The sequence below is a fragment of the Lolium perenne genome, chromosome 3 (assembly GCF_019359855.2).
Source record: "Lolium perenne isolate Kyuss_39 chromosome 3, Kyuss_2.0, whole genome shotgun sequence".
NCBI classification, from domain to species: domain Eukaryota; kingdom Viridiplantae; phylum Streptophyta; class Magnoliopsida; order Poales; family Poaceae; genus Lolium; species Lolium perenne.
In genome coordinates, this window is record NC_067246.2 from 140,558,112 (window position 1) to 140,630,200 (window position 72,089).

General features: G+C 43.1%; 1 protein-coding gene and 2 long non-coding RNA genes across 3 annotated transcripts; all 3 read left to right on the top strand.

Annotated features, from left to right (window-relative positions):
• The first annotated feature begins 1,125 nt into the window (after positions 1-1,125).
• Positions 1,126-4,384, top strand: LOC139838490 (uncharacterized). Its single transcript, XR_011755455.1, has 3 exons — positions 1,126-1,525; positions 2,750-2,830; positions 4,104-4,384. It is a non-coding gene; the product is annotated as an uncharacterized lncRNA (long non-coding RNA).
• A 1,026-nt stretch (positions 4,385-5,410) lies between these two features.
• LOC139838009 (uncharacterized) lies at positions 5,411-27,377 on the top strand. Its single transcript, XM_071827360.1, has 3 exons — positions 5,411-7,310; positions 25,828-26,723; positions 27,366-27,377. Exons 1-3 carry the CDS (start codon positions 5,411-5,413, stop codon positions 27,375-27,377), a joined length of 2,808 nt encoding a protein of 935 aa, XP_071683461.1.
• Positions 27,378-27,546: 169 nt separating this feature from the next.
• On the top strand, positions 27,547-30,823 carry LOC139838491 (uncharacterized). Its single transcript, XR_011755456.1, has 3 exons — positions 27,547-27,964; positions 29,189-29,269; positions 30,543-30,823. It is a non-coding gene; the product is annotated as an uncharacterized lncRNA (long non-coding RNA).
• Positions 30,824-72,089: the final 41,266 nt, after the last annotated feature.

The following is a 72,089-nucleotide window of genomic DNA, read 5'->3' on the forward strand; positions in this document are numbered from 1 at the left end:
TCCATCCTCCCCATACGGTCTGCATCCCATTCCGACTTTCTCTTACGACTTTTGTAACTATACGGGTCATTGTCCTGGGGAAACCCTACTTTCCACGGAATGGCGCCTTTGCCTCGTACACGTCCTGGGTGTTCAGGATTCCCGAGGGCTATTGTCAGCGCGTCGTTCTCTCTGTTGAACTTGATCTTCCCCTCTTGAGCTTCGGCCATTGCTTTAATAAGGGCGTCGGTGGGAGTAAACACTTTCTTCCGGTGAACACACCTCCCTGTTTTCGGGTCTAGCGATCCCCCATGCCTGTACCGCCAGCTTTTGGCCCGTGGGTCCCATCCCTCTGTACCCTCGTGCCCTCAGATCGTTCTCCATCTTCTCCCACTTAGGCTCCAAAGTGCGGTATCTGTTGGAGATATGCCCAATGTAACATCCCAAGAGTAACACCTTTATCCCTTTTACTTTCTTGCATTGTTGTCATACCATCATGTTGCATTCATCCATATCACCACATTTGGCTTTTATAAAATTGCATTTGCTTTTGGTTTTTCTTTGCTGCTTGTTGTTCCCTCCTTCTTCTTGGTTCATCCCCTCCTCTTGTGATGTTCCAAGAAAAGCACCATACATCTTCCCCATCTCTTAAACCCTAAAACAAAAAGGTCATGACCAAATTTTCTGAAATTTGGTACCAACCCTAACTTCTCTTTGCTAACCAACTTGAAACTGATTTGGAGATACTCCATACCAAGGTTTGGTTAGTTTATAAATCACCCAAATAATTTGTACATAAAATCATGGAGTTTACATTTATTTTAACTCCATGCATTTTTTTCCTCTTTTAATGTTATCCTTCTTTCTTCATCACATGTATATGTGAATTCTCTCATATTCTTTCCTCTTCTCATTCAAACATTTCTTACCTCCATTTAATAAAACAGTTTTTATTTTAGAGGAGAAAATAAAAACAGAAAATAAAAAGAAGAAAAGAAGAGAGAAAGAAAAATAAAAGAAACCTAACCTAAACCCTATCTAAATCTGGCCGGCAGGCCCATCTCTCATCTCACCCGGCCATCTCTCTCTCTTCCCAAATATAGCAAACACCCTCTCTCTCTCCCTCACTTTACATGTGAGGATAACCCCCCATATCAGGCCATATCACCCTGGTAGCTCCACGCCACCTCTCCTCTTCATCCACCGGCCACCATGCCCCTCTCTTAAGCAACACCAACAGCCCAGACCTAACCCTACCATCTTCCTCCTCCTCCAAAGCAAGCCGCCGCCACCATCCTCTCCATCCCGGCCACAAAAACTTCTGCAGCAACACCACGCCGCCGGCCACCACTTCGATGCCATGACTACCTCCTCTGTGACCTGAGCGTGTAGGAGAACCACGCCGCCCTCCTCTCCTCCCTGGAGCCTTGTGAGCAGCAGCAGGCCGAGTTCATCGACGCCGTCGCCAACATCTACCCGGTCTTTTCTTCCACGACGCCGGCAGCTCCTCCGCCGCTTCTTTCTTCTCGTCGACGACACCACCGAGGTGAGCATCAACAGCAGCCACACCTCTTCTATCTCCCCTGCTTGCCCCATGCACCTGGTTCGAGGAAGAGATGCAAGAAAACGAAAAACGAGATCGAGTCCACATAAAAACGCCCAGTTTTTCCATCTCACAGCACCCTGTCTTTCGACGCATCTCACCGCCGGTACAGGCCACCTCAGTGCGAGATCTTTGCACCGTTGCAAAGCCACGACAAAGGGCTACAACTTTCATGTTCACAACTTCCTCTGATTCGCAGTAATTCTGTCGCCATCGTCGCTCGAAGTTGGGACCAGAAACTGGTTCCCAGATCTCGCAGTTCTCTCTGCGACGTGTACCCGTTTTCCGACGATCGCCGTAGCCACGAAAGTGCACCAAATTGCCACCTCTCTGTCACAATCAAATCCTGGTACATCCTTGCTCAACTACTTCAGAGCCTCACCTAGCAACGCCAGATCTGTCGCACTTGTAACTTTAAAAACTGTGCAGAAACGCATCTACAGGAAACACAGCTGTTCGTTTTTCAGTTTCCACTGTCAGTATTCAGTTAACCGTGGTACAATACTTCACTTTGTTTGAACCCTGTTTTTGTACAAATCCTTCACAGCAGCACACTGTCACCACCTCTGATCCTTGCCCAGCTCGGCCTGCGTTCAAATCCTGGCCGGCACAGGATTAAAAACCCCTTTTTGCACAACTGTTGTTCATCAAATTTTTGCCCCTGCCTATTTTCAAACGTTTTAAAATTGCATTTTCCAAAATCCAAATCACACAAACTTTATATGCTGGAGTATCAGAAAAACATGATCTATCCATCTATTAATTTTTGTTCCAACTTTTGAACAACTAAAATTGTGCCCATTTTCAAATCTGGACTAAAATTGATAATTAATGCATAGATCATACCTTCCTCTCTACAACTTCGAATTTGACAAACTTTATATCGAAATGCATCAGAAAAACATGAGGATTTCAAATATCATCATGTCATGCATCATTGACATCATCTCTGGTTCGATCAAATTAAAATTGCAAAACTTGAACTAAATGTTATGTGAGGGTGTTCCATTATTTCTATGCTACTTTGAGCACCCCACTTAATTTTGCTATACATGAAATCTTGCACAAATCATCTTGCCATGTCATCATGCATCATATTGCGCATTGCACTTGTATTGATTTGTGCTATTACTTCCTTGTATGTGCTATTTGGTCCTTCTCGAGTAGACGCCGACGCAGAGCAGTACGAGCAGGAGTACGAGTTCCCTCTGGAGGATCGTGTTAGTGCTTCTACCTCTGATCGGACAGGCGAGCCCACCCCTTCACCTATTTTACATTTTCATGCTCTTTTGATCTATTGCTATCGCTATGTTGCGATTCTGTTGTGTCACGTGTCCTATTCCACCTGTTACCCTATATAACCAAATTACACCTCCTCGCCCTACCCATTGTTTGTTGTTTGCCAGCTTCGCGAGTCGTAGGCGAGTTTAGGGTTTTGTTGATATCTCGAAATGTTCGGGATATCTTGTTGGGTAGTTGTTTACTTGCTGTATCTGTTGTTGGAGATATTCATGGCTCACCCTAATGATAATATTAAAATGGATAAGAAGAGGCATCGGTGGGTCAACTGTATATTTTGGTTTTACCATGGCTCACTTGTGTCCAATTTTATAATTAGGATGAGTTCTTGTTTTCTGATCCAAGACTGAGCGCACTAACCACACGTGGGAGGTTTCACTGGGGCCCCCCTCGACCTATTACCGGAACTGCTTCCACTGTCCAAGTGCCACAACTAGTTCGTAACGTTTTGTTTCTCCCGGGCGTGCAAGCTTGTTTCTTTGTGGTCCGATGTTATGGAGTTTCTTTTGGGGAAGCTGTGTGCCTTGTAACCCCGTTGTCTCTTGCACGCTCGTAGGTTGCGGTGCCACTGCGAAGTGGTCATCCCGATGGGCACTGTCCACCTAGCACGCAGTCGCACATAGCTAGGTCCGCCTCGAAGTTTCGCCGGACTTCGGTACGGGTTTAACCTAGTTAGGTGGCTTCTTGGACTTGGTCTGTGGTGAAGGGAGGGGTTGTGATGCGAGGTTTCGCTGGCAAGTTTTCTCAAAACCCTTGCTTGTGGAGTCGGACATGCGTGTATGGGTACAGTAGTGCATCCCTGCAGGGTGAAATCTTATCGATAAGCCGTGTCCGCGGTTATGGACGACTTGGAGATGTTTAACTCGATCATAGAACAACTTACACCTTATTGCCTGTTGTTAATAATTTGCTAATAAAACTTTTTCAAAAGTGTGAGTGCCTTTGCAACACCTCTTGGCGAAGGGGAGTCGCATTGGCTGGGTTTTGTTTGCAGAGTATAGAACTGCTAGATTATGCGCTCCCTCACCTTCTCTGATAGACGAATGTTGTAGCGTGTCTCTATTGGTTAGTTGCTTTGCTGCCGCTAAACCCCACATATAGCCGGGCGAAGTTTACACCGCCCACCAGCAAGCATAGCTGGTCTTGTCTCGCAAGTACGTGCCATTGGTACTTACCCTCGTTTTTCTCCCTCTTTTTCCGGAACCCGCTTTTCGACAAACAGGTACGACAGATGATGAGCAGTACGCAGGTGGCTACTTTGATGAGTTCACGGATGACGACTTCGTTGCGTAGCAGGATCGTTCCTAAGGCAGCAGCATGTGGCTTGTTGGTTATGGAAACACTGCTTGATTATCTTCAGGACTCTTAGTCCCATTTGGTTCTTGTCTGTACCCAGACCATTTGGCTATCTTATGTATGATGTAATGTTGGGACATGTGTCCTCTGAGTGTCATTTGGATCTTGCTCATTAGAGCGTTGCTATATATATGAACCTTATTTCCATCTTTTGTGTCGTACATAGTCATGTTGTGATATTCAAGCTGTATTCTACCCTCGTATCCTGTGCACAGTGTGTGTATGTGTGAAGTGCACAGGAAGGTGAAGCACTCAGGCTTGGAAAGCCTATCGTGAGCCTTTGAGGTGGGTGTTGTGTGCATGGGCGTGTCGAGCTGTTGCTTGGCCTACCCATATGCTTGGGAATGCGAGGCGACCTCACGGTCCTTTGTAGTGACCTCATGCACATAAACCCCTCTTACCTGCGCGCTCTGGGTTTTTCCTACTCCTGGGGCTTACAGACTTGGTATCAGAGCAGGACTGCCTTTAGGAGCCCTTGCAGCGGACGAAGTTGTGTCTAGAAACTCATATTTTAGTAGCTACATAGGAAAATTTTATGCGCGAGAGTAGGAATTCATTTTATTTCTTACCCCACCCACCCACCCTCTGGTGAGGAAGAGCAACGGTTTTACTCTATTCTTATCTTGTTTCACCTAGGCTTGGACGTGTTCGGGGAAACCATAGTGCCATAGGGAAAAATGTGTTTTTGAAACTTTTCTGTACTATGGTTGCTTCAATATCATCTGCTGTCAATCTCCACATATAATCTGTTCCGTTGCAATGTTGGTATTTTCATGCCAACATGCTCTCTCCGTTGTGTTGGTGCTATCTCGACCACTTCCTTGTTCCGGTGCATACATCAACCTTCCTTCTCCGGAGTTGTTTCGTCAAGCTCTTTACTTGTTGTTCTCTTCCAATATGCATAACAAGTGCTCACACGACCCAATTTATTGGCACTTGTTACTGCTAAAATTCTGTATAGCTACATATCACTATCTTGCGAGATTTGTGAAATATTCTTGTTGCTATCGTTCTAACCTTCTACATGCTATGGATAGCTCTCGTGTGCTTGAATTCTTGTACATTGATGATAGCCTTGTCATGTCTCTTGTTATCTTCTGAAGTTCCCGTTAAGCACTAATATTGGGTTTTTCATTATCCATGATTGCGCTAACCTTGGTGTCCTTACTCAGAATGGAGAGTGGTGAAGATGTTCCTCCACCTGAAGTGGACCAAGCTCTGGTTAAAATGGCGCAAGTCCTAAATCAGATGCAGATAAGCCAAGACAAAATCAATGGTGGCAATGCACGTGTCACTATTCAAGAGTTTCTCCAGCTCAACCCGCGCACTTTTGATGTCACCGCAGAGCCAATTGATGCTGATGATTGGTTACGCGAGATGAACAAGACCATTAGTGTGACACATGTGGCTGATGAGGACCGTGTTCCTTATGTGACATATCTTCTTCGTGGAGTTTCAGCTGCATGGTGGGACAATCATCTGCTGATGAAAGCACCAGATGCAATCACTACATGGGAGGAGTTTCAGCTGCTCTTCAAGCGTCATCACATCCCTGACAGCATCATGGAGAGAAAGCGAGAAGAGTTCTGCAACCTTTCTCAAGGCAGCAACACTGTGCTGGCTTATAGAGATGCTTTCTTAAAACTGGCTCGTTATGCTGGAGATGAGGTATCTACGGATGCCAAAAAGCAAGCCATGTTTCGCAAAGGCCTGAATCCAGAGATCAAGTATGCTATACTCCTGGTCAAGTGCAATACCTTCGAGGAGCTCGTTAACACAGCGCTTCGAGAAGAGTATGGTCGTGCAGTGCTAGAAGAGTCTCGCAAGCGCTCTCGTGAGGTAGCTTCTTCCTCAACAGCGGCTATGCCTCCTCGGAAACGTAGGATTTGGGTTCCTTATGTTGCTTCTGCACAACCCACCTACATGCCTAAACCGAGTGGTTTTGTTTCCCGCCCTCCCACCCCTGCTGTTGTTCCAAGGGGCTCTCAAGTTCAGCAAAGGTCTGAAAATCAAGCTAAGCAAAGTCACCGTGTTGATGCTCAGCAAAGGCCTAGTTCTGAAGTTCTTGCAAGACCAATGGTTCCTCGGCCTTCGTCTAATGCATGCTTCAAGTGTGGTGAACCAGGTCATGTTTCAATCCACTGCCCTCAAAACAAGCTTCTGAAACAACAACCCAAGGCTTTCAACTATAATAATAAGCCTGGTACGAGAAGTGTATGGGTGAACAATGTCACAGCTGTCCAAGCTAAAAGGGCACCTGACATCGTGCTTGGTGTTCTTCCTGTGAACTCGATTTCAGCAAAAGTTCTGTTTGATACCGGAGCAGCACTTTCCTTTGTGTCTCAAAAGTTTGCTCTATCTCATGGGTTGCCTTTGGTTCCTTTGCCCAAGAAGCTCATGGTCGTATCTCCTGGTGCACAAATGACAACTTCCAAGATAAGCCATGGGAATCAAATTCTCATCGGAAGCTGTATGTTTCTTGCTTCACTCATAGCTCTTGGCAGTTCAGACATTGATGTCATTCTCGGCATGGATTGGTTGAAGGCCAACAAAGCTGTTATTGATTGTGCCAAGCATTCAGTTTCCCTTCCTACTTCGACAGGCCACATAGTCTATTCACCTTCTGAGACACCTTCTGTTCAGCTCTTCGCTTTGAATCCTAGCTCTCTTCCGGAACTTGAGTCTATACCGGTGGTTTGCGACTTTCCTGACGTCTTTCCTGAAGAACTTCCGGGTATGCCACCTGACAGGGCTGTTGAGTTCGTCATTGAACTAGAACCTGGAACGGCTCCTATCTCCAAGAGGCCTTACAAAATGGGTCCCAATGAGTTGGCTGAACTCAAGAAGCAGCTTGACGAGTTGCAAAAACTTGGTTTCATTCAGCCAAGCACTTCTCCATGGGGATGTCCTACCATCTTCGTCAAGAAAAAGGATAAAACTGATCGATTGGTGGTTGACTACCGTCCTCTCAATGAGAAAACGATCAAGAATACATATCCTCTTCCTCGCATCAATGAGCTATTTGATCAGCTTGCGGGTGCAACTGTGTTCTCTAAGATGGATTTGAGAAGCGGTTATCACCAAATCAAAATCCGCAAGGAGGATGTACCCAAGACAGCCTTCAAAACTCGCTATGGCCTCTATGAATACACCGTCATGTCCTTTGGCCTCACTAATGCTCCTGCCACTTTCTCTCGGTTGATGAACTACATTTTCATGGAGTACCTCGACAAGTTTGTGGTGGTCTATCTTGATGATATCCTTGTCTACTCCAAGTCCAATGAGGAGCATGAAGAGCATCTTCGCCTCATCCTCATGAAGCTTCGTGAACATCGCCTCTATGCCAAGTTCTCCAAATGCGAATTCTGGCTTCCTCAAGTCGTCTATCTTGGCCATGTCGTTTCGGGAAAAGGCATCGCTGTCAATCCTGAAACCGTCAAGGCAATCGTTGAATGGCTTCCTCCGAAGAATGTCAAGCAAGTGAGAAGTTTCCTCGGTTTGGCAAGTTACTGCCGCCGCTTTGTTGAGAATTTCTCAAAGATCGCCAAGCCTCTTACAGATCTCCTGAAGAAAGACAAGAAGTTCCTTTGGTCTCCTCAATGCCAAGAAAGCTTTGACCTCCTCAAGCAGAAGCTCACTTCCACACCTGTCCTTGTTCTTCCAGATACTTCTAAACCTTTCCAGATATTCTGTGATGCCTCTCTTCATGGTTTAGGCGCTGTCCTCATGCAAGAACGTCAAGTTGTGGCGTATGCTTCTCGCCAGTTGAAAAAGCATGAACTCAACTATCCCACACATGATCTTGAGCTTGCAGCTGTGTTACATGCTTTAATAACATGGCGCCAATACTTGTTGGGCAACAAATGTGAGATCTTCACCGACCACAAGAGTCTCAAATACATCTTCACCCAACCCAACTTGAACCTCCGTCAAACGAGATGGATGGAAACCATCAAGGACTTTGATTTGTCTATCAACTACACTCCAGGCAAAGCTAATGTCATGGCTGACGCCCTTAGTCGCAAGTCCTATTGCAACAACCTCATGATTCAAGAAAGTCAACCTGCTCTTTATGAAGAATTCAGGAAATTGAATCTTGAGCTTGTTCCCCAAGGCTACCTTGCAAACTTGGTGATCACGCAAACTCTTGAAGATAAGATACGAACCGGACAGTTAAGAGATGGTTGTATCAAAAACATCAAAGAGAACATGCACAAGCCCAAGTACAAGTCATTCTCTATCGACGATCAAGGAACTCTCTTCTTCCAAGATCGAATCGTTGTTCCGAAGGATACAAACCTCAGAAGCCTCATTCTCAAAGAAGCTCATGACACTCCTCTTTCTATCCATCCTGGCAGCACAAAGATGTATCTCGATATCAAGTCTACCTATTGGTGGATGATGTCTACTTCCCCCTCCTTTTCCTGTAGACAGTGTTGGGCCTCCAAGAGCAGAGGTTTGTAGAACAGCAGCAAGTTTTCCCTTAAGTGGATCACCCAAGGTTTATCGAACTCAGGGAGGAAGAGGTCAAAGATATCCCTCTTATGCAACCCTGCAACCACAAAGCAAGAAGTCTCTTGTGTCCCCAACACACCTAATAGGTGCACTAGTTCGGCGAAGAGATAGTGAAATACAGGTGGTATGAATATATATGAGCAGTAGCAACGGTGCCAGAAAATAGCTTGCTGGCGTGTAGTTGATGGTGGTAGTATTGCGAAGATTAACGCATAAAACAAAGAAACAAGCAAAGTAACTCAGCAGTATTTAGGAACAAGGCCTAGGGATTATACTTTCACTAGTGGACACTCTCAACATTGATCACATAACAGAATAGATAAATGCATACTCTACACTCTTGTTGGATGATGAACGCATTGCGTAGGATTACACGAACCCTCAATGCCGGAGTTAACAAGCTCCACAATTTGTTCATATTTAAGTAACCTTATAGTGTAAGATAGATCAACATAACCAGATAGATCACATCAATACCATCATAATGATAATTAACTCCACAATCTACAAGAGATCATGATCATAGCCTACGACAAGAACCACACGGTGCACACACTAGTCACCTTTACACACGTGCAGGAGGAATAGAACTACTTTAATAACATCACTAGAGTAGCACATAGATGAATTGTGATACAAAACTCATATGAATCTCAATCATGTAAAGCAGCTCATGAGATCATTGTATTGAAGTACATGGAGAGAGATTAACCACATAGCTACCGGTACAGCCCCGAGCCTCGATGGAGAACTACTCCCTCCTCATGGGAGTAGCAGCGGTGATGAAGATGGCGGTGGAGATGGCAGCGGTGTCGATGGAGAAGCCTTCCGGGGCACTTCCCCGTCCGGCAGGGTGCCGGAACAGTTCTGTCCCCCGGGTGGAGTTTCGCGACGGTGGCGGCGCCCCTGGAGTCTTTCTGGAGTTTCGTCAATTGGTATCGAAGTTTTAGGTCACGACGGCTTAAATAGGCGAAGAATCGGAGTCGGAGGGTCTCTGGGGGGCCCACACTATAGGGGGGCGCGGCCCCCCCCCCTGGCCGCGCCGGGGTGTGGTGTGGGGCCCCCAGGGCTCCCCTCTGGTCCTTCCCGGGTGTTCTGGATGCTTCCGATGAAAATAGGAACTTGGGCGTTGATTTCGTCCGATTCCGAGAATATTTCGTTACTAGGATTTCTGAAACCAAAAACAGCAGAAAACGACAACTGGCCTCTCGGCATCTCGTCAATAGGTTAGTTCCGGAAAACGCATAAAAATGATATAAAGTGTGAACAAAACATGTTGGTATTGTCATAAAACAAGCATGGAACATCGGAAATTATAGATACGTTGGAGACGTATCAGCATCCCCAAGCTTAGTTCCTACTCGTCCTCGAGTAGGTAAACGATAAAAGATAATTTCTGAGGTGACATGCTACCAACATAATCTTAATCATACCATTGTAAAGCATATGAGATGAATGCAGCGATTCGAAACAATGTAAATGCAATGAGTAAACAATTGAATCATATAACAAAGACTTTTCATGAATAGTACTTTCGAGACAAGCATCAATAAGTCTTGCATAAGAGTTACTCATAAAGCAATAAATTCTTAGTAAAGGTATTGAAGCAACACTATGGAAGATTAAGTTTCAGCGGTTGCTTTCAACTTGTAACATGTATATCTCATGGATAGTTGTCAATGCAAAGCAATATAACAAATGCAATAAGCAAGTATGTAAGAATCAATGCACAGTTCACACAAATGTTTGCTTCTTGAGGTGGAGAGAAATAGGTGAACTGACTCAACAATAAAAGTAAAAGAATGGTCCTTCAAAGAGGAAAGCATCGATTGCTATATTTGTGCTAGAGCTTTGGTTTTGAAAACATATAGAGAGCATAAAAAGTAAAGTTTTGAGAGGTGTTTGTTGTTGTCAATGAATGGTAATGGGTACACTAACTACCTCGCCAACCGGACTTCCAAGAGCGGCTCCCATGAATTATTTTATTTTTGGGTGGCACTCCCTCCAACCTTTCTTTCACAAACCATGGCTAACCGAATCCTCGGGTGCCTGCCAACAATCTCATACCATGAAGGAGTGCCTTTTTATTTTAGTTTATTATGATGACACTCCTCCCAACCTTTGCTTACACAAGCCATGGCTAACCGAATCCTTCGGGTGCCGTCCAACAATCACATACCATGGAGGAGTGTCTATTTTTGTTAATTAATTTGGGACTGGGAATCCCATTGCCAGCTCTTTTTGCAAAATTATTGGATAAGCGGATGCGCCACTAGTCCATATGAGAGTCCGTCAAAAGTAAATGACAAGGTTGAAAGCTAAACACCACATACTTCCTCATGAGCTATAAAACATTGACACAAATCAGAGGTGATAAATTTTGAATTGTTTAAAGGTAGCACTCAAGCAATTTACTTTGGAATGGCAGGAAATACCACATAGTAGGTAGGTATCGTGGACACAAATGGCATAGTGGTTGGCTCAAGGATTTTGGATGCATGAGAAGTATTTGTAGGATAACGTTGCATAGAAAACAAAAATTTTCCTACGGCGAACACGCAATCCAAGCCAAGATGCAATCTAGAAGACGGTAGCAATGAGGGGGTATCGAGTCTCACCCTTGAAGAGATTCCAAAGCCTACAAGATGAGGCTCTTGTTGCTGCGGTAGACGATCACTTGCCGCTTGCAAAAGCGCGTAGAAGATCTTGATCACGATCGGTTCCGGCGCCACGAACGGGCAGCACCTCCGTACTCGGTCACACGTTCGGTTGTTGATGAAGACGACGTCCACCTCCCCGTTCCAGCGGGCAGCGGAAGTAGTAGCTCCTCTTGAATCCGACAGCACGACGGCGTGGTGTCGGTGGCGGTGAAGAAGTCCGGCGGAGCTTCGCTAAGCTACGCGGGAAATATGGAGGAGAGGGGGGCGGCTAGGGTTTGGGAGGGGGTGGCCGGCCACTCAAGGGGGGCGGCCAGCTTGTGGTCTTGGGGTGGCCGGCCCCCTCCCTTGGCCCCTCATTATATAGGTGGATCCCAAGTGTTGGTGTCCAAGTCTTCGAATAAGACCCGAAACCAAAACCTTCCATAGGAGGGGGAAACCTAGCCCAACTAGGACTCCCACCCAAAGGTGGGATTCCCACCTCCCATGTGGGGGGTGGCCGGCCCCCTATGGTGGAGTCCACTTGGGACTCCACCCCATCTAGGGCTGGCCGGCCATGGAGGTGGAGTCCCATGTGGACTCCACCTTCCTTGGTGGTTTCTTCCGGACTTTTCTAGAACCTTCTAGAACCTTCCATAGAACCTTCCGCGACATTTTATTTCACATAAAATGACATCCTATATATGAATCTTATTCTCCGGACCATTCCGGAACTCCTCGTGATGTCCGGGATCTCATCCGGGACTCCGAACAAATATTCGAACTCCATTCCATAATTCAAGTGCTACCATTTCAACATCCAACTTTAAGTGTGTCACCCTACGGTTCGAGAACTATGCGGACATGGTTGAGTACTCACTCCGACCAATAACCAATAGCGGGATCTGGAGATCCATAATGGCTCCCACATATTCAACGATGACTTTTAGTGATCGAATGAACCATTCACATACATTACCAATTCCCTTTGTCTCGCGATATTTTACTTGTCCGAGGTTTGATCTTCGGTATCACTCTATACCTTGTTCAACCTCGTCTCCTGACAAGTACTCTTTACTCGTACCGTGGTATGTGGTCTCTTATGAACTCATTCATATGCTTGCAAGACATTAGACGACATTCCACCGAGAGGGCCCAGAGTATATCTATCCGTCATCGGGATGGACAAATCCCACTGTTGATCCATATGCCTCAACTCATACTTTCCGGATACTTAATCCCACCTTTATAGCCACCCATTTACGCAGTGGTGTTTGGTGTAATCAAAGTACCTTTCCGGTATAAGTGATTTACATGATCTCATGGTCATAAGGACTAGGTAACTATGTATCGAAAGCTTATAGCAAATAACTTAATGACGAGATCTTATGCTACGCTTAATTGGGTGTGTCCATTATATCATTCACACAATGACATAACCTTGTTATTAATAACATCCAATGTTCATGATTATGAAACTAATCATCCATTAATCAACAAGCTAGTTTAAGAGGCATACTAGGGACTTCTTGTTTGTCTACATATCACACATGTACTAATGTTTCGGTTAATACAATTCTAGCATGATATATAAACATTTATCATAAACATAAAGATATAAATAATAACCACTTTATTATTGCCTCTAGGGCATATCTCCTTCGGTCTCCCACTTGCACTAGAGTCAATAATCTAGATTACATTGTAATATACCTAACACCCATGGCATTCGTGTTGGTCATGCTTTGCCCTAGGGAGAGCTTTAGTCAACGGATCTGCTACATTCAGATCGGTGTGTACTTTGCAAATCTTTACTTCTCCATCTTCGATGTACTCGCGAATCGAGTGGTAACGCAGCTTGATATGCTTCACCTCTTGTGTGACCTTGGCTCTTGTGCATTGGCGATGGCACCCATGTTATCACAAGTAAATGATTAATGGGTCCAATGCACTAGGAACCACACCGAGCTCTACAATGAACCTCTTCATCCATACCGCTTCGATGAAGCCTCTGAAGCCGCTATGTACTACGATTCTGTTGAAGACTTCGCCACCGTGCACCGCTTCGAGCTTGCCCAGCTTCGCAGCACCATTCAATATAAACACGTACCCGCATTGTGACTTAGAGTCATCAGGATCAGTGTTCCAACTTGCATCGTTGTAACCGTTTACAACGAGCTCTTGGTCACCTCCATAACAAAGAAACATATCCTTAGTTCTTTTCAAGTACTTCAGGATATTCTTGACCGCTGTCCAGTGTTCCATTCCTGGATCACTTTGATATCTGCTAGTCAAACTAACAGCATGTGCTATATCCGGTCTAGTACATAGCATGGCATACATGATAGATCCTACTGCCGAGGCATAGGGGATGTTACACATCCTTTCTCTTTCTTCTGCCGTAGCCGGTCCTTGAGTTTTACTCTATACCTTGCACAGTAACATAGGTAAGAACCCTTTCTTACTTTCGTCCATTCTAAACTTCTTTAGAATCTTGTCCAGATATGTACTCTGTGATAGCCCTATTAGGCGTCTTGATCTATCTCTATAAATCTTGATGCCTAATATATATGATGCTTCACCAAGGTCTTTCATTGAAAAACTATTATTCAAATAACCCTTAACACTGCTTAATAGTTCTATATCATTCCCGATCAATAATATGTCATCTACATATAATATCAGGAATGCTACAGAGCTCCCACTCACTTTCTTGTAAATACAGGCCTCACCATGACACTGTATAAACCCGAAGTCTTTGATCACCTTATCAAAACGTCGGTTCCAACTTCTCGATGCTTGCTTCAGTCCATAGATTGAACGCTGAAGTTTGCATACTTTGTTAGCATTTTTAGGATCGACAAAACCTTTGGGTTGTACCATATACAACTCTTCCTCAATGTCTCCATTAAGGAACGCCGTTTTGACATCCATCTGCCAAATCTCATAATCGAAAAATGCAGCTATTGCTAACAAAATCCTCACAGATTTTAGCTTCGCTACCGGTGAGAAAGTCTCATCGTAGTCAACTCCTTGAATTTGTCGGAAACCCTTTGCGACAAGTCGAGCTTTATAGACAGTAATATTACCATCAGCATCTGTTTTTCTCTTGAAGATCCATTTATTCTCGACAGCCTTTCGGCTATCAGGTAAGTCTACCAAAGTCCATACTTTGTTATCATACATGGATCCCATTTCGGATTTCATGGCTTCTTGCCATTTGTTGGAATCTGGGCTCATCATCACTTCTTCATACGTCGCAGGGTCCTCATCATTGTTATCCACAATCATGACATTTAGACAAGGATCATACCAATCAGGAGTGGCACGTTCCCTTGTCGATCTGCGAGGTTCAGTAGTTTCCTCGTTCGAAGTTTCATGATCATTATCATTAGCTTCCTCTCGTTGCGGTGTAGGCGATGCAGGTACAACTTCCGATCGCGCTACTCGATCAACGAGTATAGATTCATCAATCTCATCGAGTTCTACTTTTCTTCCGGTCACTTCTTTAGTGAGAAATTCTTTCTCAAGAAAGGTTCCGTTCTTAGCAACAAAGATTTTGCCTTCGGATCTGTGATAGAAAGTGTACCCTATAGTTTCCTTAGGGTATCCTATGAAGACGCATTTCTCCGCTTTGGGTTCTAGCTTGTCCGGTTGTAACTTCTTTACATAGGCTTCGCAACCCCAAACTTTCAGAACGATGACTTAGGTTTCTTATTAAACCATAATTCATACGGTGTCGTTTCTACGGATTTTGATGGTGCTCTATTTAAAGTGAATGCGGCTGTCTCTAATGCATAACTCCAAAATGATAACGGCAAATCAGTAAGAGACATCATACTACGAACCATATCTAAGAGAGTTCGATTACGACGTTCGGACACACCGTTTCGTTGAGGTGTTCCCGGCGGTGTCAATTGTGAAAGTATTCCGCATTTCTTTAAATGCATGCCAAACTCATAACTCAGATATTCACCTCCACGATCAGATCGTAGAAATTTGATCTTCTTGTTACGTTGATTTTCTACTTCACTTTGAAATTCCTTAAACTTCTCGAAAGTTTCGGATTTATGTTTCATGAAATAGATATACCAAAAAATAATCAGATCATCTGTGAAGGTTAGAACATAACGATAACCACCGCGTGATGCTACGCTCATTGGTCCACATACATCGGTATGTATGATTTCCAATAAGTCAGTAGCTCGCTCCATCATACCAGAAAATGGAGTCTTTGTCATTTTTCCCATTAGACATGCTTCGCATCTATCAAGTGACTCAAAGTCAAGTGATTCAAGTAATCCATCAGTATGGAGTTTCTTCATGCGTTTCACTCCAATATGACCAAGACGACAGTGCCACATATAAGTAGAATTATCATTAAGTTTAATTCGCTTAGCATCAATGTTATGTATATGTGTATCACTACTATCGAGATCTAATAGAAATAAGCCATTCTTTTGTGGTGCTCGACCATAAAAGATATTATTCATAAAAATAGAACAACCATTATTCTCAGACTTGAATGAATAACCGTCTTGCATTAAACAAGATCCAGATATAATGTTCATGCTCAACGCAGTACATAATAGCAATTATTTAGGCTTAAAACTAATCCCGAAGGTAGATGTAGAGGAAGTGTGACGACTGCGATCTCTTTGTGCTTGGTTCCGTTTCCTAGGCGCATCGTCACTTCATCTTTCAGCAGTTGTCGTTTATTCTTTAGTTCCTGTTTCGAGTTACAAATATGAGCAACCGAACCAGTATCAAATACCCAGGTACTAGAACGAGAACCAGTGAAATGAACATCTATAACATGTATATCAAATATACCTTCTTTCTTCTTCTTGACAAGGCCGCTCTTCAGATCAGCCAGATACTTGGAGCAATTACGCTTCCAGTGTCCCTTCTCCTTGCAGTAATAGCACTCAGCATCAGGCTTAGGGCCGTTCGTAGGTGTCATAGGAGGCGTGGCAGCTGTCGTGCCACCCTTCTGGAATTTGCCCTTAGACTTGCCCTGTTTCTTGAAACGGGTGGTCTTGTTGACCATCAACACGTGGTGCTCTTTCTTGAGCGCAATCTCAGCAGCTTTTAGCATGCCAAAGAGTTCGTGTAACTCCTTGTTCATGTTCTCGCATATTGTAGTTCATCACAAAGTTCTTGTAACTTGGTGGCGGTGATTGAAGGACACGATTAATCCCAGTCTGTTAGGAATCACTATTCCCAAGTCATCGAGTTTCTTCGCATGCCGGTCATGGCGAGCATGTGCTCACTAACGGAGCTGCCTTCTTCCATCATACTTTGAAGAAATGTTTTGATGCTTCATAGCATTCCACGGCCGCATGAGTCTCGAATATAGCTTTCAGCTCATTCATCAACTCATGAGGATCATGGTGCTCAAAACGTTTTTGAAGATCGGATTCCTGCATCGCACAGGATGGCACACTGAACTTGAGAGTACCGAGTTTTCCGAGTCGCGTAAACAGCTTTTACTTCATCGGATTCATCTTCTGCAGGAGGGTCACCTAGCGGTGCATCAAGCACAAATTGCAGATTTCCGCCAGAGAGGAAGATCCTCACATGACGGAACCGATCGGTGAAGTTGCTACCGTTGCTCTTAAGTTTCTCTTTCTCTAGGAACTGATTAAAATTGATTGGGGACGCCATCTCTACAACATATATTTGCAATAGTTTAGACTAAGTTTATGACAAATTGAGTTCAAATTTTAATTCAACATAATTAAAAACCTAAGTGAACTCCCACTCAAAACAATATCCCTCGCATTGTCTTAGTGATCACACGAACCAAATCCACCGCACCTAAACCCGATCATCACGAGAAAAGGTGTGATTTCAATGGCGAACACTCATAGTGTTCATCATATCAACCATATGATTCATGCTCTACCTTTCGGTATCACGTGTTCCGAGACCATGTACGTACATGCTAGACTCGTCAAGGCCACCTTAGTATCCGCATGTGCAAAACTGTCTTGCACCCGTCATATGTACTTATTGAATCTATCACACCCGATCATCACGAGGTGCTTCGAAACGACAAGACTTGGCAACGGTGCTACTAAGGATGAACACTTTATTATCTTGAGATTTTAGTGAGGGATCATCTTATAATGCTACCGTCGCGATCTAAGCAAAATAAGATGCATAAAAAGGATTAACATCACATGCTGTTCATATGTGATATGATATGGCCCTTTTGTTCTTGCGCCTTTGATCTTCATCTCCAAAGCACGGATATGATCTCCATCATCTTCGGGCATGATCTCCATCATCGTCGGCGTAGCGTCAAGGTCAATGGCGCCGTCTTCATGATTGTCCTCCATGTAGCAACTATTACAACTACTTTGAAATACTACTCAACATGAAATTTAAAGACAACCATAAGGCTCTGCCGGTTGCCACAATACAATAATGATCATCTCATACATATTCATCATCACATTATGGCCATATCACATCACCAAACCCTGCAAAAACAAGTTAGACATCTCTAATTTGGTTTGCATATTTTACGTGGTTTAGGGTTTTCGAGAGAGATCTAATCTACCTACGAACATGAACCACAACGTTGATACTAATGTTTTCAATAGAAGAGTAAATTGAATCTTCACTATAGTAGGAGAGACAGACACCCGCAAAGCCTCTTATGCAATACAAGTTGCATGTCGAACGAGGAACAAGTCTCATGAACGCGGTCATGTAAAGTTAGTCCGAGCCGCTTCATCCCACTATGCCATAAAGATGCAAAGTACTCAAACTAAAGATAACAAGAGCATCAACGCCCACAAACCATTGTGTTCTACTCGTGCAACCATCTATGCATAGACACGGCTCTGATACCACTGTAGGATAACGTTGCATAGAAAACAAAAATTTTCCTACGGCGAACACGCAATCCAAGCCAAGATGCAATCTAGAAGACGGTAGCAACGAGGGGGTATCGAGTCTCACCCTTGAAGAGATTCCAAAGCCTACAAGATGAGGCTCTTGTTGCTGCGGTAGACGATCACTTGCCGCTTGCAAAAGCGCGTAGAAGATCTTGATCACGATCGGTTCCGGCGCCACGAACGGGCAGCACCTCCGTACTCGGTCACACGTTCGGTTGTTGATGAAGACGACGTCCACCTCCCGTTCCGGCGGGCAGCGGAAGTAGTAGCTCCTCTTGAATCCGACAACACGACGGCGTGGTGTCGGTGGCGGTGAAGAAGTCCGCGGAGCTTCGCTAAGCTACGCGGGAAATATGGAGGAGAGGGGGCGGCTAGGGTTTGGGAGGGTGGCCGGCCACTCAAGGGGGCGGCCAGCTTGTGGTCTTGGGGTGGCCGGCCCCTCCCTTGGCCCCTCATTATATAGGTGGATCCCAAGTGTTGGTGTCCAAGTCTTCGAATAAGACCCGAAACCAAAACCTTCCATAGGAGGGGGAAACCTAGCCCAACTAGGACTCCCACCCAAAGGTGGGATTCCCACCTCCCATGTGGGGGGTGGCCGGCCCCCTATGGTGGAGTCCACTTGGGACTCCACCCCATCTAGGGCTGGCCGGCCATGGAGGTGGAGTCCCATGTGGACTCCACCTTCCTTGGTGGTTTCTTCCGGACTTTTCTAGAACCTTCTAGAACCTTCCATAGAACCTTCCGCGACATTTTATTTCACATAAAATGACATCCTATATATGAATCTTCTTCTCCGGACCATAACGGAACTCCTCGTGATGTCCGGGATCTCATCCGGGACTCCGAACAAATATTCGAACTCCATTCCATAATTCAAGTGCTACCATTTCAACATCCAACTTTAAGTGTGTCACCCTACGGTTCGAGAACTATGCGGACATGGTTGAGTACTCACTCCGACCAATAACCAATAGCGGGATCTGGAGATCCATAATGGCTCCCACATATTCAACGATGACTTTTAGTGATCGAATGAACCATTCACATACATTACCAATTCCCTTTGTCTCGCGATATTTTACTTGTCCGAGGTTTGATCTTCGGTATCACTCTATACCTTGTTCAACCTCGTCTCCTGACAAGTACTCTTTACTCGTACCGTGGTATGTGGTCTCTTATGAACTCATTCATATGCTTGCAAGACATTAGACGACATTCCACCGAGAGGGCCCAGAGTATATCTATCCGTCATCGGGATGGACAAATCCCACTGTTGATCCATATGCCTCAACTCATACTTTCCGGATACTTAATCCCACCTTTATAGCCACCCATTTACGCAGTGGTGTTTGGTGTAATCAAAGTACCTTTCCGGTATAAGTGATTTACATGATCTCATGGTCATAAGGACTAGGTAACTATGTATCGAAAGCTTATAGCAAATAACTTAATGACGAGATCTTATGCTACGCTTAATTGGGTGTGTCCATTATATCATTCACACAATGACATAACCTTGTTATTAATAACATCCAATGTTCATGATTATGAAACTAATCATCCATTAATCAACAAGCTAGTTTAAGAGGCATACTAGGGACTTCTTGTTTGTCTACATATCACACATGTACTAATGTTTCGGTTAATACAATTCTAGCATGATATATAAACATTTATCATAAACATAAAGATATAAATAATAACCACTTTATTATTGCCTCTAGGGCATATCTCCTTCAGTATTCCCTCTCGATACAAGGCTTAGGCTAGCAAGGTTGTTTGAAGCAAACACAAGTATAAACCGGTACAGCAAAACTCACATAAAAGGCATATTACAAGCATTATAAGACTATACATCGTCTTCCTTGTTGTTCAAACACCTCACTAGAAAATATCTAGACTCTAGAGAAACCACTCATGCAAACCAAATTTTAACAAGCTCTATGTATTTCTTCAATAATAGGTGCAAAGTATATGATGCAAGAGCTTAAACAAGAGCACAACAATTGCCAAGTATCACATTACCCAAGACATTATAGCAATTACTACATGTAGCATTTTCCAATTCCAACCATATAACAATTAACGAAGCAGTTTCAACCTTCGCCATCAATATTATGAGCTAAGAACACATGTGTTCATACGAACCAGCGGAGCGTGTCTCTCTCCCACACAAGCATTTATTCAAACAAAAACAAAAACAAGAAACATACTGACGCTCCAAGAAAAGCACATAAGATGTGACCGAATAAAAATATAGTTTCAGGGGAGGAACCTGATAATTTGTCGATGAAGAAGGGGATGCCTTGGGCATCCCCAAGCTTAGACGCTTGAGTCTTCTTAGAATATGTAGGGGTGAACCACCGGGGCATCCCCAAGCTTAGAGCTTTCACTCTTCTTGATCATAGTATATCATCCTCCTCTCTTGACCCTTGAAAACTTCCTCCACACCAAACTCGAAACAACTCATTAGAGGGTTAGTGCACAATAAAAATTAACATATTCAGAGGTGACACAATCATTCTTAACACTTCTGGACATTGCATAATGCTACTGGACATTAATGGATCAAAGAAATTCATCCAACCTAGCAAAAGAGGCAATGCGAAATAAAAGGCAGAATCTGTCAAAACAGAACAGTTCGTATTGACGAATTTTAAAATGGCACCAGACTTGCTCAAATGAAAATGTTCAAATTGAATGAAAGTTGCGTACATATCTGAGGATCATGCACGTAAATTGGCTTAATTTTCTGAGTTACCTACAGGGAGGTGGACCCAGATTCGTGACAGCAAAAAAATCTGGAACTGTGCAGTAATCCAAATCTAGTACTTACTTTTCTATCAACGGCTTTACTTGGCACAACAAAACACAAAACTAAGATAAGGAGAGGTTGCTACAGTAGTAAACAACTTCCAAGACACAAAATAAAAACAAATTACTGTAGCAAAATAACACATGGGTTATCTCCCAAGAAGTTCTTTCTTTATAGCCATTAAGATGGGCTCAGCAGTTTTAATAATCCATTCGCGGGAAATAGTATTTGAAGCAAATGAGAGCTTCAAGAGGCAAATTCAAAACAAATTTAAGTCTAACATGCTTCCTATGAAGAGGAATCTTGTACACAAATGAATTCATGAAGAACAAAGTGACAAGCATAAGAGGATAAAACACGAGTAACTTCAAGATTCTCAACATAAAGAGGGGAAACTTAATATTATTAAGATGCATACGACCATATTTCCCTCTCTCATAATAACTTTCAGTAGCATCATTGATGAAATCCACAATATACCCATCACTTAAAACATTCTTATCATGGTTCATATGCATAGAAGTATCATTAAATTTGGCATAAGAAGAGTTATTCTCATTAATAGTAATTGGAGCAAGATTATTATCAAGAATTTGAACATGGTAAACAAGTTGCCTATTAAGGGAATTGTTTTTGGTAATCCAATCATGACTATGACAAGTTTCATAAGGATAGTTAGAACCTATATCATAGCATTCTTTATAATAATCATTAGAGATCGGAGGCATAGTGTCATCATAAGAAATAGAATAGTTATCCTTCACAATCGGTTTATCTATGTCCACACCATTATTGTTATTAGAAGGAGATGTATCAAGAACATAATGACCAGTAGCTAAAGGATTTGCAAACACCTCTTCCCCAAGCTTAGAGCTTTCTATATCATTATGGGAGGAAGCATGGATAGTAATGACATTATGGCAATTATTATCATCATCATTTTCAGAATTAGTTTCCCAGAGATTTGCGATATCAAAAGTAGTGTGCTCATTCAAATCATGATTGCTAATGTATGTAAAGGGCATAGGAAGATCATCATATTCAGATTCATTATCACAATAATCATTAGGAGCAACATACTTACGGTTACCTAGCGTTATCTCATTCACGCGGGGATACGCCGTTACCTCTTTCTTTTTATTCTCCTTCTTCTTCTTCTTCTTCTTCTTTCCCTTCTTCTTCTTCTCTTCCTTCTCCTCGTTCCCTTCTTCAGGAGGAAGAGGCTTGAAGGGTGGCTTGTCCGCATAACCTGATTTACTTTCAGAAACAATAGAAGAAACTTGGGAGGATCCCTCCTTTTCATTAATTAGTTGAAAACACACAGCGGTCCTATCATATTTTGGCAAGGTGTCATCTTCTAAAATACTTTGTATGTAAGTATTTGTATGGCTATTATCAATGCAATAAGAAAAACACCCATGCAGGACATCATCAATATCAAGATCACTCATATGTAACAAGGAGATTTTTCTCGATAGTTCTTCACACCCCAAAAATAAAGTAAGTTCATCATGCTGATTAGGAGAAATTTCATCATCACAATACAAATTTGCAGCACTCATTGGGTTCAAATTATCATTGGAGGAGCATTGAAAATTAAAATGACCCACTTCATGGCAAACTTCACAAATAAAAGGATAGAGGGCACAAACTTTTTTACCAAGATCATCTAGAGCCCTAAACCACTTTCTAGTTTTTTCATTAGCATGATGGATACAATATTCATCTTTGATTTGATTAATTCCACAAGGTCTATGTATTCCACAAAAATTAACATGCTTATAAGAAATAGCATTTTTAGGAGTTTGAGCATGCTTATTGCAATAATTAACAACAATTTCATTCTTCATGCAAGCCTCTTTAAAAGGTTCATGATACTTATCAAAATTATTTTTAGGCAATTCAAAATGAGAAGCAAAGGCTTTATAAAGATTTGCAGCAACTTGAGAGTCAAGACCATAAGTAGCACTCATATTTCGAAATTTATCGGTATCCATAAAAGCTTCAATGCATTCATAATCATAATTTATACCTGACTCCTTACCTTTGTCGTTCTCCCATCCTTCAGCGTTGTCCTCAATCCGATCAAGAAGGTCCCACCTAGCTTTGACCTCTTTGCTTGTGAAAGATCCTTCCGAACACGCGTCCAGATAGTCCTTGTGTTGTCCTGAAAGCCTCGCATAAAAATTATTAACAATAACATTACGGGGGAGCTCATGAATGGGACATTTGAGCATTAGAGATTTCAATCTCCCCCACGCTTGAGAAATACTCTCTCCATCACGAGGATAAAAGTTATAAATATAATTCCTATCAATATGCACTTCATGCGGAGGATAAAATTTAGAATAAAAGAGAGATGCAATTTCCTCCCAACCAAGAGAATGCCTATTCTCCAACAATTTATACCAATGCGCCGCTTTACCGACAAAGAAAACGGAGAATAGCTTCTTCTTCACTTCATCCATAGAGATACCTGCACACTTGAATAACCCGCATAATTCGTGCAAAAACAGTAAATGATCTCTAGGATGGACAGTTCCATCCCCTTTATAGTGATTGTCCATAACACGTTCAATAATTTTCATAGGTATTTTATACGGAATACTTTCAGCAGGTGGATTCAAAATATCAGAAGCATCATTAGAGTTATCGCATATGGGAGATAAAGCATTATCAGAACAAATTTTCTCCCCTAAAGATGGGAAGCTAAAAAGATCACAAAAACTAGCTTCCCCAAGCTTAGACTTCTTCATAGCATTAGCAGTAATTGCATTCATACTAATAACATCGCTACTAGCATGCAAATAAGGTTCCATAGGTTTTTTAATTTTCGCATCAAACAATTCTAAATCAGGAAAAAGACTAAAAAGCTCACCAATTTTTTTTGTTGTTTTCCATTATGCCTAACTAGTGTAAACAAGAAACAAAAAGATGCAATTGCAGGATCTAAAGGAAATAGCTTCGAGTACTTACAACGGCGAAAATAGCTTAGTAGCCGAGATCCGGAGTGTGAGTACCTTTTACCTTTCCTCCCCGGCAACGGCGCCAGAAAAGTGCTTGATGTCTACTTCCCCCTCCTTTTCCTGTAGACAGTGTTGGGCCTCCAAGAGCAGAGGTTTGTAGAACAGCAGCAAGTTTTCCCTTAAGTGGATCACCCAAGGTTTATCGAACTCAGGGAGGAAGAGGTCAAAGATATCCCTCTTATGCAACCCTGCAACCACAAAGCAAGAAGTCTCTTGTGTCCCCAACACACCTAATAGGTGCACTAGTTCGGCGAAGAGATAGTGAAATACAGGTGGTATGAATATATATGAGCAGTAGCAACGGTGCCAGAAAATAGCTTGCTGGCGTGTAGTTGATGGTGGTAGTATTGCAGCAGTATTAACGCAGTAAAACAGTAAACAAGCAGTAGTAACTCAGCAGTATTTAGGAACAAGGCCTAGGGATTATACTTTCACTAGTGGACACTCTCAACATTGATCACATAACAGAATAGATAAATGCATACTCTACACTCTTGTTGGATGATGAACGCATTGCGTAGGATTACACGAACCCTCAATGCCGGAGTTAACAAGCTCCACAATTTGTTCATATTTAAGTAACCTTATAGTGTAAGATAGATCAACATAACCAGATAGATCACATCAATACCATCATAATGATAATTAACTCCACAATCTACAAGAGATCATGATCATAGCCTACGACAAGAACCACACGGTGCACACACTAGTCACCTTTACACACGTGCAGGAGGAATAGAACTACTTTAATAACATCACTAGAGTAGCACATAGATGAATTGTGATACAAAACTCATATGAATCTCAATCATGTAAAGCAGCTCATGAGATCATTGTATTGAAGTACATGGAGAGAGATTAACCACATAGCTACCGGTACAGCCCCGAGCCTCGATGGAGAACTACTCCCTCCTCATGGGAGTAGCAGCGGTGATGAAGATGGCGGTGGAGATGGCAGCGGTGTCGATGGAGAAGCCTTCCGGGGGCACTTCCCCATCCCGGCAGGGTGCCGGAACAGAGTTCTGTCCCCCGAATTGGAGTTTCGCCACGGTGGCGGCGCCCCTGGAGTCTTTCTGGAGTTTCGTCAATTGGTATCGAAGTTTTAGGTCACGACGGCTTAAATAGGCGAAGAATCGGAGTCGGAGGGTCTCTGGGGGGCCCACACTATAGGGGGGCGCGGCCCCCCTGGCCGCGCCGGGGTGTGGTGTGGGCCCCCCAGGGCTCCCCTCTGGTCCTTCCCGGGTGTTCTGGATGCTTCCGATGAAAATAGGAACTTGGGCGTTGATTTCGTCCGATTCCGAGAATATTTCGTTACTAGGATTTCTGAAACCAAAAACAGCAGAAAACAAGAATCGGCCTCTCGGCATCTCGTCAATAGGTTAGTTCCGGAAAACGCATAAAAATGATATAAAGTGTGAACAAAACATGTTGGTATTGTCATAAAACAAGCATGGAACATCGGAAATTATAGATACGTTGGAGACGTATCAGTGGACTAGGATGAAAAGTGACATTGCTCGATATGTTTTAGAGTGTGATGTTTGTCGCCGAGTCAAAGCGGAACATCAGAGACATGCCGGTGTCCTCCAACCCCTGAAGATTCCTGAGTGGAAATGGGATAAGATTGAGATGGACTTCATAACTGGTTTTCCAAAGTCTCGCAAAGGCAATGATGCTATCTTTGTAGTTATCGACCGTCTTTCCAAGGTTGCTCACTTCCTTCCTGTCAAAGAGACAATATCTGCTAGTCAGTTGGCTGAGCTCTACACCGCAAAGATCGTCTCTCTTCATGGTGTTCCCTTGGAAATAAGCTCTGATCGCGGAAGTATCTTCACTTCCAGGTTTTGGGCTAGCTTTCAGAAAGCTATGGGAACTAATCTGCTCTTCTGCACAGCTTACCATCCACAAACGAGTGGGCAAGTCGAAAGAGTCAATCAGATTCTCGAGGACATGCTCCGTGCATGTGTTATCTCCTTCGGCATGAAATGGGAAGAATGCCTTCCATTCGCTGAGTTCTCTTACAACAACAGCTATCAAGCCAGTTTGGGCATGGCACCCTTCGAAGCTCTCTATGGTCGCAAATGCAGAACACCTCTGAACTGGTCTGAAACTGGTGAAAGGCAAATCTTTGGCCCCGATGTCATCAACGAGGCTGAAGAAAAGGTGCGAATCATTCGTGACAATCTGAAGATAGCACAATCTCGGCAGAAAAGCTATTATGATAGCAAACACCGTGATATGATCTATCATCCTGGTGATCAAGCCTACCTCCGTGTTACTCCAATGAGGGGCACTCATCGTTTTGGTATCAAAGGCAAGCTGGCGCCAAGATACATTGGTCCCTTCAAGGTTCTAGCAAAGCGTGGTGAAGTAGCTTACCTCCTTGAACTTCCTGAGAAGCTCTCAAAAGTGCACGATGTCTTCCACGTGTCACAACTCAAGAAGTGCTTCAAAGATCCGGGCCGTGCAGTTGATCACGAGTCCATTGACCTCCAAGAAGATCTATCCTACAAAGAGCATCCTGTTCGGATTCTTGATGAAGCTGAACGTCGAACTCGCAACAACTCTGTCAAGTTTCTCAAGGTGCAGTGGTCGCACCATTCCGATAAAGAAGCAACCTGGGAACGTGAAGATCAACTCCGTTCCGAGTACCCGGCCTTTTTCTCTTCTTCCTGAGAATCTCGGGGCGCGATTCCTTCAAGGGGGGGCGTTTGTAACATCCCAAGAGTAACACCTTTATCCCTTTTACTTTCTTGCATTGTTGTCATACCATCATGTTGCATTCATCCATATCACCACATTTGGCTTTTATAAAATTGCATTTGCTTTTGGTTTTTCTTTGCTGCTTGTTGTTCCCTCCTTCTTCTTGGTTCATCCCCTCCTCTTGTGATGTTCCAAGAAAAGCACCATACATCTTCCCCATCTCTTAAACCCTAAAACAAAAAGGTCATGACCAAATTTTCTGAAATTTGGTACCAACCCTAACTTCTCTTTGCTAACCAACTTGAAACTGATTTGGAGATACTCCATACCAAGGTTTGGTTAGTTTATAAACCACCCAAATAATTTGTACATAAAATCATGGAGTTTACATTTATTTTAACTCCATGCATTTTTTTCCTCTTTTAATGTTATCCTTCTTTCTTCATCACATGTGTATGTGAATTCTCTCATATTCTTTCCTCTTCTCATTCAAACATTTCTTACCTCCATTTAATAAAACAGTTTTTATTTTAGAGGAGAAAATAAAAACAGAAAATAAAAAGAAGAAAAGAAGAGAGAAAGAAAAATAAAAGAAACCTAACCTAAACCCTATCTAAATCTGACCGGCAGGCCCATCTCTCATCTCACCCGGCCATCTCTCTCTCTTCCCAAATATAGCAAACACCCTCTCTCTCTCCCTCACTTTACATGTGAGGATAACCCCCCATATCAGGCCATATCACCCTGGTAGCTCCACGCCACCTCTCCTCTTCATCCACCGGCCACCATGCCCCTCTCTTAAGCAACACCAACAGCCCAGACCTAACCCTACCATCTTCCTCCTCCTCCAAAGCAAGCCGCCGCCACCATCCTCTCCATCCCGGCCACAAAAACTTCTGCAGCAACACCACGCCGCCGGCCACCACTTCGATGCCATGACTACCTCCTCTGTGACCTGAGCGTGTAGGAGAACCACGCCGCCCTCCTCTCCTCCCTGGAGCCTTGTGAGCAGCAGCAGGCCGAGTTCATCGACGCCGTCGCCAACATCTACCCGGTCTTTTCTTCCACGACGCCGGCAGCTCCTCCGCCGCTTCTTTCTTCTCGTCGACGACACCACCGAGGTGAGCAGCAACAGCAGCCACACCTCTTCTATCTCCCCTGCTTGCCCCATGCACCTGGTTCGAGGAAGAGATGCAAGAAAACGAAAAACGAGATCGAGTCCACATAAAAACGCCCAGTTTTTCCATCTCACAGCACCCTGTCTTTCGACGCATCTCACCGCCGGTACAGGCCACCTCAGTGCGAGATCTTTGCACCGTTGTAAAGCCACGACAAAGGGCTTCAACTTTCATGTTCAAACCTCCCTCTGATTCGCAGTAGTTCTGTCTCCGTCGACGCTCAAAGTTGGGTCCAGAAACTGGTTCCCAGATCTCGCAGTTCTCTCTGCGACGTGTACCCGTTTTCCGACGATCGCCGTAGCCACGAAAGTGCACCAAATTGCCACCTCTCTGTCACAATCAAATCCTGGTACATCCTTGCTCAACTACTTCAGAGCCTCACCTAGCAACGCCAGATCTGTCGCACTTGTAACTTTAAAAACTGTGCAGAAACGCATCTACAGGAAACACAGCTGTTCGTTTTTCAGTTTCCACTGTCAGTATTCAGTTAACCGTGGTACAATACTTCACTTTGTTTGAACCCTGTTTTTGTACAAATCCTTCACAGCAGCACACTGTCACCACCTCTGATCCTTGCCCAGCTCGGCCTGCGTTCAAATCCTGGCCGGCACAGGATTAAAAACCCCTTTTTGCACAACTGTTGTTCATCAAATTTTTGCCCCTGCCTATTTTCAAACGTTTTAAAATTGCATTTTCCAAAATCCAAATCACACAAACTTTATATGCTGGAGTATCAGAAAAACATGATCTATCCATCTATTAATTTTTGTTCCAACTTTTGAACAACTAAAATTGTGCCCATTTTCAAATCTGGACTAAAATTGATAATTAATACATAGATCATACCTTCCTCTCTACAACTTCGAATTTGACAAACTTTATATCGAAATGCATCAGAAAAACATGAGGATTTCAAATATCATCATGTCATGCATCATTGACATCATCTCTGGTTCGATCAAATTAAAATTGCAAAACTTGAACTAAATGTTATGTGAGGGTGTTCCATTATTTCTATGCTACTTTGAGCACCCCACTTAATTTTGCTATACATGAAATCTTGCACAAATCATCTTGCCATGTCATCATGCATCATATTGCGCATTGCACTTGTATTGATTTGTGCTATTACTTCCTTGTATGTGCTATTTGGTCCTTCTCGAGTAGACGCCGACGCAGAGCAGTACGAGCAGGAGTACGAGTTCCCTCTGGAGGATCGTGTTAGTGCTTCTACCTCTGATCGGACAGGCGAGCCCACCCCTTCACCTATTTTACATTTTCATGCTCTTTTGATCTATTGCTATCGCTATGTTGCGATTCTGTTGTGTCACGTGTCCTATTCCACCTGTTACCCTATATAACCGAATTACACCTCCTCGCCCTACCCATTGTTTGTTGTTTGCCAGCTTCGCGAGTCGTAGGCGAGTTTAGGGTTTTGTTGATATCTCGAAATGTTCGGGATATCTTGTTGGGTAGTTGTTTACTTGCTATATCTGTTGTTGGAGATATTCATGGCTCACCCTAATGATAATATTAAAATGGATAAGAAGAGGCATCGGTGGGTCAACTGTATATTTTGGTTTTACCATGGCTCACTTGTGTCCAATTTTATAATTAGGATGAGTTCTTGTTTTCTGATCCAAGACTGAGCGCACTAACCACACGTGGGAGGTTTCACTGGGGCCCCCCTCGACCTATTACCGGAACTGCTTCCACTGTCCAAGTGCCACAACTAGTTCGTAACGTTTTGTTTCTCCCGGGCGTGCAAGCTTGTTTCTTTGTGGTCCGATGTTATGGAGTTTCTTTTGGGGAAGCTGTGTGCCTTGTAACCCCGTTGTCTCTTGCACGCTCGTAGGTTGCGGTGCCACTGCGAAGTGGTCATCCCGATGGGCACTGTCCACCTAGCACGCAGTCGCACATAGCTAGGTCCGCCTCGAAGTTTCGCCGGACTTCGGTACGGGTTTAACCTAGTTAGGTGGCTTTTTGGACTTGGTCTGTGGTGAAGGGAGGGGTTGTGATGCGAGGTTTCGCTGGCAAGTTTTCTCAAAACCCTTGCTTGTGGAGTCGGACATGCGTGTATGGGTACAGTAGTGCATCCCTGCAGGGTGAAATCTTATCGATAAGCCGTGTCCGCGGTTATGGACGACTTGGAGATGTTTAACTCGATCATAGAACAACTTACACCTTATTGCCTGTTGTTAATAATTTGCTAATAAAACTTTTTCAAAAGTGTGAGTGCCTTTGCAACACCTCTTGGCGAAGGGGAGTCGCATTGGCTGGGTTTTGTTTGCAGAGTATAGAACTGCTAGATTATGCGCTCCCTCACCTTCTCTGATAGACGAATGTTGTAGCGTGTCTCTATTGGTTAGTTGCTTTGCTGCCGCTAAACCCCACATATAGCCGGGCGAAGTTTACACCGCCCACCAGCAAGCATAGCTGGTCTTGTCTCGCAAGTACGTGCCATTGGTACTTACCCTCGTTTTTCTCCCTCTTTTTCCGGAACCCGCTTTTCGATAAACAGGTACGACAGATGATGAGCAGTACGCAGGTGGCTACTTTGATGAGTTCACGGATGACGACTTCGTTGCGTAGCAGGATCGTTCCTAAGGCAGCAGCCTGTGGCTTGTTGCTTATGGAAACACTGCTTGATTATCTTCAGGACTCTTAGTCCCATTTGGTTCTTGTCTGTACCCAGACCATTTGGCTATCTTATGTATGATGTAATGTTGGGACATGTGTCCTCTGAGTGTCATTTGGATCTTGCTCATTAGAGCGTTGCTATATATATGAACCTTATTTCCATCTTTTGTGTCGTACATAGTCATGTTGTGATATTCAAGCTGTATTCTACCCTCGTATCCTGTGCACAGTGTGTGTATGTGTGAAGTGCACAGGAAGGTGAAGCACTCAGGCTTGGAAAGCCTATCGTGAGCCTTTGAGGTGGGTGTTGTGTGCATGGGCGTGTCGAGCTGTTGCTTGGCCTACCCATATGCTTGGGAATGCGAGGCGACCTCACGGTCCTTTGTAGTGACCTCATGCACATAAACCCCTCTTACCTGCGTGCTCTGGGTTTTTCCTACTCCTGGGGCTTACACCCAAGAGGCAATAATAAAATGGTTATTATAATATCTTTGAGTTTATGATAATGTTTACATACCATGCTATAATTGTATTAACCAAAACATTGATACATGTGTGTTATGTGAACAACAAGGAGTCCCTAGTAAGCCTCTTGTATAACTAGCTTGTTGATTAATAGATGATCATCGTTTCATGATCATGAACATTGGATGTTATTAATAACAAGGTTATGTCATTATGTGAATGATATAATGGACACACCCAATTAAGCATAGCATAAGATCACGTCATTAAGTTATTTGCTATAAGCTTTCGATACATAGTTACCTAGTCCTTATGACCATGAGATCATATAAATCACTTATACCGGAAAGGTACTTTGATTACATCAAACATCACTGCGTAAATGGGTGGTTATAAAGGTGGGATTAAGTATCCGGAAAGTATGAGTTGAGGCATATGGATCAACAGTGGGATTTGTCCATCCCGATGACGGATAGATATACTCTGGGCCCTCTAAGTGGAATGTCGTCTAATGTCTTGCAAGCATATGAATAAGTTCATAAGAGACCACATACCACGGTACGAGTAAAGAGTACTTGTCAGGAGACGAGGTTGAACAAGGCATAGAGTGATACCGATGATCAAACCTCGGACAAGTAAAATATCGTGTGACAAAGGGAATTGGTATCGTATGTGAATGGTTCATTCGATCACTAAAGTCATCGTTGAATATGTGGGAGCCATTATGGATCTCCATATCCCGCTATTGGTTATTGGTCGGAGAGAAGTCTCAACCATCTCTACATAGTTCGCGAACCGTAGGGTGACACACTTAAGGTTTGATGTCGTTTTAAGTAGATATGGAATATGGAATGGAGTTCGAAGTTTTGTTCGGAGTCTCGGATGGGATCCAGGACATCACGAGGAGTTCCGGAATAGTCCGGAGAATAAGATTCATATATAGGAAGTCATATTCCAAGTTTGGAAATGATCCGGTGCATTTATGGCAGGTTCTAGAAGGTTCTAGAAAAGTCCGGAAGAATGGCACTATGGAAGGTGGACTAGCATGGCCGGCCAAACCCTAAGGGGGAGGAGTCCCAGGTGGGCTCCATCTTGGTGGCCGGCCAGCCCCACCTCAAGGAAAGGTGGGAGTCCCACCTTGGGTAGGACTCCCCCCTTGAGTAGGTTTCCCACCTTTGGGAAGTTTTGGTGTTGGGGTCTTATTCGAAGACTTGGACCACAACTCTTGGGGCTTCCACCTATATAATGAGGGGCAAGGGGAGGGTGTCCGGCCACTCTTGACTCAAGCCTCCACCATGGCCGCACCCTCTCAAGGGGTGCCCTAGCCGGCGCCCCTCTCCCCAAACCCTAGCACCCCTCCTCCACATACAACTCCCGCATACGCTTAGCGAAGCTCCGCCGGAGTTCTCCATCGACACCGCCACCACGCTGTCGTGCTGCCGGGATTCCGAGGAGGATCTACTACTTCCGCTGCCCGCTGGAACGGGGAGAAGGACGTCGTCTTCATCAACACCGAACGTGTGACCGAGTACGGAGGTGCTGCCCGATCGTGGCACCGTGATCAAGATCTTCTACGCGCTTTTGCAAGCGGCAAGTGATCGTCTACCACAACAATAAGAGCCTACTCTTATAGGCTTTGGAAATCTTCAAGGGTGAGTCTCGATCAAACCCTCGTTGCTCCCGTCTTCTAGATTGCAGCTTGGCTTGGATTGCGTTCTCGCGGTAGGAATTTTTTTGTTTTCTATGCAACGAATCCCTACAGTGGTATCAGAGCCGTGTCTATGCATAGATGGTCGCACGAGTAGAACACAATGGTTTTGTGGGCGTTGATGCTCTTGTTGTCTTTAGTTTGAGTACTTTGCATCTTTGTGGCATAGTGGGATGAAGCGGCCCGGACTAATTTTACATGACCGCGTTCATGAGACTTGTTCCTCGTTCGACATGCAACTTGTATTGCATAAGAGGCTTTGCAGGTGTCTGTCTCTCCTACTATAGTGAAGATTCAATTTACTCTTCTATTGACAACACTAGTATCACCGTTGTGGTTCATGTTCGTAGGTAGATTAGATATCTCTCGAAAACCCTAAACCACGTAAAATATGCAAACCAAATTAGAGACGTCTAACTTGTTTTTGCAGGGTTTGGTGATGTGATATGGCAATAATGTGATGATAAATATGTATGAGATGATCATTATTGTATTGTGGCAACCGGCAGGAGCCTTATGGTTGTCTTTAATTTTCATGTTGAGTAGTATTTCAAAGTAGTTGTAATAGTTGCTACATGAGGTGAACAACCATGAAGACGGCGCCATGGACCTTGACGCTACGCCGACGATGATGGAGATCATGCCCGTTGATGATGGAGATCATGTCCGTGCTTTGGAGATGAAGATCAAAGGCGCAAAGACAAAAGGGCCATATCATATCACATATGAATTGCATGTGATGTTAATCCTTTATGCATCTTATTTTGCTTAGAACGCGACGGTAGCATTATAAGATGATCCCTCACATTAATATCAAGATAATAAAGTGTTCTCCCCTCGTATGCACCGTTGCCAAGGTTCGTCGTTTCAAAGCATCTCGTGATGATCGGATGTGATAGATTCAACGTTCATATACAACGGGTGTAAGCCATGTTGCACACGCGGAATACTTGGGTTTGCTTGACGAGCCTAGCATGTACAGACATGGCCTCGGGACAACGGAAACCAAAAGGTTGAACACGAATCATATGGATGATATGATCAACATGTTGATGTTCACCATTGAAGCTACATCATCTCACGTGATGATCGGTTTTGGTGTAGTGGATGTGGATCGTGTACCACTTAACAATTATGAGGGATGTTGTATTAAGTGGGAGTTCATTAGTAATTAGATTAAAACATGAACTAATTATCATAAACATAGTCTGAGTAGTATTTTGAATTAATTTTGTAGTATTGGCATCCGTTTTCTACCATGCGCTAGTCTTGTAATTGAGATAGAAATACTGTTAAAATCTGACAAGAAACTTTACGGATTGGTACCGTATTGTTAAAGAATCAAGAATTGATTAAGTCCTATTGCAAACTTTTAGTAAACCTCACATTGTTGATTCAAAGAGCTATGGTTTTAATTAATACCTAAAGTTATCTTGTCTCCGTGAAACTTGAAGTTCAAATCTGTTTGAAAAGTAAGGAGCTGAAAATTTAGTTTTCAGAAATAATCAAGGTATGAAATATATGTGATATCTAAGACCTTATTGCAAGATGATAGAATATAATTTGGTGAGACTACATAAACTCATAAGTTTTATGGGAATGTACGAAGGTTGAAGACGCAAGGCGTCCCAATCCTCCAACTATTGGGGCACTAACAATATTCGCATATCCATGAAGTTATCATCCTTAGTATGCACCGTTGCTAAGACTCGTCGTATCGAAGCATCACGTGATGATCGGGTGTTATAGATTCTACGTGTGCATACAACGGGTGCAAGCCAGATTTGCACATGCGAATACCAAGGTTAAAACTTTATGAGCCTAGCATGTACAGACATGGTCTCAGAAAGTCATCATGATACAATGGATAAAATTATGAGTGAAATTGTTCATCATATTACAAGGTTACTAATAGTGAAAACCGGAACACTTATCATATGATGATCAACTTCAAAGTAAGAAACTCAAGGTTATTGGTATTTGACCAACAAACCTAGAAGTTATTGATGTTGAAGTGTTTTTATGAATAATGAGGAAAGCTAAAAGAGAAACTACAAAAGATTATTGGCAGAAATAAAGAAAAGACTAGAAAGTCTAGCTCAGGTGTATATAAATGATATACATGTTATGGATGTATTCCTCGTTTGGTCATACAATGAAATTCTTGGGTATTTGTACCATATTGGTTGGTATGAAATGTCATACAAAACAACGCAATACAAGAATACAATGGCCTAAGTGACTGACAAGGAATATGATAAGAATACACGTCTGGAACAAAAATAAAGGTTATTATGTTCGTCGTTGGCATTCTATCTAGCCCTTAGAATTTATAATAAAGAACTTAATAATTGTTATTTTGCTCTGGTCAAATGAAAACAATGAGTTGTTCAAATTATGACATTACTCCATATACGATGGATAAGTTATTATAAATCTTAATGGTGAAACACACACACATAATACTGACGCTAAAATGATTTGAATTCCACTTATTTGTGGAACCGCCATTTAGGTCATATTAGAAAGGAACGCATGAAGGAACTCCATGCAAATGGATTTTTGGAGTCATTTGATTTGTTGAATCGTTTGGCGCTTGCAAAATCTTTTCTAAAAAGTAATGACTGAAATACCGTTCATAGGCCAAGAGTTGAACGGGCAACTAACTTAGTGAAAACAAACATAATGATATATGTGGTTCACTGGGCATAGTTGTGTGCGGGAGATTATTCTACTTCATGAAAACTTTCAACAATGAATTGAGTATATATGTGGATATATTCAATAAGAAAGAAGTTTGAAACATTTGAATGGATTCAAATAAATTTCAGCATGAAGTGGAAATCATCGTAATAGAAAAGTCAAATATCTATGATTGGATCATGGTGAAAATATTTGAATTACGGGTTTTAGCAAACATCTAAGAGAGTCATGAAATTGTTCTACTACTCACATTTCTTGGAGTATCATAATGATGATATAGTATCCGAGAGATGTATCCAAACCTTGTTGGATTAATGATGAGATAAAATATTATGACGCCATTATATTTTTGTGGATTATGCTTTAGTGACTACCGCTTTTACACTGAATAGAGCATCATCATGATCCGTAGAAATGACACCATACGAGTTATGGCATGGGTATGAACCCTGATAATCTTTTCTTAAATTTTGGTATGCATAGCATAAGTAAATAAGTTTACAACCAAAATCGGATAAATGTCTTTGTTGGTTATCCCAGAAATTTGATTGGGAATTCTTCCCACGAGACAAAGACAAAAGTGTTTGTCAATGTTTCTTATTTCCAAGAAATTGTTTTCTAGCGAAGTATTTAAGTGGGAGGACAATAGAACTTGATAAGGTTTATGAACCTGAGCATAATGATCAGAGTAGCGCAGCATCGGAATTGGTTCCGGAAGCGGCCACGACGATCATGGCTCCCATGACTACAAAGTGTTTTAGCCATGGAGATCGAAGTACTTATTGAACCTTGTAGGTATGGTTTACTTTGTGATCAAATAAATGATTTGTGGACAAAGGATTGATTTTGAACAATGATAAACTAACTACAAACAAAGAAGTTATGATGGGCCCTGACTCCGTTAAAATGGCTATATGCCATAAAATCCAAGATAGATGAATACTTTTTGAAAGTAAATGGATCTATAAAAATTGATGAAGCTTGACTTGTCGAAAAGTTGTTTACGACAAAGTTCAAAGAGTTGACTACGATAAGATTAGATCTTCCGTAGCAATGCTTATAGTCTATGTGGATTATTCTAGTAATCACTAAATATTTCTTTTATGAGATATGCTAGTAGGATGGCAAAATACATTACTTATCAGACGTGTGTATTAAAGGTGTATACAAGATACAACCAATTGTTTTGCTAGTCCGTGGAATACTAAATAGGTATACAAACTTCAATTGGATGAAGTGAGTATCATGGAGTTGGAATCTTCACCAGATGAAATAGTCAAAGAGTTTTTGATTTCATCAGAAACGATGAAGAGGCTTGCATTTGCAAGAAATTAAGTGGGAGCGCTGAGACACATTTATAATACTTTATGTAGATGACATATAGCTGGTTATAAATGATGAAATTATATACTTGATTAAAAAGGTTTCATTGAGAAATTAACTTCAATGAAAGGATATGGACTGAAACAAATTTAGTGTCAAGATCTATGAAGATAGATTGAAACACCTAATAAGTTTAAGTCAAAGTACATAGAATGGATATTGAAGTAGTTCAATATAGAAATATTAAGAAAATGTTCTTGTCATGTGAAGGTTTAACAAGACTTGAGTGTATCTGACACTCGATGAGTAAAAACACATGAGTGATTTTAGATCATGAATAATATGTACATAATCAGATATCTTGTGCTCTAAAAAGTTAGGAGCATATACCACAATGATTCATGTGATGATCATTGAAAAACAGTAAGAATATTTTTGAGTACTTAAGAAGAACCAAGAATATATATATATAGTTTTTGTATGAAGAAATGACAAACAAATCGCTGTAAAGTGTTGCACTGATATTGTTTTTGTCACATATAAAAATAAAATTTCAATTTCAAATTAGACTAAGTGTTGTTTAAAAGATAGCACAATGAGCTAGAAGTTGTCTATGCTAGATTTAGAAGAGTTCTAAATATTGTGACGGATTCTACAAAAGAAGGCAGAGTATGTCATTGTTTTGACAATGACAAAGGATGTTAAGTCAAGAGGTTCTTTTAGAACTTGGTGTAGTTCCGACAGAGTCAGAACTTTGAAGCTATATTGTGTGTGACAATATTAGTGACATATTTCAGACCGCAGAATTAAGGTTCCACCAGAAGACCAAACATATTTAATGCCGACTCATTTGGAAATGAGTGATGCGTTGAGACGCAAATAAATTACAAAATACATACGGTTCTGAGCATGTCAAATCCGTTGACTAAAACCTCTCCCGTGAGCAAAACATGATAAAGCACCGGAAGGCCAAGGTGTTATATCTTTACAAATGTAAACTAGATTATTGACTCTAGTGCAAGTGGGAGACTGTTGGAGATATGCCCAAGAGGCAATAATAAAATGGTTATTATAATATCTTTGAGTTTATGATAATGTTTACATACCATGCTATAATTGTATTAACTGAAACATTGATACATGTGTGTTATGTGAACAACAAGGAGTCCCTAGTAAGCCTCTTGTATAACTAGCTTGTTGATTAATAGATGATCATCGTTTCATGATCATGAACATTGGATGTTATTAATAACAAGGTTATGTCATTATGTGAATGATATAATGGACACACCCAATTAAGCATAGCATAAGATCACGTCATTAAGTTATTTTCTATAAGCTTTCGATACATAGTTACCTAGTCCTTATGACCATGAGATCATATAAATCACTTATACCGGAAAGGTACTTTGATTACATCAAACGCCACTGCCTAAATGGGTGGTTATAAATGTGGGATTAAGTATCCGGAAAGTATGAGTTGAGGCATATGGATCAACAGTGGGATTTGTCCATCCCGATGACGGATAGATATACTCTGGGCCCTCTCGGTGCAATGTCGTATAATGTCTTGCAAGCATATGAATAAGTTCATAAGAGACCACATACCACGGTACGAGTAAAGAGTACTTGTCAGGAGACGAGGTTGAACAAGGTATAGAGTGATACCGATGATCAAACCTCGGACAAGTAAAATATCGCGTGACAAAGGGAATTGGTATCGTATGTGAATGGTTCATTCGATCACTAAAGTCATCGTTGAATATGTGGGAGCCATTATGGATCTCCAGATCCCGCTATTGGTTATTGGTCGGAGAGAAGTCTCAACCATGTCTACATAGTTCGCGAACCGTAGGGTGACACACTTAAGGTTTGATGTCGTTTTAAGTAGATATGGAATATGGAATGGAGTTCGAAGTTTTGTTCGGAGTCTCGGATGGGATCCAGGACATCACGAGGAGTTCCGGAATAGTCCGGAGAATAAGATTCATATATAGGAAGTCATATTCCAAGTTTGGAAATGATCCGGTGCATTTATGGCAGGTTCTAGAAGGTTCTAGAAAAGTCCGGAAGAATGGCACTATGGAAGGTGGAGTCCCGGAGGGACTCCACTAGCATGGCCGACCAAACCCTAAGGGGGAGGAGTCCCAGGTGGGCTCCACCTTGGTGGCCGGCCAGCCCCACCTCAAGGAAAGGTGGGAGTCGCACCTTGGGTAGGACTCCCCCCTTGAGTAGGTTTCCCACCTTTGGGAAGTTTTGGTGTTGGGGTCTTATTCGAAGACTTGGACCACAACTCTTGGGGCTTCCACCTATATAATGAGGGGCAAGGGGATCGTGGCCGGCCACTCTTGACTCAAGCCTCCACCATGGCCGCACCCCCTCAACGGGTGCCCTAGCCGGCGCCCCTCTCCCCAAACCCTAGCACCAATCCTCCACATACAACTCCCGCATACGCTTAGCGAAGCTCCGCCGGAGTTCTCCATCGATACCGCCACCACGCCGTCGTGCTGCCGGGATTCCGAGGAGGATCTACTACTTCCGCTGCCCGCTGGAACGGGGAGAAGGACGTCGTCTTCATCAACACCGAACGTGTGACCGAGTACGGAGGTGCTGCCCGATCGTGGCACCGTGATCAAGATCTTCTACGCGCTTTTGCAAGCGGCAAGTGATCGTCTACCGCAGCAATAAGAGCCTACTCTTATAGGCTTTGGAAATCTTCAAGGGTGAGTCTCGATCATCCCCTCGTTGCTCTCGTCTTCTAGATTGCTCTTGGCTTGGATTGCGTTCTCGCGGTAGGAAATTTTTTGTTTTCTATGCAACGAATCCCTACAGTATCCTCATGGCCCCATAATATGATAGTACTCTTTCTTAGCCGCATTTGCCTTATTTTTTCCGATATGGCCTTGAAAAAATCTGATTGCTTCTGCTTCACAAAATCAGGCCAAACATCTTTCAGTTTCACATACTGTCCTTTGATATCCAGAGTCTTCTTCTGCGAGACAAAGTCACGGGCTAAATTTTTCTTGTAGTTCTGGAATGCTTCGACCATGTTCATAAGAGCGAACTCTTTGACTAGCCTCCTCCTCTCACGTCCACCCGGAACCACGTTACTGTGGTGACCCAGCGTACCACTGCATGGTGTAGTACACAAGTCGTTGACATAACACAAGTGAAACACCGTTCCACTCATATTACATCTCTCAGAGTGGTACAACAGAAACATATGCGAGTCCAAGGTATGTCTATAGAAGGATACACAAACTGTTTACAGAAGATCAACACAGCCTCCTACTTTACAGTGAGGTAGAACTTCAAATAAAGCTCCAGTAGAACGACTCGTAGTCTAACTTATTGCTAACTCAAGCTTAAGAGCTACTTGGCCTGCTATAGAAATCTAGCTACTTAGGTGCTAGGATTAGGGAAAGGTTCCCTTCTATTCTTAGTCTATGTTTCCCACTCTAGTTGCTGCAGAAGTTGACTTCATTAACTTCTTTGCTTGGATTCTTCATCTTGTTGCAGTTGACTCCTTTGTCTTCGAGTTCCACGGTAGTTTCTCCTTCGGTGTCTTGATCTAAGAAGGGGGTTCAAATGGGAGGGAATGAGTACGAGCGTACTCAGCAAGTTCATATTAGGAAATAGGTGTATCATGCACCAGCTATAGCCATAGACTAGAAAGTCATAGGCCAATGCAAGTTTTCATAAACATTTCTTCAAAAGGTTTATTTTATTCTGAAAACTATGCCCGTCAGTCTTCACAGGTTGAACAGAACTTCATGGAGTCCCTTTCCTGCCGCGTTCGTAGTTCCCTTCCCGGAACAGGGAGTGACTGCCACAATTTTGGTTACCCTCTGCAGAGGTGCGTTACTTTTCCCATAAGAGAACTTAACCTTGTTGCCAACCGGCCTTAAGTATCCATCCACACTTCCTTGGTGTGAGGCCAGGTATAAGATCCAAGCCAATCAATGCCTTCTCCCCGATCCCGCCGACCCACCCTTTTGTAAGTCTGTCCTCCCCTTTATCTATGGGTAGACTGACCCAGGCACTTATTAGGATTGGTTATATTAGTATCATAAACCAGTAATATAATGCATCATAACATACATACACACAAAGGAATAATGGTTGAATAATATGTAAAGAGTAGTTGTCATTTTTAAGTTCTATAGTACAGGTTTGATGATTACTTATATTATACCTCAAAAGAATAACTTTTGAAGAACATGTTGATTAAGAACTAATAAGTATTTCAAATAAGAACTATGGGCTTCGATGGTTTGATTGACATTTGTACTTTAAAAGAATAACTTTTGAAGAACAGGTTCCATTAGAACAAGAATTAATATACATAGGAGCTATGGGCTTCTAGAGTTTACGATTGGATTCATTTAGTTCTTTAATAGGAACTAGTTTGGTTCTTAAATAGAATTGGTCTATATGTAACAAGTATTAGCAGGTTTATTACTATGGTTGATTATGGATATCATATCACAAAATGATGGTCAAGGTGTTGCTATGAGTTAGGGTTTACTATGGCTTAACATTTTCTTCACTAAGTAATCACTAATGGTTTCCAAGATAAGTGGTTAATTACTTTTTAAATAGGGTTTATTGGGATAGGGGCATGTTTTGTGAACTCCTACACAAGGTTGGTACTAGGATTCGCCATTATGGTTCTACTAGGGTTTGATGATTGAGGTTGATCCTAATGGTATGGTATATATGAGTGGTGATCAATGGTACTAATCCAATTAACAAGTTAGGGTTTGCTCCTAAGTGACACTAGGGAATCATATAGGTTTTAATTAAGAATAGGGACATGAAATGATAATTTCACGTGACTTGGTTTTTATGCTAGTGGATCATAAGCATGCATTCCATTGTTGCTTATTAGGGTTCTATATGTCAAGTAAATCTCACATGATCATATGTAACACTTAACTAGGGTTTTAGAGTTGCTTCTAAGGTGGAATGATCACATGAAATAATGGGATCAAGGTCTTACTTAAATTGAAACTAGGGTTTCTAAATTATGGTACAACTCCTAAAATGATGATTGGCAATATAGGTGTGGTAACTAATTACTTTGAAGCACAATTAATAATGGTTTGCATTTATTAATTTTCACAAGGATTAATAATTAAGGTAACTCCTAATTAAGTTTAATTAAACACTAGGGTTGAACAATTTTTATTTCATTTTAAAAATACTTAACTTGTTAACTAAAGATGTTTAAGTAAAGAAGTTTTGGATTACCCAAAATAATATTAGTTGTTGGTATTTTCTTGCTTTATTATTATTTAAAGAAATAGTAAATGGTAATTTGCAAATTATAGTTTATGAATTATCATTAATATCTTAAGTTAATGAAAAGATGATTAAGAAAATTAATCTTAACATTTTATTTAGTTACTGAATAGTTAAAATTTAATTTTTGATATTTAACTATTTGTTGAATTCAAATTGTTTTTAAAATAAATGGAAACACATAATTAATAAAGTTAAAATAAGTGAATTATTATTTTGACACACATTTTTATTTTTTATTTTATTTGAATAGAGTTTAGTTTTGTGAGCATTTTGATATATTATTCATATTTTTCTGAGTTAAAATGAATTTTATCTATTTCTACAAAGTTTCAGCTATTTTCTGGTTTTTAAATTAAATCTAAAATGCTAAACATACCGATTCAGATCTAACCCGCAGAGACTGACTAGTGGGTCCATTGACTGGGTCAACTGCCATGCAGGCAAAGACCAGTCAACGACGCTATGGGACCCCACCTGCCACGTTGGCATCACCGGCGGCTAAACGCCGACGGCCAGAGACGAAGGACGGCAACGATTTAGGGCTTCCCGAGATGCGCGGATGGTTGCGTTCGAACCGCGACTCGATGCTGAGTAGGATAGTATCAACGCCACCACCTCGAGGTCACCAGAGTTGCTCCGGCAAACTCATCTGCGGCGGCGCAGTCCGGCCAATATATGAACTAACGCTAGGATGCACTTTAGGAAGCAAGGAATAGCGCATTTGACGCGCCTGCTCACCTTGATGCTTCCCAGATGCTCGACTGAGTCTGCCAGAGATGAGGACGACGACGATCTTCTATTTTCTGCGGGATGCCGATCAAAGGGAACGGTCGATTGGCGGCAGTTGAGACCCCCTCTCCTTCGTTCCTTCCACAAGGATGCTCCCTGAGACACGGCGCTTCTCCTCGACCACGCGCCGGATGCTGAGGTGGCTCCTACCACCGTGTTCTTGCTCGACACCGGCGACAGAGAATAGATGATTGCGAGAGATAGAGGGCGACTGAGAGAGAATGGATGGGCGGCGAGGTTCTAGGGTTTCCTGGAGAAGCTCCAGGCATATTTATAGATCTTGGCGAGGTCGGATTGGTAAATTCACCGTCGGCGATGGCCAAGATGTGGCGGTGTCGTTGGTACTGCAAACGAGCACGAATCGAGATGTTTTTGGATAGGCTCGAACGCGAGAAGAGTAGGGCGACGTTCTGAGTTCTTCTGCGGCGTCTGGGGCGTGCTTATCGTCGACATGATCGTGGCCTACTGGCTTCGCCGCGCTGTCGTGCTCGGAGAAGATGAAGACGACGACGAATTATCCTCGCACGATTTTTAAAGCAAACGAAACGGTATTCTTTTTGGGCTGGGCTGCTCCTGGTCTTCTACTGGGTTGGATCTGGGCTGCTTCGGCCTGCCAGGTATGCTCCTCTCTCTCTCTTTTCTATTTGTTCCTTTTATTTTCTGATTTGAAATTTGCTATATGAATCTGATTTGAATTCTGGGTGATTTTGCAGGTTCTAAATTATTTAAATATTCACATAACTTGATACTAATGCTTACTGTATTGTTTTGTTGTTTAACTAAATATTGAATTTAATACTAGATTAATATTTTGTGAGAGTTAATTAAAATAGAAATGGTTTAGATCTTTATCTCAATTGCTTTTTAATTAAGGAACCAATCCATTTGAATGGTTTGAAAAAAAAATTAACATGTGCAAGGTGAACACATGTTTAGGGTGGCTAATATGCTTGACAATATTAATTGTTCGCATTTATTTTAATTATGGCTAGGATTTAACAAATAGTAAGGAGAATGGAATTGGTTTATGATTTTATGTGGATAATGGTTTATAAGGTTTAAACAAAGTGGTTGGATCAACTCTATATTCACTACTCTTGCTTAGCAAACTCTTGTTTGAACTATGTAAAATGAATCCTAAACTCATTATGATTAACTCTCTTGCTGAGGTGGTGCTAATTTATAAATACTATTCATTTGGTTCACTTAGGCAAAGTATTTGGGTAACAAAGTAGAATAGTGTATTGGTTTCATTCTACTCACCAAATGGCATTTAGTCCTAAGTATATATGGCTTGGTTTATATTTGTGATCCATGATACACAAGTTAGGACATCATTTTATGTGGAGTGAAACCCATGTGAAAGGGTTTTAGGGATTTGATGATACTTTACTAATTGAAGTATCAATAGGCATGAGGCATGGCAGGATTCTACCTATAATCCCAAGTGATACTTGGATTGAAATGCAAAGGGGATCTAGGGTTTTAGTTGTGATCAATCAAGTGATACACAAGCTAGAATTGGGTATAAGTATTAACTAAAATTATGTTTAATTGGCTAGTGTTACTTCTCCACCTTAAGTTAGAATTATTGTATCAAGGCAATGCTAAGGTTGTCCCTAGTATTTGGATAAGCAGGGTTTAGTCAATGTCATTACTCCTCCATACAAGGCATGAGGATTGGTTTGGGGTTAACTACTAGTGATATACTTATTATTTCATGTGATAGATAGAATCTATGGATCATATAGGTTTAATTTATCATCTAAATTCACAAGGTATGATCATGCATTAGGAATGATCCACTTATTCCTCTCATAACACTTATCCTAGATTCCTAGGGTTTATAATTAATACCAAGTTGTGATGATTATGGAATTGGTTTCCTAAGGTTTTGTTATTGGAATAGGGTTCTCACCTCCAAGATCAAATGTTGTCTTGAACAACTAGGATTAGTACTACTCTAGTATTCTTGTATGAACATGGCTATGATTAATATTATAACTTCTCTCACTTCTCAATATCTTGGAATATCCTAAGATCCTACTTAAGAGGTGATGATATGATCTTCTAAATATATGGTTTGCCTAGGAATTCTACCTTGCAATCTTATGTAGCTTGTTCTTCAGGAAATCTGATAAACCTGCATCTTGTAGTATGCCTCCACCTCCTAGCTTCTTCATCTTGATCCTAGCTAATTCACATGGAAGGTCTCAAGTGTTTGATCCCTTGTATCATGGTACTAGATGAGCAAATGGATGAAGGGTGTGGCTCTATTTATAGGCTTGGGAAAGCTCTAGTATTATGACACATAGGTGGTGACTCTTGTTTTGGTTTGATGAGTAAGGTGCTTGGTTGTCATGCCCACATCCATAGCAATCCTTTGGGCATGAGGTGGCATAGCTTGGAATTCAAGTCATGAAGATATTTTCATCCTATGTGGCATGATCATTATCCTCTCATATGATTTATCTTTGGATAGCCAAGTGGCATTTGGTACTAAATATCTTGTGGATGGTTTTATACTTGTGAATAGTGCACCACATCACTTATGATTGGATTTATGTTATAATATTGGTCAAAAGGTCAAGGTTGAGGGTTATTTCTTAGTTTTGGATAGTTAGTGTTTGAATTCACCAAGGCATGATCATGTGAGTTTCAAAATACTCATAGTTAGTTTTATTCAAATAGTTCGAACTATAATTCATAATGTAAACAGATTTAGTTTTATGATATTCCATATATTTAATAAGTTATGATTTAAATAAGAATGTGTGGCTTTTATGCACTTTAGACCCTGTGGTTTACCTTATTTGGTAATAAGTTTAGAAGTGAATTATATTACACACAAAGGTAGTTGCTAACTTTTAAGTGTTAATAAGTTAGGGTTTGATTATTAAAGAATTCACTACAAGGAAAAGGCCTATTGCTGGCGCACCTATTTGGTCTACTGCCGGCGCACCAAAGCCCGCCAGTGCGAACGGGCCGGTGATAAGTGGCTACTGCTGGCGCACCACCCTGTGCGCCGGCGGAAGTTCATCTAGTGTCGGCGCACCAGCATTGCGTCGCCGGCAAATGCATAGTTCCACTGGCGCATGTGCCAGTGCGCCGGCAGTAGGGCTGCCAGCACTGGCGCGTGCCATGTGCGTCGGTAGTAGGCATGTAGGTGCGCCAGTAGTATTACTCGAAAATACAATGTTTATAGCTTTTTCCAGCATATTACAATGTATATTTGCATATTTATATAGCAGTATATAACAGTTCACATTTAGACAGCAGTACATGCAATATGAGAAGCACATAGAGAGCCAAGTTTCATTTCGGTATCAATACACAAATACGCAAGTCTCGTTTCGGAATGTGTTGATTCATACAACACATGTGCATATGCAACACCGAACGACGAAGTTTCACAAAGTTAGAAGTCTCGGTACATAGTCGTCACAAGTATCGTCATACACCTCACAATGTAGGTCCTAACCTAAACTACAATCACATAGAACATGACCAACATGGTCATGACCATCATCACGAAGGCCATGGTCTTCATCTGGTTCCTCCTCATGTCCCTCATCTCTCCCGCTAGATAACGGGTGTATCTTCCTTCCGCCTCCACCCTAGTGGGGTATCCCTTGTAGTTGTTGCCGCTGAAACGGTGCACCTGTCTCCGACGGTCCTCCCAGTCGTCGTAGACTCCAGGAACCCTCCCCTTGTACACGACATATGTCGTCGGCATCTCCATTCACAAGACAAGTAAAACGTTAGTACCAATGCAATGAACAAGTGCCAACTCAAATAAGAGACAAGTAGTATGAACTAAATAGCATGTGCCTCATACTTTGTTGGTCGAAATAAATAATAACATACATGGATGGGGTCAGCGAGGCTAGGTAGGATGCACAATAGATTGATATTTGTGGCCATCACACCAAGCCTCACTGGCCCCACCCCGGAGTGTACAAGTGACCAAACATTTTAATCATCGGCCAATGCAATTAAGAAGTGTGAACTCAAATAAAAGACAAGTAGTACGAATTAAATAGCGTGCCTCATACTTTGTCGGTCGAAACAAATATTAACATCCAGGGATGGAGTCAGTGAGGCTAGGTAGGATGCACAATAGATTGATACTTGTGGCCGTCGCACCAAGGCTCACTGGCTCCACCCCCGAGTGTACGAGTGACCGAACATTCTAATCATCGGCGAACTCCAAATAAAAGACAAGTAGTACGAATTAAATAGCGTGCCTCATACTTTGTCGGTCGAAACAAATATTAACATCCAGGGATGGAGTCAGTGAGGCTAGGTAGGATGCACAAGAGATTGATACTTGTGGCCGTCGCACCAAGGCTCACTGGCTCCACCCCCGAGTGTACGAGTGACCGAACATTCTAACCATCGGCGAACTCCAAATATGAGGCAAGTAGTGGTCGAGTAAATGCAAATAATTATTAAGCTATCTACGCCATAATCTTGAAATATGTAGCAAAGTAAATGAAACTATAGACACATGTTCACATGCACATTCATACAACTAAATAAAAGCAACAAGTCGATTCTATGGGAATATATAGCAATTATTACAATACGGAAGTTCAGGGACATATTGTTCAAGCTTTAGCAAGTGTTCCCGTCGTAGGATCAGGTTGTACGCCTAGGGGGGAATGGACGGCAGCCCTCAAGCAAGTTGAACGGCCTCTCATCACGCGTCATCTCCAAGCGGAGTTCTATCTCGTCATTAGGTGGTAGACCGTAGCCGTAGAAGAACTCGCCAGACCTACCGTTGACATCCTGCAGGATTATCGTGCAAATGAACTGCTGGATGCGACCCCAGTTCTTTCTAATCTCTCTATCAGGGACATCCGCCATGTTTGCAAACCTGTTTCTGAGATTCTCTGGCAGCAACATGTCATCTGCGTACTTTATGTACTCCTGCATCTGAAGGATGGCGTACCGCGCGTCCATCCCATTGTATTGTGTCGACTGCCTGAGGCAGGGGAAGTTGGTTGTGTGGGTTAAGACCAAGTGACAAGGGATTAACTTGTCAATGCCTACGGGTTGTAGACTAGGGTTTAGTTAGAAGTAGAGGGCAAGTAGATCTCGAAGGTTTCAGCCGAAAAGTACTCGATGATATGAAAACTAGGGTTTGTGAGACAATGATTCGATACTTTCTTTGTCCCTCGACTCCCACTTATATAGGAGGTGGAGCCGAGGGATTCGTAATGTACAAGTTACAGAGTCCGGGAGGGTTTCCAACCCATCCCGCAAGATTACAAATATTATCTTCTAATACAACTCTAGCTTTCCTTAATAGCAATTTGGGCTTCCGATTCTTCTTATTCTTCAAGTCGTGGGCCTTCAGTAAACCCCGGGTACTATCTTCGGCAGGCCCATTGGGGATGCCTATGTCAGTAGCCCCCGAGATTTTGCTTGAATCGTAGAGTCAGGGAAAATCTCCGCTGTTTATATTTACTCGATAACTTTGAACTTCTCCATATTTCTTTACATATGAATTTCTATATTGTACAGGGATAATGGTAGTTGGGGCTAGTTCATCTGACGGATCAGGTACTAGTTAACTGCTCTACTGGCAATCCGCAAAAACCTACTTCAAGATCACGTCCCTGGACATGATCTCGGGATACTGGTGTAAACTTCGACAGGTGCCGCTTAAGGTCTTACCATTCTGTCGAGTCCCAGTCATATTTATCGGGTACCTAACGCGTCCGTTAGGATTTTTCTTCGTATCTATTGATACGGATAAAAGTAGCAAACCGACGTCAGAGACGGCGCCACGCCACACAGAACGGATCTGGGGTCTTACCTTCGCAAAGTTTTGCGGCATTCAGAAATTGTTCGCAACTTTGGCGTTCTGAGAATATATTGTCGAGTGCTTATTCGGCTGTTGGAATAGCACATTTTATTGAGTCAACGGATGACTTATATTGCTCTCCCGATGGGAGTATATGCAGAGTTATTTATAACTCGAAATATACTCTCTTGTTTTTCTTTCCCCTTTTTATAATTTCATCGGGTACGCGAACAGCGTTCCCGATGGGAGTAGCCCCCGAGGCTACAGCCAAGGACTTGTGCTTGGGTGTAGGCTCCACGGCTTATGTCGCTATATTTTCTTTCTCTCTCGAAATTTTCAAATCTCTCGGGTGCGCGAACAGCGCTCCCGATGGGAGTAGCCCCCGAGGCTATGAGCAAATATTTGTATTTGATCATAGGCTCACGCCATTTCTATTTTGCCTTTTCTCGAATTTTTTCATTTTTCCAAAGTAGCCCCCGAGCATTTGATCAAAAACTTTGTATTTGATCAAAAGCTCTCAAAATAGTCCATCATCCTCTGCTGTCGCATTTTTTACGAAGCTGCTTAGTTGAAACTTCCTCTTGTTAATGTGACATCAGTGCTGACGATAGCCACGACCGCTGTTCCTGAAAACGCGAGAAATTCTCTCTCACTGCCTTGCGGGCCCAAATTACGCATTGTATTGACACGTCGCGCAAGTGGGGGACACACGTCCTCCGCTTTTCCTGGCGCACGTACTGTAGCGCCTGTGCTTTCTCGTCGATATAAAATTACTATTTACCCCTTGTCCACGTGTACACCATCTGTCCCTTAAGCTCTTAATCCAACGGTGCGTCGATTCACCGCACCTCTATAAAAAGGTATCATCTTCCTCCTTCAACCTTTTCGCACGCGCCGCACCTCTGCTTCTCCTCTGCTACATCCTCCATTGCTCCCAGTGCTTCAAGCTCTCAAACACACTCACACGCTGCTCTGCTAAGCCCATTGATGCCACCCCGCACTCGTTTGACCAGGCACAGCACTCCTGAATCCAGGATGGCGACCGCAGATCTGGGAAGTGCTGAGTGGGAGAGATCCAAGATCTCCGCCCAAGATATGAACTTGCTGAAGAAGATGGGGTTCAACAAGAAGGAAGACTCGCTCCGCTTCCCCAAAGAGGAGAGCTATCCAAGGCCTCCAATCGAGTATCGGGTCAGTTTTGTTGACCACCTCATCCGAGGTCTTTCTCCCCCAATCCACGAGTTTCTTCGTGGTCTTTTGTTTGTCTATGGGCTTCAACTGCATCAGTTGACGCCCAATTCCATCCTCCACGTCTCTATTTTCATCACATTGTGTGAGTGCTTCCTCGGGGTCCAACCTAATTGGGCTATGTGGAAGCGTATTTTCTACCTCCGCCGTAATGGCTCCCACAACGTTGCCTACAATATTGGCGGCGTTGTTATCTGTGTTCGTTCTGACGTCAAATATTTCAACGTCAAATTCCCTGACTCTGTCCAAGGTTGGCGGAAGAGGTGGCTGTATGTACACGAAGAGAGCTCCAATCCTGTGGAGGCCAACATCACCCCTTTTGATGGAGAAGCCAAAATCCTTCGCCGCCGTTCTTGGGATGCCGAAGCAACTGAAGCTGAAAAATTGGCGACAGAAGCGCTAATGACCCGCATCCATGATCTGCAAAACACCCGAGGCAAGGAGCTGTCGGGTATTGAAATCACGGCGTATTTCCTTAGGATCAGAGTGCAGCCTCTCCAGGCTCGCAAAAATCCCCTCTAGAAGTATGTTGGTGAAAAAGATATCGACATGCTCTCAAAAGATCTTTCTCTGCAGGATTTTGAGAAGCTTATCCGAAGAATCTCATCGCTGAGCAAGAAGGATCCAATTCCATCTTCTTGCCGTATTACGCCATATATTGGCGCTAATCCCCTCCCCGAGGTAATTTTTCCTTTCTCTTTTTTTTACTATATTGTCTTCTCGAATTTTACTATTTATCGATTACTATCTTTGGAGCTTTTTGCACGGCATCATTTTTACCGATATTCTTTTTTTTTTCTCAGGGTCACCCTGTTCTTGTTTCTCTTCCTCCTCTTCCTGAGGGTGGGGAGGTTGAAGACCGTACAGTTGTCGATGATGACAACCAGGGTACCTCGCGCCCTGAAAGTGCGGTCGCGGGTTCTCACAAATCCGCGACTTCCTCTGAAAAAGACGCTGACTCTGAGGCGACTGTCTCGACACATTCCCTTCCTCCTGCTTTTTCTCCAAGGAACAAGAGGAAAAGGACCGACGTCGAAGATTCCGGTACCTCCAAAGCCGAAGAAGCTGCTCCTTCAAATTGGAAGGCAGCTTTCGATCCATACCTTGACGCCCTCGTCAGTTCGTAAGTTACCCCTTGTTTCTTACTGTTTTGCCTCTTGAAGACTTTTGTCTATCTTGCTTCTTATATTGTCGCCATTTAACCGTAGTGGTGATGAGGAAGAAACGCCAGCTATTGATGCGACTGCTCGAACGAGTACGTCGCATACTTTAGTTGTTTCTGAAGTGTAAGTTGAAGGAGAAGAATCTTCGCCTCCTCAACAAAACACCGACGAACCTACTCCTCCTGCAAGCCCCCTCGTCCCTTCGCCAAAAAGGGCGAGGGTTGAATCAATCACAGAGCCTACCTTACAATTGGGTAGCTCCTCGACTCCTCTTTTGGATGATGTAAGTCCTTGAATACTTTCTGATGCTATCGATGTTTTCACTGTTTGCTTCTTTTCATTTTGTGCTATCGCGCTTTTTCCTATACTGACGCTTTCTTTCTCTATCTTTCCTTAACAGCCTTTGATTAAGGAATTCATCCGCTTCGGTGCCCAATTCGTCGGGTACCGTGAGTATGCTAGCAAAGATGAAGGTAATGTCTTTCTGCTTCTCTTTACCCATGACTTCTCACTCCTTTTTTTGTCGTGATTTTGACTGGCTTTGACTATTTTGACAGAAAAACTTGCGGAGGCCAACAAACGTGCCGACACACTTGCTCAAAAATTAGAGCAAAGTGTGAAGGCTCGTAAGAAGGCTGAATCAGATGCTAATAAGGCTAGGGCAGATGCTGACAAGGCCAAGGCAGACGCTGCTGGTGTCGAAGAACTTCAGAAGAGGCTTCACGACGCCGAGACTACTTTGAGCGACAAAATAGCTGAGCAAGCTGCTCGAGAAGGAAAAATCCTCAATCGCTTGGAATCACAGAGTCGACGTTTTGTCAGTAAGTATTCGAATCCTTGTGCATATCCTCGGGTTACTTCACATTTTCCAAGCATTCCTTATCGACGAACTACTCTTTTCTTATTTTCAGGGAAAACTCATCAAGAGTACGCGGTGGATGGTCCTGTAGGCGACGAGCTTCTTGACGCGCTGAGCCTTCTCGAAATCCATGGAGATGAAGCACGCGAAGGCCTTGCTGATGCTGAAGCAGGTCTGTCAATGATCTTCCCTTACTTCTTCCCAAAGAAAGAAGGGCCCGACACTTTTGTCGCTCTTGCCAAAAGCTTCAACGTGCCAGTAGATCTTGGGCTTAAACTTCGTCAAGAAGGCCTGAAGGTTGGAGTAGAAGGCACCATCGCACTGATTGCTGACAGCAAGCAAAATGTCGACTGGACCAAAGTTGGCGACACACAGGAGATGGAGACCACGAAGTGGCAATCGCTGATCAGGGCTGCAAAGCCTAACTCAAAGAAGATCCTCGCCTATCTTGGATGCAAGCCGACTCCTGCTCCTAGCTCGTCGAAGCCGGAGGTCTAGTAGAATGCCCTATCTTCTTTTTTTTACTGTTTCTTTTGATGTTGATGTCACAATAGCTTTGGCGACAACTGTCGTAGTAATTCTTTTGAAGACTCCTTCTGTAATATCTGTGTAAATTTTCCAAAGATCAATGGAATTCTATTTTGCGTGATCATTGATACTGAAATTTTCTTTTCCAGTTGATATTTGATAACTACTCCGCAAATCCTCATCCTGCCGATACTTTTCATGCTTCCTCCTTCTCGAAGAAAACACTTGTCGATGATAACCTTATCGAAGGCTCTTCGAGTAAACACTTCTCGCAAGATTTGCAAGAGCTTCGCCAACAACTTCAATCCATGAAAAAGCAAACTCTTGCGATGATGGAGCAATCCCACAGAGCATCCGAAAGGGAGGAACTTTCTCTTCAACAAGCTAGAGAAGCCCTAGCTGCCAAGGAAGCCACCGTTTCCGAAGCTGAAAAGGCAACCACTCGAGAAAATTCCATGTTTGAATTGATGAATGAAGCCAGTGCTGATATGTCCGGTATGTTTGTTCAAACCAGAACTTTTTCTATCTTTCTGCTATATCTTTCTTGAATTTCTCGTGCTGTCGCCAAATAGGTTCCTTTCTCGACGCTGCTGCTGAAGACGAAAGGGTAAACGCGAGGACCAATCTTCTCGTTAACCTTTCTCTTGATCATGGTTGTTTATTCTGGGCCACTCCAGAATGGACCCGACAGATTGTCAGGTTTCAAGACCGCGCCTGTCAAGTTCGCGATTTCCTTGATCGCTCCACCAGAACATTGTCCCTTGTTTATAAGACAATGTTTCCTCGAGACGAGGCGCCTGAGACTCTTCTTGGTTTGATGGAAAAATTTCGGGATGCTCCTCGTATTCACAACTTTGTACGAGCTCAATTGACTACTGGAGCAAGATTCGCCATGATCATGATACATAGCTGCCATCCAAAATTAGATCTAACGAAGATTGTATCTGAGTGCCTGGCCAAGAAATCGAGACGAAAGAATAACGTCAATGAAATCAATGACATGGTGACTCCTGTAGCCGAAGCAATGATGGATGAACTTCTTCGGATGGATTCTGAATTCTTTTTCAAGGGGAGCTATGTTGATCACAAGACGACTGCTGCAAATAACAAAGGTTTATCCATAGATAGTATATTAGGCCTTGACTGAGTTGTATTATATTGCGAAAAGTTATGTCTATATTTTTCGTTGAATTCTTTGTATTGATGAAGTTTTCTGTATTGTGAAGTGTAGTCTATATTGTGAAGCCCCCGAGCCTTTGGCCGGAGCTTATACTATTTTTTCGTCTCGAAGAATTTACTGTTTTGCGAGAATATATGTATTTTGCTGTCATGGGTTATGAGCCCCCGAGCCTGTCGAAGAAAAAGATGTATATCATCACTATCTTTTACTATATTCCAGCACCGCGAGCCCACCTCATTAAAAACCTTTCCAGCCCCACTCGGTGCCCTGAAAAGGAAAAGAGTGCGTCTGAAAACTCGCGGGCTTTTCAGTACATTGTATTTTTACAAAGGAGGGCTATATTTCGACTCTAAGCGTAGAATCGCCTGAGCTGCGCCACGTTCCAAGGGTTTTTCTCGGGAACCCCTGTCTTACAAAAAGGGGCGAGGGTTGAATCAATCACAGAGCCTACCTTACAATTGGGTAGCTCCTCAACTCCTCTTTTGGATGATGTAAGTCCTTGAATACTTTCTGATGCTATCGATGTTTTCACTGTTTGCTTCTTTTCAATTTGTGCTATCGCGCTTTTTCCTATACTGACGCTTTCTTTCTCTATCTTTCCTTAACAGCCTTTGATTAAGGAATTCATCCGCTTCGGTGCCCAATTCGTCGGGTACCGTGAGTATGCTAGCAAAGCTGAAGGTAATGTCTTTCTGCTTCTCGTTACCCATGACTTCTCACTCCTTTTTTTCGTGATTTTGACTGGCTTTGACTATTTTGACAGAAAAACTTGCGGAGGCCAACAAACGTGCCGACACACTTGCTCAAAAATTAGAGCAAAGTGAGAAGGCTCGTAAGAAGGCCGAATCAGATGCTAATAAGGCTACCGCAGATGCTGACAAGGCCAAGGCAGACGATGCTGGTGTCGAAGAACTTCAGAAGAGGCTTCACGACGCCGAGACTGCTTTGAGCGAAAAAATAGCTGAGCAAGCTGCTCGAGAAGGAAAAATCCTCAATCGCTTGGAATCACAGAGTCGACGTTTTGTCAGTAAGTATTCGTATCCTTGTGCATATCCTCGGGTTACTTCACATTTTCCAAGCATTCCTTATCGACGAACTACTCTTTGCTTATTTTCAGGGAAAACTCATCAAGAGTACGCGGTGGATGGTCCTGTAGGCGACGAGTTTCTTGACGCGCTGAGCCTTCTCGAAATCCATGGAGATGAAGCATGCGAAGGCCTTGCTGATGCTGAAGCAGGTCTGTCAAAGCTCTTCCCTTACTTCTTCCCGAAGAAAGAAGAGCCCGACACTTTTGTCGCTCTTGCCAAAAGCTTCAACGTGCCAGTAGATCTTGGGCTTAAACTTCATCAAGAAGGCCTGAAGGTTGGAGTAGAAGGCACCATCGCGCTGATTGCTGACAGCAAGCAAAATGTCGACTGGACCAAAGTTGGCGACACACAGGAGATGGAGACCACGAAGTGGCAATCGCTGATCAGGGCTGCAAAGCCTAACTCAAAGAAGATCCTCGTCTATCTTGGATGCAAGCCGACTCTTGCTCCTAGCTCGTCGAAGCCGGAGGTCTAGTAGAATGCCCTATCTTCTTTTTTTCCTGTTTCTTTTGATGTTGATGTCACAATAGCTTTGGCGACAACTGTCGTAGTAATTCTTTTGAAGACTCCTTCTGTAATATCTTTGTAAATTTTCCAAAGATCAATGGAATTCTATTTTGCGTGATCGTTGATACTGAAATTTTCTTTTCCAGTTGATATTTGATAACTACTCCGCAAATCCTCATCGTGCCGATACTTTTCCTGCTTCCTCCTTCTCGAAGAAAACACTTGTCGATGATAACCTTATCGAAGGTTCTTCGAGTAAACACTTCTCGCAAGATTTGCAAGAGCTTCGCCAACAACTTCAATCCATGAAAAAGAAAACTCTTGCGGTGATGGAGCAATCCCGCAGAGCATCTGAAAGAGAGGAACTTGCTCTTCAACAAGCTCGAGAAGCCCTAGCTGCCAAGGAAGCCGCCGTTTCTGAAGCTGAAAAGGCAACCACTCGAGAAAATTCCATGTTTGAATTGATGAATGAAGCCAGTGCTGATATGTCCGGTATGTTTGTTCAAACCAGAACTTTTTCTATCTTTCTGCTATATCTTTCTTGAATTTCTCGTGCTGTCGCCAAATAGGTTCCTTTCTCGACGCTGCTGCTGAAGACGAAAGGGTAAACGCGAGGACCAATCTTCTCGTTAACCTTTCTCTTGATCATGGTTGTTTATTCTGGGCCACTCCAGAACGGACCCGATAGATTGTCAGGTTTCAAGACCACGCCTGTCAAGTTCGCGATTTCCTTGATCGCTCCACCAGAACATTGTCCCTTGTTTATAAGACAATGTTTCCTCGAGACGAGGCGCCCGAGACACTTCTTAGTTTGATGGAAAAATTTCGGGATGCTCCTCGTATTCACAACTTTGTACGAGCTCAATTGACTGCTGGAGCAAGATTCGCCATGATCATGATACATATCTGCCATCCAAAATTAGATCTGACGAAGATTGTCTCTGAGTGCCTGGCCAAGAAATCGAGACGAAAGAATAACGTCGACGAAATCAATGACATGGTGACTCCTGTAGCCGAAGCGATGATGGATGAACTTCTTCGGATGGATTCTGAATTCTCTGTCAAGGGGAGCTATGCTGATCACAAGACGACTGCTGCAAGTAACAAAGGTTTATCCATAGATAGTATATTAGGTCTTGACTGAGTTGTATTATATTGCGAAAAGTTATGTCTATATTTTTCGTCGAATTCTTTGTATTGATGAAGTTTTCTGTATTGTGAAGTGTAGTCTATATTGCGAAGCCCCCGAGCCTTTGGCCGGAGCTTACACTATTTTTTCGTCTCGAAGAATTTACTGTTTTGCGAGAATATATGTATTTTGCTGTCGTGGGTTATGAGCCCCCGAGCCTGTCGAAGAAAAAGATGTATATCATCACTATCTTTTACTATATTGCAGCACCGCGAGCCCGCCTCATTAAAAACCTTTCCAGCCCCACTCGGTGCCATGAAAAGGAAAAGAGTGCGTCTGAAAACTCGCGGGCGTTTCAGTACATTGTATTTTTACAAAGGAGGGCTATATTTCGACTCTAAGCGTAGAATCGCCTGAGCTGCGCCACGTTCCAAGGGTTTTTCTCGGGAACCCCTGTCTTCTTGTCCTTGATCATGTATGTTCCTCCTTCAATTACTTCTGTGACGATGTAAGGGCCAAGCCATGGCGACTCGAGCTTTTCAGTACTTTGCTGATTGAGCCGCAGGACTAAATCTCCGACTTGAAAAGATCTTGGCCGTAATCGTCGACTGTGGTAGTTTTTCAGGTCTTGCTGGTACTTGGTGACCCGTGAAAGTACTTCATCTCGAGCTTCGTCGAGTGCATCTACATCGTCCTCCAAAGCTCTTCTTGAGGTTTCTTCATCATACTCTGTGACTCTTGGGGAGTCATGCTCTATTTCAATCGGTAGTACTGCCTCAGCTCCATGGACTAAGAAGAACGGAGTTTCTTGTGTCGCCGTATTTGGTGTTGTTCGAATACTCCATAAAACACTTGGCAACTCTTCTGGCCAAGTATGCCGAGCCTTTTCAAGCGGTCCTAGCAGGCGCTTCTTAATACCATTGCAGATGATTCCATTGGCTTTCTCGACTTGACCATTGGTTTGCGGGTGCCCAACTGACGTGAAGTGCAATTTGATGCCTACTTCTGCACAGTATGCCTTGAATTCCTTGGACGTGAAATTACTGTCATTGTCTGTGACAATGCTGTGAGGTACTCCAAATCGAAAAACGATGCTCTTTACGAATTTTATTACTGACGCTGCATCTAGTGAATTTATCGGCTTTGGTTCTATCCACTTGGTGAATTTATCGACAGCGACCATCATGTACTCGTATCCTCCTGGCGAAGCCTTGTGTAATTTTCCCACCATATCGAGATCCCATTGGGCAAAGGGCCAAGACAATGGTATCGGCATCAGTTCTGCTGCCGGAGAGTGGGGTTTTGCGGCGAATCTCTGGCACGCGTCGCAGGTTCGTACTATCTCTTTTGCATCCTCGATTGCTGTCAACCAGTAAAATCCAGCCCGAAAAACTTTGGCCGCAGTAGCTCGACTGCTCGCGTGGTGACCACATATTCCCTCGTGTACATCCTTTAAGATTATCCTTCCTTCTTCGGGTGTAACGCACCTTTGTAGCACGCCCGAAATACTGCGCTTGTATAACTCCCCTTTGACCACTGTGAAGGCTTTGGATCGTCGAATAACTCGCCTTGCTTCAACTGGATCGTCGGGTATTTCTTTCCTTAGGATATACGATATGTACGCTTGCATCCATGGGACTTACACCATCATCACCAGTTCCTGGTCCTCTTCTTCTTCTGGTGCTTCTTTGAGAGCCGTCGAAGTTTTTTCCTCCTTCTCCTTCTTCTGCCCCTTCTTTGGTTTTGTGGATCTCTCTATTATTTCTTCCCAAAATACTCCTGGCGGGATTGCAAGGCACTGCGACCCGATGTTTGCAAGAACATCGACTTCATCATTGCTCAGCCTGCTAATATGATTTACTTCGCATCCATCAAATAACTTCCCAAGCTCGTTGTACACTTCCTTGTATGCCACCATGCTTTCATTGACTGCATCACATTGGTTCATAACCTGCTGAGCTACCAATTGTGAGTCGCCAAAATTTTTTAATCGGGTTGCACCACAAGCTTTCGCCATCTTCATCCCGTGTATGAGAGCTTCGTATTCTGCTTTATTGTTAGATGCGTTTGGGAACGTCATCCGTAGGACATACTTCAGTTTGTCGCCTTCAGGTGATATAAGTATCACGCCTGCACCAGCTCCTTCTACCCTTTTGGACCCATCAAAATTCATGGTCCAAGTTCTCGATAAATCTGGAGGTCCTGTGTTTTGCAACTCCATCCATTCTGCAATGAAATCTGGCAGAATTTGTGACTTGATTGCCTTTCTTTTTTCGTACGTGATGTCCCGAGGGGAAATTTCTATTCCCCAAAGGGAGACACGCCCTGTAGCTTCTGGATTGTTCAGTATATTTGATAGAGGTGCTTCATTGACCACTATTATCGGGTGTGCCAAAAAATAGTGGCGCAATTTTCTTGCTGTTGTGAACACTCCATATGCTAACTTCTGGTACTGCGGGTACCGCTGTTTGGAAGGCGATAAAACTTCACTAATGAAATATACCGGCCTTTGTACTCCATGGAGTTTCCCTTCTTCCTCTCTTTAGACGACTAGCGTCGTGCTGACCACCTGAGGCGTAGCTGCAATGTATAACAAAAGCGGTTCCTTCTCTTTCGGCGCCACCAAGATTGGTGGTGTCGAAATTGTGCGCTTTAAATCCTCGAAAGCTCTATCTGCTTCTTCGTTCCACTGGAATTTCTCTCCTTGCTTGATTAAAGCGTAGAATGGTAACGCTTTTTCTCCCAGCCTGGCGACAAATCTGCTTAAAGCTGCAACTCGCCCAGTTAGCTGCTGTATTTCTTTCAACTTTGTTGGCTTCCTCATTGTTACGATAGCATGGATTTTTTCGGGATTTGCTTCAATCCCTCTTGCTGAAACTAGAAACCCAAGAAGTTCTCCTGCAGGGACGCCAAAGGAACACTTCGTCGGGTTCAACTTGAGACAAAACTTGTCGAGGTGATCGAAAGTTTCCTTCAGATCCTCGATTAGCGTTGTCCCCCTTTTTGATGTTATGACGACATCGTCGATGTACACTTGTACGTTTTTCCCAATCTGTTTTGCTAAGCACTTCTGCATCATCCTCTGGTATGTTGCTCCCGCGTTTTTTAGACCAAAAGGCATTGTTCTATAGCAAAACACGCCATAAGGTGTGATGAACGCTGTTTTGACCTCATCTTCTTCTTTCAATCTGATCTGGTTATAACCAGAATATGCATCCAGGAAGGAAAGATGTTCACATCCTGCCGTGGAGTCGATAATTTGATCGATCCTCGGGAGGGGAAAGTGATCCTTTGGACAATGTTTATTGAGACACGTAAAGTCGACGCACATGCGAATGACTTTAGTGTTTTTCTTCGGCACCAACACTGGGTTCGCTACCCATGTGGCCTCTGTATGCAGCTCCTTGATAAAACCAGCTTCTCTCAGTCGATCGATTTCTGACAACATAGCTTTGCGGTTTGGCTCCGAAAAATGCCGCAAAGGTTGTTTTATTGGTCTCGCTAATGGATCCAAGTTTAGGTGGTGCTCGACAAGTTCCCTAGGTACTCCTGGCATGTCAGCTGGACACCATGCGAAGATTTTCTAGTGCTCACGGAGGAACTCGACGAGCGCGCTTTCCTATGCGAGGTCCATGTCTGTCGCAATGGACGTCGTCTTTTTCGGGTCTGTCGGGTGAATCTGCACCTCCTTAGAATTTTTCTCAGTGTTAAAGGTTGATTCTTTATTGGGCCTTCCTACATCTGGCAGTACATCATAATCGGTTGTGAGCCTTGACGCCATGTACTCTGCTTGCATCCCGAAAGTTTCTGATAGTCGATGAAAATCCTTATCACATTTATCGGCTAACGCAAAGCTTCCTTTGACTGTGATTGGTCCCTTAGGTCCAGGCATCCTCCACAACAAATATGTGTAATGTGGTACCGCCATAAACCTGGCATATGTTGGTCGTCCCAACAAAGCGTGGTATTGTGATGGAAAATCCACAACTTCAAATTCCAGCTTCTCTATTTTGTAGTTTTCTCGGGTCCCAAACTGAATGTCAAGATTAATCTTCCCCAGCGGATAACTTGGCTTCTCCGGTGTGATGCCATGGAATCGCGTGTCGGTTGGTTTCAGGTTTGCTAGGGATATGTTCATCTTCCTTAGTGTATCTGCATAATAAGGTTTAAACTGCTGCCGCCATCTATGAACACTCGAGATACAGCGAATCCTGCGATTACTGCTGGTAAGATAAGTGCTGACTGCCCTGGTCGAGGAACTTGCTGTGGATGATCCGCTATTGTGAAGCCAATATCTTGCCCTGACCAGTTAAGATACTCAACCGTTGGTGGAGGCATCTTCTCTGCCATGAACACCTGTCGCGAGATTACTTTCTGAGCTCTATTGGATGGCCTGCCTTTCTGAATCATCGAGACCGCTCCGTTAGAATTGGGATCAACATAAGGTGGTGGTGCAGGTGCTGCCGCTATTCTGAGCTGATGTCGATTTTCGTCCGTAATTGCGGGAGGAGGTGGCAAGTGGATCTCACTCCTGGGTTGAGGATTTCTGTGTGCTTCCTGGGCATTGGCGTGCCCTGCCCACCTTAACATTGCTTGGAAATTGCGGCAATCCTTTTGCAAGTGTCCTGACTGTCTTTTTCCGTTATTGTCGAGATAAAAATGCATCTGACACGGCCCGTTCATCATCTCCTCGGGGGACACGAAAGGTCTCTGAAACCTTGGCCCAGTATTTTGCCTGTTGTTTCGAGAGTCATCTCTATTGTCTCCTCATTGCTCGTTGCTCCTCTGATAATCATCTCTATTGTTTCCTCCGGCGCTTGCTCGAAAGCCAGCCGAAATTTGCCCAGGGGCATCATAACCTGAGTACTACCGAGGAAATCATCGTCTATTTTGATAATTTCGACCGCGGTCCTCCTCTGGTGACCTATGTCATTTGTTGTGAACAGCATCTTCTTCATCTGCCCATCTGTTTGCTATCTCCATTAATGCGGATACTGTTTTTGGATTGGTTCTCCCCAAGTCCTCGACAAAATCTCCCCGCCTGATTCTGCGACAAACGCATCTATCGCTCTCTCGTCAGATATATTCTCTGCCGAGTTTTTAATGATATTCCACCTTTGGATGTATTTCCTCATTGATTCATCTGGCTTTTGTCGACACGCTCTCAGTTCCTCTAGCGATGCAGGTTTTTTGCAAGTGGACCGGAAATTCTTGACGAACATGTCCTCGAAGATATCCCAGTTGTCGATGGATCCTGGAGGAAGCTTTTTTATCCAAGATCTCGCGGCTCCACTTAAATGCACCTGGGTGCTTTGCATAGTTGTTGCTCTGGTTCCTCCTGTGAGCTTCACCGTCTCGAGGTAATCAACTAGCCAATCCTCTGGATCTTGCAGGCCGTCGAATTTTTTGAAGTTATTAGGCAGTTTAAACCCCGAAGGAACTTGAGTTTTTCGGACCCTCCTTGTGAAGCATGGCAAACCATACATATCCTCGTCGTTTAATTCTGGGGAATGCCGATGTTCCCTTCTATTTTGCCGTGCTCTGTCCACCCTTCCTTGCGCTGCTGTGTCTCTTGTTCCACTTGTTCCTTCGGGAACTGTTGCTGCTGCCGCAGGTCTTGGACTATTTTGCCTTGCTGTTCCCTCGGGAGGTGTTGATACAAACGCCGTTCCCATGGCTCCGACTCCTGCCATTGCCATGTTGTACAATGCCTCCCTTGGATCTCCTGGAGGTGGCCTGGATGCAAGGATAAAGGCATGTGTCGCCATATACCCAGCTTCTGGTGTCTTGGGGATAATGTTCCCTCTCGTGTCTATCGACATAAAAGACATGTCGAGGTTTTGAACCAAGTGCTCTCTTTCTCCTTCAGGTATGTTTTGCAACCTTGATCTCGCTCTATTCCGAGCTTCCCTGTGACTATCTCCCGAAGTTCCTGATTGTCGACTTAGCTCTGCCCTTCGTCTGCTTGATGCGGAGGCTGCCTCCCTTCTTCTGTTCAGAGCAGCTGTCTGTTTTTCCAATTCCCTCGCAGCTCGCGCGAGCCTATATTGATATGTTTGCAATTCTTCTGGCGTGGCTGTTGTGGCCATTGGTTCTGAGCCATCCATAGCTCTTGCGGCTCTATCCCATGCTGCTTGTGGGAGTTGGACCCTAACACGTGGTGTGGGTCCGACATATTTGCTGCCTAGACCTCGTCGTAAATCAGAGGGATCAACGTATGGATTTCCCAAATCGTCGAAAGCCTCAGACGTTTCCTCCTGATCACGGCTTGGCTCTCCGATGGCGTAAATCTGATGATATTTTGAATTCAGATCTTTGCTGGGTTTGGTGACACCATCATAAAGATTGGTGAAGACCTTGCCCACAGTAATGGATTTGTCGATGAAGTTGAAGCTGTCGACACTGCTCGAGTCATCGCTTATATAGGAGTCCGCGGATGACTCGAAGGACATGTCGCTGAAGATCTTGGCGAGCTTTTCGCTTGCCCTGGTGCTGATGAAGCGTGGCGATGAAGTCTCCTCTTCGCCTGACTCGATTGACGATGTTGAGTTTGAAAAATCGGAATCGACCGCCAATAATCCCGACGAGATCGGAATTTCGAGACGATACGCTCCCTCCTTCTCGACGCGAAAGTGGAATCTTCCGAATGTCATCTCCATAGGCTCCTCCAGATACGCATATGCATCCAAACGGGAGGGCGGGTGAGGAACAAAATCGACAGGACCAGTTGCGATCTGTTTACCTCGATCCATCGCGTTGCTTGCTGTTGATGAAGTCGACGATCTTGAACGTGCCATCGAGATCAGATCCTTGACGCCTCTAATTCCCACAGACGGCGCCAATTGACAAGGGATTAACTTGTAAATGCCTACAGGTTGTAGACTAGGGTTTAGTTAGAAGTAGAGGGCAAGTAGATCTCGAAGGTTTCAGCCGAAAAGTACTCGACAATATGAAAACTAGGGTTTGTGAGACAATGATTCGATACTTTCTTTGTCCCTCGACTCCCCCTTATATAGGAGGTGGAGCCGAGGGATTCGTAATGTACAAGTTACAGAGTCCGGGAGGGTTTCCAACCCATCCCGCAAGATTACAAATATTATCTTCTAATACAACTCTAGCTTTCCTTAAGAGCAATTTGGGCTTCCGATTCTTCTTATTCTTCAAGTCGTGGGCCTTCAGTAAACCCCGGGTACTGCTGATACGTCTCCGACGTATCGATAATTTCTTATGTTCCATGCCACATTGTTGATGATATCTACATGTTTTATGCACACTTAATGTCATATTTATGCGTTTTCCGGAACTAACCTATTGACGAGATGCCGAAGGGCCAATTGCTGTTTTCTGCTGTTTTTGGTTTCAGAAATCCTAGTAAGGAAATATTCTCGGAATTGGACGAAATCAACGCCCAGGGTCCTATTTTGCCCGGAAGCATCCAGAACACCCGAGAGTCGTTAGAGGGGGGCCACAGGCCCACCAGACCATAGGCCGGCGCGGCCTGGGGGTGGCCCGCGCCCCCCTATGGTGTCGTCGCCTCGTTGACCTTCTGACGCCGCCTCTTCGCCTATAAGAAGCCCCTCGACCTAAAACCTCGATACGAAAAAGCCACGGTACGAGAAATCTTCCAGAGCCGCCGTCATCGCGAAGCCAAGATCTGGGGGACAGGAGTCTCTGTTCCGGCACGCCGCCGGGACGGGGAAGTGCCCCCGGAAGGCTTCTCCATCGACACCACCGCCATCTCCATCACCGCTGCTGTCTCCCATGAGGAGGGAGTAGTTCTCCATCGAGGCTCGGGGCTGTACCGGTAGCTATGTGGTTCATCTCTCTCCTATGTACTTCAATACAATAATCTCATGAGCTGCCTTACATGATTGAGATTCATATGATGATGCTTGTAATCTAGATGTCATTATGCTAGTCAAGTGAATTTTACTTATGTGATCTCCGGAGACTCCTTGTCCCACGTGTGTAAAGGTGACAGTGTGTGCACCGTGTGGGTCTCTTAGGCTATATTTCATAGAATACTTATTCACTGTTATGAATGGCATAGTGAAGTGCTTATTTATATCTCTTTATGATTGCAATGTGTTTTGTATCACAATTTATCCATGTGCTACTCTAGTGATGTTATTAAAGTAGTTTTATTCCTCCTGCACGGTGTAATGGTGACAGTGTGTGCATCCGTGTTAGTACTTGGCGTAGGCTATGATTGTGATCTCTTGTAGATTACGAAGTTAACTATTGCTATGATGGTATTGATGTGATCTATTCCTCCTACATAGTGTGAAGGTGACAGTGTGCATGCTACGTTAGTACTTGGTTTAGTTGTGTTGATCTATCATGCACTCTAAGGTTATTTAAATATGAACATTGAATTGTGGAGCTTGTTAACTCCGGCATTGAGGGTTCGTGTAATCCTACGCAATGGTGTTCATCATCCAACAAGAGAGTGTAGAGTATGCATTTATCTATTCTGTTATGTGATCAATGTTGAGAGTGTCCACTAGTGAAAGTATGATCCCTAGGCCTTGTTCCTAAATACTGCTATCGCTGCTTGATTACTGTTTTACTGCGTTACTACTGCTGCGTTACTACTGCTTATTTACTGTCCTGGGAAAAGCACTTTTCTGACGCTGTTGCTACTGCTCATACTTATTCATACCACCTGTATTTCACTATCTCTTGGCCGAACTAGTGCACCTATTAGGTGTGTTGGGGACACAAGAGACTTCTTGCTTTGTGGTTGCAGGGTTGCATGAGAGGGATATCTTTGACCTCTTCCTCCCTGAGTTCGATAAACCTTGGGTGATCCACTTAAGGGAAACTTGCTGCTGTTCTACAAACCTCTGCTCTTGGAGGCCCAACACTGTCTACAGGAAAAGGAGGGGGCGTAGACATCAAGCTATTTTCTGGCGCCGTTGCCGGGGAACGAAGGAAAGCTACACCATTTCCTCCCTCGTCAACCACGCGCCAGTTGTGGACAGCAAGCTATTTTCTGGCGCCATTGCCGGGGAGGAAAGGTAAAAGGTACTCACACTCCGGATCTCGGCTACTAAGCTATTTTCTGGCGCCGTTGCCGGGGAGGAAAGGTAAAAGGCACTCATACTTCGGTTCCAGGTAACAGTACTTTTCTGGCGCCATTGTGTTTGTGCTCGAAGCTATTTCCTTTAGATCCTGCAATTGCATCTTTTTGTTTCTTGTTTACACTAGTTAGGCATAATGGAAAACAACAAAAATATGAGAGATCTTTATGAACTTTATCTTGAATTAGGACATGATGTGTTTGAAGAAAGAATTAAAAAACCCATGGAACTTTATATGCATGCTAATGGGAATGTTATTAATATGAATGCTTTGAACACTATTGTTGCTAACGCTATGGAAAATTCTAAGCTTGGGGAAGCTGGTTTTGATGAGCATGATCTTTTTAGTCCCGCAAGCATTGAGGAGGAAATTTACTTTGATGATACTTTGCCTCCTATTTATGATGATTATAATGATAGTAGTCTTTTGTTGCCACCTACTATGGAGAGTAAATTTGATTATGAATACAATATGCCTCCTATATTTGATGATGAGAATAATAATGATAGCTACTTCGTTGAATTTGCTCCCACTATTACTAATAAAATTGACTATGCTTATGTGGAGAGTAATAATTTTATGCATGAGACTCATGATAAGAATGCTTTATGTGATATTTATATTGTTGAGTTTGCTCATGATACTACTTTAAGTTATTATGAGAGAGGAAAATATGGTTGTGGAAATTTTCATGTTACTAAAACACCTCTCTATGTGCTGAAATTTTTGAAGCTACACTTGTTTTATCTTCCTATGCTTGTTACTTTGCTCTTCATGAACTTGTTTATTTACAAGATTCCTATGCATAGGAAGCATGTTAGACTTAAATGTGTTTTGAGTTTGCTTCTTGATGCTCTCTTTTGCTTCAAATACTATTTCTTGCGAGTGCATCATTAAAACTGCTGAGCCCATCTTAATGACTATAAAGAAAGAACTTCTTGGGAGATAACCCATGTGTTATTTTGCTACAGTACTTTGTTTTATATTTGTGTCTTGGAAGTTCTTTACTACTGTAGCAACCTCTCCTTATCTTAGTTTTATGTTTTGTTGTGTCAAGTAAAGTCTTTGATAGCAAGGTTGATACTAGATTTGGATTACTGCGCAGAAACAGATTTCTGTCTGTCACGAATCTGGGCAAATTTCTCTGTAGGTAACTCAGAAAATTATGCCAATTTACGTGAGTGATCCTCAGATATGTACGCAACTTTCATTCAATTTGAGAATTTTCATTTGAGCAAGTCTGTGCCTCAATAAAATTCGTCTTTACGGACTGTTCTGTTTTGACAGATTCTGCCTTTTATTTCGCATTGCCTCATTTGCTATGTGGGATGGATTTCTTTGTTCCATTAACTTCCAGTAGCTTTGGGCAATGTCCAGAAGTGTTAAGAATGATTGTGTCACCTCTGAACATGTGAGTTTTTGATTATGCACTAACCCTCTAATGAGTTTGTTTCGAGTTTGGTGTGGAGGAAGTTTTCAAGGGTCAAGAGAGGAGGATGATACAATATGATCAAGAAGAGTGAAAGCTCTAAGCTTGGGGATGCCCCGGTGGTTCATCCCTGAATATTTCAAGAAGACTCAAGCATCTAAGCTTGGGGATGCCCAAGGCATCCCCTTCTTCATCGACAAATTATCAGGTTCCTTCTCTTGAAACTATATTTTTATTCGGCCACATCTTATGTACTTTACTTGGAGCGTCTGTTTGTTTTCGTTTTTGTTTTTGTTTGAATAAATGCTTGTGTGGGAGAGAGACACGCTCCGCTGGTTCGTATGAACACATATGTTCTTAGCTTTTAATGTTCATGGCAAAGGTTGAAACTGCTTCGTTAATTGTTATATGGTTGGAATTGGAAAATGATACATGTAGTAATTGCTAAAATGTCTTGGATAATGTGATACTTGGCAATTGTTGTGCTCATGTTTAAGCTCTTGCATCATATACTTTGCACCCATTAATGAAGAAATACATAGAGCATGCTAAAATTTGGTTTGCATATTTGGTCTCTCTAAGGTCTAGATAATTTCTAGTATTGAGTTTGAACAACAAGGAAGACGGTGTAGAGTCTTATAATGTTTACAACATGTCTTTTATGTGAGTTTTGCTGCACCGCTTCATCCTTGTGTTTGTTTCAAATAACCTTGCTAGCCTAAACCTTGTATCGAGTGGGAATACTTCTCATGCATCCAAAATACTTGAGCCAACCACTATGCCATTTGTGTCCACCATACCTACCTACTACATGGTATTTCTCCGCCATTCCAAAGTAAATTGCTTGAGTGCTACCTTTAAATTTCCATTCTTCACCTTTACAATATATAGCTCATGGGACAAATAGCTTAAAAACTATTGTGGTATTGAATATGTACTTATGCACTTTATCTCTTATTAAGTTGCTCGTTGTGCGATAACCATGTTCCTGGGGACGCCATCAACTACGCTTTGTTGAATTTCATGTGAGTTGCTATGCATGTTCGTCTTGTATTAAGTAAGAGCGATCTACCACCTTATGGTTAGAGCGTGCATATTGTTAGAGAAGAACATTGGGCCGCTAACTAAAGCCATGATCCATGGTGGAAGTTTCAGTTTTGGACATATATCCTCAATCTCATATGAGAAAAATTAATTGTTGCTACATGCTTATGCATAAAAGAGGAGTCCATTATCTGTTGTCTATGTTGTCCCGGTATGGATGTCTAAGTTGAGAATAATCAATAGCGAGAAATCCGATGCGAGCTTTCTCCTTAGACCTTTGTACAGGCGGCATAGAGGTACCCCTTTGTGACACTTGGTTAAAACATGTGCATTGCGATGATCCCGGTAGTCCAAGCTAATTAGGACAAGGTGCGGGCACTATTAGTATACTATGCATGAGGCTTGCAACTTGTAAGATATAATTTACATGATACATATGCTTTATTACTACCGTTGACAAAATTGTTTCTTGTTTTCAAAATCAAAGCTCTAGCACAAATATAGCAATCGATGCTTTCCTCTTTGAAGGACCTTTCTTCTACTTTTATTGTTGAGTCAGTTCACCTATCTCTCTCCACCTCAAGAAGCAAACACTTGTGTGAACTGTGCATTGATTCCTACATACTTGCATATTGCACTTGTTATATTACTTTACATTGACAATATCCATGAGATATACATGTTACAAGTTGAAAGCAACTGCTGAAACTTAATCTTCCATTGTGTTGCTTCAATGCCTTTACTTTGAATTATTGCTTTATGAGTTAACTCTTATGAAAAACTTATTGATGCTTGTCTTGAAAGTACTATTCATGAAAAGTCTTTGCTATATGATTCATTTGTTTACTCATGTCATTTACATTGTTTGGATCGTTGCATTCATTACATGTGTTTACAATAGTTTGATCAAGGTTATGATGGCATGTCACTCCAGAAATTATCTTTGTTATCGTTTACCTGCTCGGGACGAGCAGAAACTAAGCTTGGGGATGCTGATACGTCTCCGACGTATCGATAATTTCTTATGTTCCATGCCACATTGTTGATGATATCTACATGTTTTATGCACACTTAATGTCATATTTATGCGTTTTCCGGAACTAACCTATTGACGAGATGCCGAAGGGCCAGTTGCTGTTTTCTGCTGTTTTTGGTTTCAGAAATCCTAGTAAGGAAATATTCTCGGAATTGGACGAAATCAACGCCCAGGGTCCTATTTTGCCCGGAAGCATCCAGAACACCCGAGAGTCGTCAGAGGGGGGCCACAGGCCCACCAGACCATAGGCCGGCGCGGCCTGGGGGTGGCCCGCGCCCCCCTATGGTGTCGTCGCCTCGTTGACCTTCTGACGCCGCCTCTTCGCCTATAAGAAGCCCCTCGACCTAAAACCTCGATATGAAAAAGCCACGGTACGAGAAACCTTCCAGAGCCGCCGCCATCGCGAAGCCAAGATCTGGGGGACAGGAGTCTCTGTTCCAGCACGCCGCCGGGACGGGGAAGTGCCCCCGGAAGGCTCCTCCATCGACACCACCGCCATCTCCATCACCGCTGCTGTCTCCCATGAGGAGGGAGTAGTTCCCCATCGAGGCTCGGGGCTGTACCGGTGATACGTCCAATTTGCATCACTATTTTATATCATAATTTGCTGTTATTCATTGATATATTTCATATTGGGACACAATACTTATGTTATTTCATCTATTTTGCATGTTTCATCATTATTGGAGGATCAAGCACCGGAGCCAGGATTCTGCTGGAAAAAGCACCGTCAGAACGCAATATTTCGGAAGATCAACTGTGGAAGGAAATTATACCAAAAATCCTATTTTTCAAGATGACGAAGGAAGCCAGAAGGAGGAGCTGAGAGGGCCCAAGGTGGGGCCAGACCACAGGCCGGCGCGGCCCATGGCCTGGCCGCGCCACCATGTGGTGTGGGGGCCCCACAGCCCCTTTCGCCTCCTTTTCTTCGCGAAACCCTTCGTCCCGAAAACCTAAGCCACAGAGGGTACCTCGCGAAGAGTTACAGCCGCCTCTGCGGGGCGGAGAACACCAGAGAGAAAAGAGCTCTCCGGCGGGCAGGAATCCGCCGGGGAAATTCCCTCCCGGAGGGGGAAATCGACGCCATCGTCACCGTCATCGAGCTGGACATCATCTCCATCACCATCATCATCATCTCCACCATCATCACTGCCGTCTCCACCGCTGGACACCGTCACCGCCGTAGCAATTTGGGTTTGATCTTGATTGTTTGATAGGGGAAACTCTCCCGGTATCGATTTCTACTTGTTGTTGATGCTATTGAGTGAAACCATTGAACCAAGTTTATGTTCAGATTGTTATTCATCATCATATCACCTCTGATCATGTTCCATATGATGTCTCGTGAGTAGTTCGTTTAGTTCTTGAGGACATGGGTGAAGTCTAAATGTTAGTAGTGAACTATGGTTGAGTAATATTCAATGGTATGATATTTAAGTTGTGGTGTTATTCTTCTAGTGGTGTCATGTGAACGTCGACTACATGACACTTCACCATTTATGGGCCTAGGGGACTGCATCTTGTACTCGTTTGCCAATTGCGGGGTTGCCGGAGTGACAGAAACCTAAACCCCGGTTGGTATATCGATGCAGGAGGGATAGCAGGATCTCAGAATTTAAGGCTGTGGTTAGATTTATTCTTAATTACTTTCTTGTAGTTGCGGATGCTTGCAAGGGGTATAATCACAAGTATGTATTAGTCCTAGGAAGGGCGGTGCATTAGCATAGGTTCACCCACACAACACTTATCATAACAATGAGGATTATTTAGCCATATGTAGCGAAAGCACTAGACTAAAATCCCGTGTGTCCTCGAGAACGTTTGGTCATTATAAGTAAACAACCCGGCTTGTCCTTTGTGCTAAAAAGGATTGGGCCACTCGCTGCAATTGTTACTCTCGCACTTTACTTACTCGTACTTTATTCAACTGTTACATCAAAACCCCCTGAATACTTGTTTGAGAGCATTTACAGGGAATCCTTCATCGAAACTGCTTGTCAACACCTTCTGCTCCTCGTTGGGATCTACATTCTTACTTATCGAAAATACTACGATACACCCCCTATACTTGTGGGTCATCAAGACTATTTTCTGGCGCCGTTGCCGGGGAGTGAAGCGCTATTGGTAAGTGGAATTGGTAAGGAAAACCTTTACTGTTTGTGCTGATTTTATTTCTGCCTGCTGCTATAAGTCATTATGGAGAGATCTTCTCTTCAATTTCTATTTGGGAAATCTACTACTACTGCAACAGTAGTGGATGAGGCACCAGGTGAGGAAGTGATACCATATAAAATACCTATGAAAATTATTGAACGTGTTATGGATAACCGCTATGAAGGGGATGGAACTGTCCATCCCGGAGATCATTTACTGTTCTTACATGAATTATGCGGTTTATTCAAGTGTGCAGGTATTGCTATGGATGAAGTGAGGAAGAAACTATTCTCTATATCGCTGTCTGGTAAGGCGGCGCATTGGTATAAATTACTGGATAATGGGGATTCTCTTGAATGGAATGATATTGTGCCCCGGTTTTATTCTAAGTTCTATCCTCCAAGTGAAATTCACAAGGATCGGAATCGTATATATAATTTTTGGCCTCATGATGGAGAGAGTATTGCCCAAGCTTGGGGGAGATTGAAATCTTTAATGCTCAAATGCCCCATTCATGAGCTTCCTGGTAATGTTATTATTGATAACTTCTATGCAAGACTTTCTTTTCAAGACAAGACCTTGCTGGATACTTCTTGTTCTGGATCATTTACACGCAACAAAGAAGAGTTTAAAAGGGACCTTCTTGATCGGATCCAAGAAAATACTGAAGGTTGGGAGAACGACAAGGATAGAGAATCAGGTATAATTTATGATTATAAATGCATTGAAGCTTTTATGGATACTGATAAATTTCGTAATATGAGTGCTACATATGGTCTTGATTCTCAAGTTGCTGCAAATCTTTATAAAGCTTTTGCCTCTCATTATGAATTGCCAAAGAAGAATTTTGATAAGTATCATGAACCGTATAA

What these genes read in the sequence shown, in the direction of transcription:
- LOC139838009 (XM_071827360.1), top strand. Translation starts at nt 5,411, where the DNA reads ATGGAGAGTGGTGAAGATGTTCCTCCACCTGAAGTGGACCAAGCTCTG. An exon ending in TAAGATGGATTTGAGAAGCG is followed by an intron (nt 7,311 to 25,827) that starts GTTATCACCAAA and finishes CTATCTTTGTAG; the next exon opens with TTATCGACCGTCTTTCCAAG.